This window comes from Saccostrea cucullata, unplaced genomic scaffold (assembly GCF_032062105.1).
Source record: "Saccostrea cucullata isolate Sc308-1 unplaced genomic scaffold, CSIRO_AGI_Scuc_v1 ctg970, whole genome shotgun sequence".
Taxonomy (NCBI): Eukaryota; Metazoa; Mollusca; class Bivalvia; order Ostreida; family Ostreidae; genus Saccostrea; species Saccostrea cuccullata.
The window spans coordinates 112969-185057 of record NW_026924006.1 but is presented as its reverse complement, the minus strand read 5'-3'; the positions used below and the strand labels follow the sequence as shown (position 1 = coordinate 185057).

The following is a 72089-nucleotide window of genomic DNA, read 5'->3' as shown; positions in this document are numbered from 1 at the left end:
TCAAATTTCATTCAGTGGTATAGGAGGAGCTGCGGATAAGAGATGGGCACCCTAAGCCGTAACAAACGGACGGACGGACGGACAGGTGTACGGACATCCCGATAACTATATACCCTCCCGCTTTTCAAGCGGGGGTATAATGTTGTAAAGTTTTGCAATAATATACAAATATAATATTTTCAATTAGTGTAAGAAAATTTCTTATTGGGTTTAAATGTGCTTAGACACAGATTTGATGTTCATATTTTCTCAAATTTTCTGTATAATATCATGAAATCTATTCTGCTGTAGCATTTCATAGGAAAATATTATACAAAATAACTTATATTTTGTGGAAGTTAGAATTTAACTTTGAATTTCTCAGAGAAGGATAACCCCTTTTCTATCAATGATTAAACCACATCGACAATACGTCGGTCATAATGCAACTACTTTTGAATAGGTACTCTCTGAAAGCTTCATTTTAAGAAATTATGCCATGGCAAAATACCAGAGACCTTGAGACACTCAACAATATTATGCACATATAGTACAGTATTTTGAAGAAAAAAATATCCATTTAAAACATATCCTCTTTTGCTTCCATGCAAGGATACATTTAAAAATCTGTCCCATTTTTATCCCACCCAACCCCCAATTGAAAAGTGAAAGGGTAAATACAGTAGTAATCGGGATGTCCGTCCGTTTGTTTGTCTGTTGGAGTACCCTCTATTATCCGCAACTCGTCTATACCTCTGAATGAAATTTAATGAGACTTTCACAGAATCTTTTTGTTACATAATGCTATTGTGCACCTTCTATTTTACTAATTCTGGATCTGACACATATTTTGGGTTTCACCAAGCAAAACGTGGACACTGCCATTCTTTCTATAATATTCAAGGTACCCATCATTTATCCGCAGATCCTCCTATACCACTAAATAAAATTTTAATTTTTAATTAATGGTCTCGCAGTGTAAATACAGTACCTCTAGATTCTATAATATTGAAGGGTATCTATCTCTTATCCGCAACTACTCCTATTTCACTGAATAAAATGTAATTATACTTTCACAGATTTTATTTTACATTTTACATAATACCATATTATACTCTTATTTCGGGTCTATCATGTTGTAAATTTTGAATTTACTGGGGGGAAAGGGGGGGGACTGCAAAATTTTGCATTTAATTCCCCCTAGTAAATTCAAACTTTACAACATAAAAGGTCTCCCAGAGAAAATAAATAGTAGACCATTTTTATCATATGAGTGGCGTGGTATCATTTAGTAATCTCAGTGCTCAAAGTACCTCTAGCTTTTTTTTAAATACATGTAACCAGTTTTACCAAATATTAATGCTTGAGTATTATTCAGATGAATTGGTTGGATATTCTGAGGGGAAAAAAATTAAAAATTCGAAACTGGACACTAATTTGAAGAAAAGACCAGTAAATCGCGTCGCAAGCCCTTTTCCTCCTCATACGTAAGTATTTTATTTGGGGAAATCAAACTCTCTTTATATTTTTACTATTACACAGAGAAGGATCCCTCCCGGAAAATTGAACCTGATGTGGGATTTCCAAAGAGAAAATCCTAATTAATCTAGAGAATATTTTCCAGGGAGGGGGGCTTACTCTAAAGCCAGTTGTGGGGAAAACATACTAGTAACTCTACAAGATCAATTTGATTTTATCCTTAAAAATCTTTCGCAACGGAAAACTGGAGTATTTATACCCTCGTCATTTTTTGAGTTCTCCATAGCAAAACATGGACACTGTCACTCTTTATAACATTAAAAGATACCCATCACTTTTCCGAAACATTGACTTGGTCGGTATAATTATATATGGGCGGTAGAAATATCATTTCGTGAATTCAGTACTCACATGTACAGTACCGCTAGTCTTAGTTTGACTATTGTTGTTTAAATCGAATCTGTATTGACATAAATCTTATTTGTGTGCTAGGTAATCATGGCGATATATTTTTCTAATTTTAAAATACAAAAAAATTCCTCATTATATGAAATCTTTTCTTTTTCTTTTTATACAGTAATTAAATGGGTGTTTTTATCATAAGGAAACCTTTCCTGCTTTCGAGATAAAGGATTACTGCACTTAAGGACATGTCATATATGCGTCAAAATAAACTTTCAAAATGTTTTTTTTTCTTTTAATAGCAATAATCATGATAATCATTAACATCATTCTAATCTACAACTTTACATAATTACACTGTACAACTAGAGCAGTAGAGGTATACACAAATGATACCACGCCTCCCATATGATTATAATGACAAAGTCAATGTTCTGCTCTGGGAGACCCGAAATTCTAGTAAGTGTCCGATCAAGAAGTAAAATAGGAGGTGCACAATGGCATTATGCAAGAAAGAATCTGTGAAAGTATGCGGATAAGAGATGGGTATCCCTCAATAATGGCAGTGAGTATGCATGTTTTGCATCATTAAATTACATTCAGTGGTATGATACTAATAGTTGATAGGCCTATACTGCATTAGTTTTAACCCGGTGTGGCAACGCACTTGGAAAAAATTATGCACTTTGAAATTTTTTTTCAAAGTGCGTTAAAATTGGGACAAAATCAACGCACTTTGGAAAAAAAATTTCAATGTGCGTTAAACTTGGGACACACTCAACGCACTTTGAAAAATTTTTTCAAAGTGCGTTAACGTTTTTGTCTTCATATTGTTAAAATAAGATTTTTTTAATGCCACGAAGAACACTGATAAAAGGCTCAAAAGGAGAAAATATGATAATTAAAGGTTGAGTGTTCATCATTTATTAACTTTTTTTGCAGTGGAAAAAAGGCACAAAAATAAAATCCAACAACATAAAAAACATAATTTTCTAATTTGATGAAATAAAAATACCTAAAAGTAAATTGTAATCATGTTAATCATCAAGAAAAACAAAGACATGTTTCATGCTTTATAATTATGTAAAATTAATAAAAACTGTCTGCCCAAAATGGGGCAATTTCATTAAAGCATTGAGTATGCTAGCAGCTACATGATAATTATTATCTCCTATAAATAGATTCAGTACAACTTTACCATTATGAGGAAGCAGTCAACAAACTGTCAATAAGACTGTACTTAAAAATCACTGTACAATGTATTACTCTTAAAAAGTAAATTAAAGATCTTCACTAAGCTTCATCTCTTCCCTATGAATTTATAAGTCCTATCGAGACTTATGGTACAAGCTACCATTTGGAATAGACTAGCTCATCATAATAACAGAAAGAAAGAGGACGCTTTTGATTGGCATTCAGCAAGAATCTGGGCGTAATTGAAAAATGAAAATTTTATCGACATGTCACATAAAATTTTAACATTTTTTTTAAATTATTGGGTTCCTGTAAAATGGAAAAGGAAAACATTTTCCTGAAAAAGAGGTTTTTTTGCTAAAAATAACTTGAAAATAGGCTAGATCAGACATTTGGTACAAAATGGTACATGTTTAAACATGTTTTTCTAAAAATTTTCTATCTCTGGGTTTCCTTCCCTGATTTTGAAACGTTATTTGTGTGCATTTTAATTCAAAGAAACGAACATACATTTGCAGAAAATGGAGAGAAGACCAAGAGACCATAAAAAATGAACTTTTTCAAAAAAACTCCGTGTAAATGTGTTGCTTCTCTGCTCTTTTAAAATCCATGATAAATGTAGACGTGATAGCTCAGTAAGATGGGCTACCTGTTCAGTGCACTAGAAGTGAATAATTTCTGGTTCGAGCCTCCCATAGGGCGTAAATTATTTTTTTCAATTCTTTTGTAGGTTTCATTTCATGAACTGATTTATTAAAATTTTGAAATAGATAATTTTGGTTAGTTGCACCTAGAGCAAAATCAATTTCAATCTTCTATTCTACTTAAACTTTGATGTACGCGTACACTTATCTTCCATGCCCTTTGTGTTATAGGTGTTTATTTTATTGTAAAGCATAACAATGTTATTGTACCTCCTAAGAAAAACGGTCATAAATATAACAATCTGACAAGGTATTTCAAAGCTAGATGAAAAAAAATCATATGGTTCTTTGTTTAATCTGACCAGCTATGGTCAGCCACCCAAATCATGGACATTTAATCCATAAATGTTTCATACAAATGATTCCTGCAGATCAAATGTGAAATATGCCCATCTTCTTTGTAGAAAAGGTGGGTAAAAGTAGTTATCAGTTACCATCAGATTTAAGAAGAATTAGCCATAGAAGTAAAATTATCTTTGCTCATAAATAATATTAAATTAAAGTCAAAATATAAAAGAAGTACTCTGAGTATGATAAGTCAATTCATTCAACCACATTAAAATGGCACAAAAATAAACAAGAGGGCCATGGGTCACATCGCTCGCCTGAGGACTGTCCACTGTGGCTATGAAAAAAAGAAAAAATCAGTTTATTATTGAAAAGTTTTAACCCAAAAGTGGTCCAAACCATTCCTTACAGGGGAGAGGGTGTGATTTGGACAAACTTGAATTTACACTAATATTTTGGCATCTGATGAAAGGTCTTGTCAGAAGGAATACATCTGTGAATTATGAAAGCCCTGGCCCCAACCAGTCAGAAGTTATGGACAATGTTAAAGTTTTTTGCAGACAAACAGACATAGAGAATTATGAAAGCCCTGGCCCCAACCAGTCAGAAGTTATGGACAATGTTAAAGTTTTTTGCAGACAAACAGACATAGAGACAGAGTATAAAAATATATGCCCCTGAATCTTCTATCACATGCATAATAAATTATTAATACATTGTATTTGTGTGGAGGAATTTAAAAAATAATCTTCTATCACATGCATAATAAATTATTAATACCTTGTATTTGTGTGGAGGAATTTAAAAATAACATACTTTTGTTCAATATGAATGAGATTCAAATTCGCAACTTTATAAAAGAAAAAACCCATACAAAATATAATTTGATATAGTTTTAACAAGCCTGAGATTAGCCCCATTATACATTCAACAACAATCTATCAACCAAAGCACCCAAAGCTCACTAACAAAAACAACATAATAAAAATAGACAACACATATATCACTGAGTTAACACAAAAGGGAATAGAATATTATATACCCTCTGTGTTAATCCAAGATCAAAGAAAAAAAGAGCACCACTCTGGCTAGTTATGAAGTCCTAATAAATCACAATAACTGATAAATAAGCAAAAAATTGTTGGCAAGTTTTGAAACTAATTTCAATCTTAACAACTTTCCTCTTTGTTTCTCCTCTTTTTCTGTACTCTGGCAAAGACGGCCTCTGTTATCAGGAGGGTGACAGAAAACAACGCAAAAGAGGCGGAGACAAAGATGGACGTCGACCAGGTACCGGACACATCCTTCATACCACCTGGAAAAGAGAAATACTGTACATGCATAGCACAGTGTACTTCTGGTTGTGATAGAATGTTAAATGTGATCTTGAAGTTCACACTTTTGTCATGCATGATGGTTGTAAACTTTGAAACATTTATGAATTCAGAGATGAAGATTCTGTATCTATGGTAAATGTAAATGCTGACATTTAAATATTTTCAAATTCAACCAAAATTATAAATTTGAAGCCACCCACAGATAGATAATGACTCTATGTGAGTAAAAAAAAATTTGAATTTCACTTAAAACAGCATACATATAATCAATCAATTATTCACAATACAGTCCAAAATAAGAGTTGCAAAATATATAAATTTTCCACCTAATTAATTCATACCTGATAGCACTGGGTTGATAAGCATTGATATAGACACAATTAAACAGGCAAATCCCCAACCACTGGATAACAGGTCTATACCAACACAGTCCACTATCATAAGAACAAAAGTCCCATTGAATCCACCCGTAAAAATCCCAAAAGCTGTGCACCATATCATGATGTCCCAGAAACTGTGAAAAAGTGGTACAAGAATGTATCCTATTCCATGAAGTAATATGTAGAAAATAAAAATGTATTTTCTCCATAAGATGCACTTATCGTTGATGATACCAGCTATCAGGCGACCTATGACATCTACAATGCCGAAGGCGGGAATAAAGGACATACTTTGGTGCTGAGTCAGGCCTTGCTCAATTCCATAGGATGGAAGTATGAGAAAAATAGAGTGATAGCTATAGGCTGTAAAGAAAAACGAAATCATAAGTAGGGTGAATGAAAAGTTTTTGAAGAGGCTGAAGTTTAAGTTTCTGAAAAATTCACAGCACTTTTTATCTGTGTCTTCTGCTATAGATATTTCCCGAGGAATATTTTGATGTGATAGTGATATAGTAGACAATGCCGTTAAGCTGGCAGATATGGAATTGCTCTCTGATGTCTTGTGTTGTCGTCTGTTCACATATGGAGACTGTGTTTTGCTCTCAGATTTGTCTATCAGGCATGTTGTTGCATCGAGATCCATTTTTCCCATTCCATTTCCAATGTGGTCTTTCTGTTCATTGAATTTTTCATTACTCTCTGAAACTGTGATCTCTATAAAATTTTTCCTTGTAACCACATTCATCCAGTCTTCCTTTGCACCTCCATCTGGATCTACTTTCTCCATCTCTTCCTCTTTTTTCTATGTCAAAATACAATATATTATTTTAAATAATACAGTAAGGAGCAAAAAAAAACATTGTTCAGTGAATTTTTGTTCATGGTTTGGGGAAAAAATTGTTTCAAAGAGATTTGATTTCAAGGTTTAATATGAATTTTTCAAAATTAAGACTTTACATTTTGTGATGGACTAAATTCAAAGGTCTCTTAAATTCATAAAAACAAAGACAATACCCCCCACCATCCCCATAAAGTTTTTTTGATATGACAGTAATACCAGTCTTGGATATTGATGTGTTGGCCTAAGAAGTAAGGCACAGGGACAGATATTTGCCATTGTTCCCCCTAAAATCAGCATGCAGCCCTTAAGACCAAAGTTGTCAATCAGCATCTGCATCAGGATAGGCATACATATGCCCCCCACTGCTGCTCCTGCCATGTTAATGCCATTGGCTACTCCTCTTCTTTTGTTGAAGTGACGAGTTGCAATTACGACACTTGGCGGAAATGAAAGACCAAACCCAAAACCTACAAGAAAAGGAAGCTTCACGATATTTTATAGAAAAATTTTATTTCAAATGTCTAATAATTTTTTTATTATAATTTGAATATATATTAGTGATAATTCTGATCTTTACCAGTAGTAATTAATGAGCATTTCATAAAATTATACATTTGTATAAATGACATTCATTATAACCTATTGAAAGCAATTTAATCATATATTTGATTAATCACCTGTAAGAACTCCATAAGTGAAGTACATGACTTCTATTGATGGAGCTAGGAAGCTAAGAATTAATCCAGAACTTGTCAGTAGGCCTCCAAAAAATATAACTTTCTGATGAGTAAAGCGCTCACACAGCCAGTTAGAGAAGGGACCTGAAATAATGTTAAGTATATTATTAACAAATTCTCTAGGACTCTTTGCTCGCCTTATGACCTATTCACTAAAAGAGGCATAACTCTAATGGTATGTTATATAATTTGAATGCAAAGGGGACATAACTCTAAACATAGTACATGTATTGACCATGGATAATACATATAATTTTTCAGTTTTTCAATAAATAGGCAGACATTACTTGAATGCTGTTATATACATGTACTAGTTATTATCAGATAGAGTACTTAATGCTTTAACATAAAGAAGCATGTATACCTTGAGCAAATGTAATGGTACATGTATATGATATATCAGATTAGGATGGTGAATAAGTTGTGCTATTACTTATTTCCCATTTGGATATATGTTTGGGTTTGATGTTAAGGTGTATTGCTGTGGAAAATATGATAAAGAAAGGGAAGGGAATAAGGTATGCAATGGATCCATCATTAATCTGACACTAGTCTACATATTGAATGATTGAATTGGACATATATTTTGAGAATTGTGAAGAAGCTGAGAGACCAAATAATCAGTGAGTTTAGAATTACCTAGTGCTCACTTTGGAGATCTGCACTCAGTCTCAATTCTCTTCACGGCCCGATTACTCTTAACTCTACTCAACCTTGATAAAAATATTCTTGTCATGCATAAAAAGGCATAAATTTTGTTCAATGTATGTCATAAATGATGTGTGAAGGTAGAAATTTCACTGTGACCCCTAACAAATGTTATTACCGTAATTTTCGGGTAATAGGTCGATGGGGTATATAGGTCGAAAGGCTCATTTTCAGCCTTAATTTTTGAAAAATTCTTAGATAGGACGAACTTACTATATAGGACGAGGCTTTGTTTCCCGTTTTCTAAAGATTCTTAAGCAGATACAACGTATCAGAACAGGTAAACCCCTTAAATTACCGGGGTTATTCCGTGACATGAACGTATCAAGAAAATAAACAAGTATTTTAATGAGTGCAGTATTTAAATAAAGTTTTTTTTAAGTAGTTAAAATTTCTTTGCATTGTGTTACTACTTATTTTTCTCCAATTTGCCTGTTCAATGCCTCCGTAGTTTCACACCATTGTTAAATAAGAGGCATAAATCATGTAGATACGGTATTATTTTACAGCTATAATTCGGGAAATACCTGAGACCAAAGAATAGTAATTCCGATTTCAGAACATCTTAGACACATTCCTATTCATTTTATTCAGACATTATTTACCGGTGGACGACAATTACTTCGATGTCCGCCATTTTTATTTTTCTTCTCCAGGGATTTGCTAAAACACGCAAATGACCATTGGATGTATATATCAAGCAACAGTAAAGAACTGAAATCAAATTAACACTCGATTAGTTTAATTTATAAATTTAATTGAGAGTACATTCACAATTTGACTGTCAACATGAATTTCACGGCTTTGTTTGTTCAATGATGTGTAACACTAATACCCTATAACGGCATGTGATAATCATGCCCCGCAGGCATTTAAACCAACACAGCTGTTCACGTTTGCGTACACAGTGTTAATCCCTTTATCTGTCAGACAATTAAAATTCTGTTAGAAGCCAAACTTTGAATACCGGTAATTCAATGTACTCTTGTGTATGAAGTTTTTAATAAACCTGATAATATTAGTTAAAATTAAATTACTGTCTTGAATTATATTTTTGTCACCCGTATTAATTACTAATTCTTTGCTTAAGACAATAAAAAATATTTAATATACTACATGTATTTCAATTCATCGCTACTAATAAATGGTAAAAACACTACAGTTACAATTTTCTGTATTTTAAATTTTGATACGGTTGCGGTTTTACTTTTAGTAAACGGTAGCCACTTCCTAACTTCACAAGATGGCTACCGCATGGCAATGGATAACATGTTGAGGAATTATTTACCAGATGAAGCACAGTTTTTTTCCTTTGTCATTAACGGATATTAAATTGAATTTATTTTGTAAGAAAGCTATGGAATAAATATTTTATTGTTTACCTGGGAATGAATTTTTCTGCGTAAAATAATGAAAAAAAGTTATGAAAGTGGCACAGATTTGCTTTGAAATTGACGTAAATTTTATAGATTTGGGGCCATTTTTCGTAAACTTGAGCCTTAGAAAGGTCGAATTCGTACATTGGGCGACCCCAGCGGTTCTGAGAAAAAAAGTATCGACCTATTACCCGAAAATTACGGTATATATTATGGGATGACAGCAGCAACCTGCTAACTGCTTACTTTTTAAGATGGCAGCTTAAGAAAGACTTCAATTTTATTGTTTCTCCCTCTAAAGTGTTAACTGTTTATAGGGTTTAGAATAATGTTTATGCCCTCTCTCAACCCAGTATGAAAATACTGGGTTGGTAGGTAGGTGATAAAAAAATTCTCAGAAAATTACAATGCTTAATTTTATAGCTAGCCAGATGGGAGGACAATTTTTTTTTTTTAAAAGATGGCCTAGTCTCTTTATAAGATTATTCTTTATAAATATTACTATAATATTCATTACGTTTTTCTAACTCTTACTGAGAGATAGGAAGAAGAAGCCTGTGATGGACTGAATGGTGGTCAACTGACTCTGAGGACTTTTGTACACTTTGGAAAACTCCACCAGTAAAACTCCAAAGGATTTAATTCCTCCAATGACAAATACGGCTATGGTGAAAGTACCTGGAAAAACATACATTTAATTTTAATTATCTTAATCTTTCTCATCTCAAAATTCACAGTGAATCCTCTAGATCAAAATGCATCATTGTTTATACATACTGTATGTGTACTTAAACTAGCGAGCTTCATATTTTAGCAACTTTGGAACATATGCCAAATTATGTACACATACAGTAGGCATTGTGACAGTCTTAAATAGTAAATATTTTTAAAAGATATCTTTTCAACATTCACTAGCTGTAAATAATTTTTAGCTTAACCCTTCATTTAGGGGTAAAAATCAACATATTTTTATTTAAAAACAAAAAAAAACAAAGAAACAAAAAAAAAAAAAAAAGAAAATAAGTAAAAATTTAATTTCTTTTTTATCTCAGAATATTCATCAATAGACATTATAAAAATTATTAGACACCCTAGTACTTCAAAGTATTGAGTAATGAGTACTTTAGTTTGTATCAAAGGAGTGTACATACCGAACAGTACGACCCAGGCCCAGCCTTTGTCCACCGGTACATCATACTGGGGTGTCTGGAGTTCTCCAGCTGCCTGGTGACCACTGTCTTCCTCTTCATTTCTGTGGTCACTATCTCTCTTCATGTTTTCTCTTTATGGCTCATTAGAAGGACTCTGAATATTGCAGCTGACTTTAACAATCAGTTATGATAACTAAAATTTAAATATGTGTGTTTATAAGAACAGTACAGGTAGAAAAAACTTCGTGAATTGGATCGTAATTGTAGAACATTTAAATGACATCTTTTATTAGTGTATTTATCATGCTTATGGCTCAAAGAAAGTAAGGTGTACATTAATTAGTATAACATACGTGAATCATTCGTAGCAAGTATTCTCTGTTTAATTTTTAGGATAAACATTTATAATTATGTACTATATTGCACCCCTAAAATTACACACCTTTGTTGATGGATGTTTCCCAGTAAGTACACATGTATTGAAAAAATGTATATATACAGTAGCGAACATGAAAATGTGATTTATTCTGTTTGCAACAAATTTTTCACTACTAAGCTTTGAAGATTTGAAAATTAAAATTACTAGTCTACACAAGAGGCAAAGAGGAAAGAAATGTCATGATACAAGCTGCATGGTTTAAGGCAATTCTTCAAGGTCTGACTTCCCCATTCCATCCTCAACATTCCAAACCCTTTCTCAACATATATTGAAATAAAAATTTAGAGGCATAATAGCAAGTCAAAAGAATCTTGGCTAAAACTGGCTGATGCGAAAACAGAGATCATAATTTGCCATTTACTGCATGACTCTGATTGTGACATCCAAGCATACCTGTCAACTCTCCCGAATTTATCGGGAGTCTACCGATTTTTAACCATCCCTACCGACTGTCTACCGATTTTTTTTTAAACTGCCGTTTCTACCGATTTTGAAAAAATCCGGATTTTTTACCTACCTTGGTTCGTAAAATACCGACTAGTCAACACAAAAATGGAGGTCATGCAGTGTTTATCGGTAGCTAATCTGTTTATTGCCACCGATAACAGGTAATCAACAAGGTGTCAACTGTGCTACCAGATGTAATTGCAGTTGTAATTGCTCCTTATTCTCATTAAAAGTGTATATTATCAAAGACAGAGATGCCAGATGTGAAAATTTTTACAGAACATGACGGTAAATAACGATATGGAAGTACCTGATACTTTGCTGCAAATAAGTTTACAAGTGCCTAAGACAAAACTATTTCTCCATAAACAATTCAGTTATCAGGAAAGATGTAGCTACAGTACTCTATTATCAATTTTACATGGAGAGGGTAACAATTTCATGGAAGCTAATATAAATGAAGAGTCTGAAGATTTCCCCACAGATTTTGAGATTCAATGTTTTAGTAAATCCTGCATCAACATCAGCATATAACAGCCCCTGAAACTACAGAGCAACAAGACAGTGTCTTTAGAAGACTTCTTTAGATTTACAAAGCTAAACAGGGTAATACATTTCTAAATTAAAATATAAAATTAGCACATTAGAACATTACTCAAATAAAGAATTACATTAAAAATTCTGATATATGTTATGAGATTAAAAGAAAAAAATACAGGGTCCATGTATTTCATTCATACTAGATTACACATTATTTTAAGAATATAAGCATGAGGTTTTGACAATTATTTCAATTTCAGATCTTTAAATCCAGGACACAACTCATGTTCCTTAAATTAGACTTAGTGAGAAAAATCCATTCATACATCTATTAAAAGCTGGAAACTCAGACTGTCTGCAGAATCTTATTAATTTTTCTAATTGCCAAGTTAAACTACAACATTTGCCATGAATATCAAATAAATGATGCTCTTATGAACAGGCAGAATAGCTAAATAGTGAAAATAAATTTTTATAATTTCAAACTTAAATCACATTGTACAAGTTTCTAAACAATGTATGAATAAACAGTAAATTTTATGAATTAATGATAATGTTAATATCAATAATAAAGTTTTATCTTGTAAGTTGTTTATTTTTTGTTCTATAAAACAGTGAAATGCGCGACTTTTTGTATTTGCAAAAGGTCGTCGCGCGTTTTCTCCCCCGAAAAATTTTGGCCATGTTGACAGGTATGTCCAAGGGTCTTGGTTTATAACTTTTATAAATAAATATTTATACCTACTAAAGCATTGACATTTCAAAATTTCTCTTATTTAGACCTTAATATAGTATTTTGTTGTACGGGAACCTTAAAAAATGCACAATTCAAATTGTGTATCTTCATGCAGAAGTCATGCTGCATGAGCAAGTAGGGCCTACATACATACTCCCATGCTTAATGATCAAGTTTAGTGCTTTAGTCCCAGCCTTTAACCTTGATTATGTAAACAACAATTCATCAATGATATAAGTGAGCAATGTCATCGGTAGAAAACATTTTAAAAAGGAGTAGAAAATCCATTACCTTCCGTCTACCTGCATGATGCAAGATGCTGATCAGCCTCCCTGGCGGTTGTCGCAAAACTTAAACCTTCAAAATATAAAAGGTAATAGTTAAAGTTATGCATTGTCAATCAAAACTAATCCACATATATGTTCTAAATCTTAATCTGAATGTAAATCACTTTACAAACATATTGCGACAACCCCTTGGCGTGCGAGGTAAAAGCAGAGATATTTGTTAATAAAGAAAATTGCCATTGTTGTAACTTGTTTGCGCAAAAAAGATTGAAATCATCGTAGTTTATTCATATTTAATTTATTTTGATAATTTTTGGCAATTGATCATTGGTCTTTTTGCATCGTTTTTTCTCATTTTGTGGGAAATGACAGTTTTAAAAAGTGGAGATGATGGGGTTTAGTTTTACCCTTGCCGTATTTTACCATCATGCTGAACTTCCGGTGTCAGTAGATTCATTGAGAAATGGAATTTTCAAAACTGTGTGTTTTCTTTGGTCTTGCTGCAATGTTACATGCGGCATACTCAGCTGCACAACGTAAGCTGTCAATAATTGTTAATTCAGAGTGATGAAAATTTTCATTTTGATTTAATAAAAGTAAATTTAATCTCTGTGGTATGCTAAAAAAAAACAAACACAGGAACCTATTTTATCGCCTGTATTTGTGATGTATGTACAGTCAAACCTCATTATTTTGAAACCAAAACTAGCATATGACAAGGATTCGAGATATGTAGGTTGAATTACCTGAAAAAAGTGGTTGGGTCTTCCGATTTCCCCATAACTTTGACATATTCATCATTGTTCATAGTGTTTTTGATATCTTTCTTTTAATCCTTCTACGACAGGTACTTGGGTCTTGGTTTATAAATATGTATGTACCTTATTGATATGGTAGAAAAAGTAATGGTATGCAGCTCTGTAAATGGCTTGTTCTTTGAAAATAATGGTGCACCTACCGATTTTTCTGCACCGAATGTCTTGGAACATCAATTAAAATTTAAATATAATCGAATTATCCCAGAATTATTTATAAATTTCCCAGAATGTCTCTAGAATTTTGGAGTGTCTGAATGGATAGAATTTACCGTTTTGAATTGGGTTTAAGAATTTGCACTTAGTTCCGGGCACGTTAACGAAAAGTTTGAAGAAGTGTTTAAAAATCACTTTTTAGGAATTATTTGCAAGATGTGAGTGTTTTTTACAATAAGTAATCGGTATTCCGAGACGTCCTGTGTAGAAATATCAGTAGCTGCAGCATTATTTTCAAAGAACAAGCCATTAAACAAGCGAGTTGAGCAGACGCCATTACGGAGCCTGCATACCATTACTTTTTCTACCATATCAATAAGGTACATGCATATTTATAAACCAAGACCCAAGTACCTGTGCCTTCTGCATGTATCATAAAGATGATGGTATGTTGAGACAGTCACCAGTAGGCTGAGTAATGATACCTTTTTGCTTTTAATTTAGATCTGATCTCTTCTTCAAAGCTCACATGAATTTTGGTATACCTCTATTTTTTTTCATTTTTAAATGTTACTTACATGATGTCAATACTGAATAGACAACTTTCACATTTAAATGTTACTTACATGATGTCAATAGACAACTTTCACATTTACAAAAAAAGTTATTCCCCTATGTGGGGTCAATCCAGTCCCAACCGGGGTAAGTCACTGTTTTCCTTGTATAATTTTATCAAATTTATGGGTCAGTATCTTAGAAATAAAATCTGTGTGAATATGTTCATTATGTTTTTCATGTAGCCCCATTCTCTGGCATTTACGGGTTCAGATCGGAATTGTCCGATAACGTTTGTAGATTAAAAATATTAACAGGTAACTTAGAAAGGACAATGTGGAAAAAATGAGCGTTAATACGCAGACAACGGGAGATAACTCTTAGGAATGTGAAATTCATCTATGTATGTTGCATTACTAAACTGAAGATGTCCTGATGTGCATGATGTGAGAAAGTTTTGTTTTTGTTAATGCCAGTCAGTATGGTTGCTGATATATGCTTCCATTTTGTGTAAAATTGTTTTGAAATCAACAAGAATATTTTTTATTATATAGTACATTATAGTTAGTAATGTAACAGGAAAGAAGGAAATGTATGGCTGGACCAGGAATCGAACCCGGGACCCCTGCATCTCCAGTCAGGTGCTACCAACTGAGCTATCCTGAGGCCTGTTCAGCTGGGCAAACGCGAGAGCTCGCCAAAATTCCTTATACCTCCGATAGTAATTCTGGCGAGTGCTCGTGAAAGTTCGCTCCGTTGAACAGGCCTCAGGCCAATATCCACGGCCCAAACCATTACATTCCTTCCTCCTTAAATGGTCTTCACCCTTGAATACACAACCCAAGTTCTTATAACCCCCTGGCAGAACTTTCACCTGCAATTCCAGGGGTGGTCAATGCCACTGCATAAGTACAATATGATAAAAAAATTAGGTCGTTAAATGTTGGTATCTTGAACATACATTAAACTGTAGCAACTTTGGCAGAGTCATATTAATTAGACAAACACATATTGTTTTGATTTTTACTTTGCTTTAAATGATCACATTTTTCATTTTAGACAGGACCTACCTTCGATTGACAGAGCAGGAATTCACCACTTTACCGATTGATGTAAGTGTTTTAATTAACATAATAGTACAGTGTACAGTAATACAGTCAAATTTTGTTATATCCTACTCAATGGGAACAAGTAAATGTGCTTGAGAATTTCAAATCACTTTGACATTTAACCATAAACAGTCAAACCTCATTATTTGAACTCAATTGGACCAAGAAAATACTGAAATATCCAAGGATTCAAGATATCAAGAGTAAAATAAAGAATACATATATGTATAAACAGTGCATGTATCCATGGTTTATGAGATATTACTACAATGTGTATTAGATATATCTAGATTTACATAACCGATTTGTTGTTTTAAAATCTGTTTTTGAAACTGTGTGCCTTAAATGTGTTTTGGAGTTTTCTTCTCAATATAAATTCTTTTTCCCCTGAGTGATTAGAAGTAAGTCAAAAGGAGTAGCTCTATCTTAAGAATGTTTTAAATCATGCTTCTTGAAACAAATATTTACTAAAAAAAAAATGAAAGAATTTTTTATGTCCAGCCACAAATATGGTCAAGGTTATCAGTGCTTGGCTTGTCTGCCTTCCTAGTTCATCCTTCAGTCCTTCAGCATGTCCTTGACTTTCAGTTCTTCTGTCTGTCCTTGACTTTCAGTCCCTCTATCTGTCCTTGACCTTACTCTTCCTCATTTACTCCAATCTCAAAGAAAGAAGAATTATCAAATAAATTTCATGTTGAATTACTAATGAACCCTTAGCAGACGGTTCATGTTGGACTGTCCTATTTGGTATTGACATATTTCTAGTTATAAATACTGTAGACGTACTTTTTTCCACGGGGTCATAATTCCACGGAATCTCAATTTCTGTTTAATCCACGGGTAGAAAATTATGCGGATTTTCTAGAATTTTACTACATGCCTTACATTTATATTAAGTACGCTTGGACAAATTTCCGCAGGAAATTTGTGACCGCTTATGTAGCGTAAATTAATACCAGGCAGAAAAAAAGTACTTCTATAGTATACTGCAAATAATATTTTGTTTCCAAAAACATGTAATACATGTAGGTAAATTATATGCACTCACACGTTTTACTGTTTACAGAAAATCTGGCAAATAGTATACACCTTTTTCATCTAGTAAATTGATCAAACAAAGTTGCTCACTTTATAACTTTTTAGATATATTTTATAGAAAGGTTATTACATTATTGTAATTTTTGTTTGTAAAGTAATGTATGTTTGTCTTTTTTTCATCAGATTATAGTTCAGTGTTTTGTGGGACTGCTATTGACTTGTTATGGGGTTGTCCATGTGGCTGGATCTTTCAGAGAAATCTGTGCCAGTGCAGAGCTTGAATCAAAGTAAGTTTATTCTATATTTTGTTTTATTTTACTTTTTTCATAGATTTGTATGATTTAAATCAAGAGTTACTTGGAATAAATAGAAAAAGTAGTTACAACTTTTTATTCACAATTTATCACACTTTTCATATATACATCAATCAATCTTAATGTAACTGAATCCACTTCATTCTTTTTTGTGCTTATACATGTAAGTCCTAAATTTAGCTTATGTTGAGCTACAAAGGGTCATCTGACATGGTCACTCATGATATGTTTTTCTCAATAGCAGGGACCAAAGCTTAAAAAAAAACAATAGCAGAAGGGCCACAATATGTAATCAAAAACAAGTATATCAAAAGTGAAGCTATTTTTTCTATTCAATCTTTGCAATCAAATGGTAGGGTGGGTTTGCAGAATGGATAAAATAATTAAATGGATATATGCAACAAAATCTCAGAAAGTAAACAGGGCCAATGTGACTCAGATGAGCATTGAAACCAATGGTTGACTTGTTTTTAAAAAATGTTAAGACATAATTTAAACTTTTGCAGGACTTGGGATATGTTAAGCAATAGACAAGCCTTTTACTCCTTCTGTCATAGAGGTATGGCCATCAATTACAGAGAAGAGGACAATGAAGACAGCTGATGAAGAAAGTGAGCTTGTGGGCAAACAATACCAAAGGATGTTCATGTGAAATAAACTAATGTAAAGGGCAGTCTAGTGGATCAGTGTCCAGATCTCGTGTCAGAATTTTGTGTATTGTGAATGATGTATGTGAATGTTTCTCTGTGTAAGAGTTTTTGTGTATTGTTGTTTGACATAATTGTGTGTGTGTACATGTTTTAATATTTGTGTAAAAGTTTTTAGCTTTTTTTGGCATTTTGTTGTTTGACATCGAAAATTTAATTGCGCTTTATTTGTTATAGCTTCTTTAATAAGCTTCTTAAAATCGCTAAAATTACATCTCGTTTAAAATTAAGGTGCATTTATTTCGCGCATCGTAGTTATTATTTACCAATGCAACTTTTTTCACTTAATTATTAAAATTAAACAAAATGTTTTATAAAAATAATTACAATTTGACATAATTGATTTTTTTAACCGATTATATTTGTTGAGTGTTTTTGACAAAGAATTAAAAATATTATTAGAAAAAATAATAAACATACGCTTTCATAAAATTTAAGAATATCTATATTTTTATTATGTTTTCATGTGAATCCATTGTGTACCATAATCAAAAAATAGAAAATTTGCTATTTTTTTGCATTTTGGGGCATATAGAATTTTGTGTTTCTTACATATATTGTATAATATAGTCCATTTATTATAGTTTGAACAAAATGTCTATTGTAGTATTTGTATAATTTGCTTTAATGTGCAAAAATTGGCATTTTCCTATATAACTTTAAATGTACCTGATTGATGCAAAGGTTTTCAAACTTTGCATGTTTTAATGTGTATATATGGTATAAAAATGAAGAGTTTCCATTGTGACACAATAAAACTATAGTCAATTACCAATTTTTAAGGATAAATCCTTTCTGTTAATTTTCTTTATTTTGTCTTGATATTAAATTAATTAATGCCTTTCATCATCGCCTGAAAGATTTACCTACTTTAGAAAAAAGATGCCATCAGGGGGCATCAGTGTTTCACAAATTCATCTTGTTTAATTTAAAAATGATTTGATTTATAACTGCTTATATATCATAATAACAGTTTAAATAGAATTATTGTTCAGATAGGGTTTTATGATAACTTGGTTTTCTTGGCCTAAGAGAATGGGAGTGTGAAAAAGTGAGGGTGTAAGGGGACAAATCAATGTGAAAGAATGCAAGGGCATTAAGAGAGAATGTAAGGTGACATTGTGAGAGAGTGAGAATGTGTGGAAACAAGTGAGAGTGCAAGGTGCAAAATACAAGGGAGCAGGAATTGAATGGAAACAGCAAGACAATTTGAAATAAGCATCACCCATATTTTGTCTTCTTTGTGTTTTTATTTTGGATTCTTTCCACATTTTGTCCATCTACTGTAAATGTATTTTATTTGGCATGTACAATATTTGGCGGAAATTGATTTTTTAACAAATCGGCATAGATTTGAATTATATAGCCCTTTCTGAATGTGCTTTATGTGAATATGTGTAAACAGGCATTCCTCAAAAGGCTTGATTAAAATACACTGCTTTTATGATAATTTACAGTATATGACCTTAAGTTATGTCCCATAGCAAATGAGGAGAAAGGTCCTATGAGAACTCCATGGAACAAAGACTAAATATAACCTAACCATTGTATGAAATGTATATATACAGGAAGAAATAAAACATATCCAGGAGTCAAGAAGACTTTGATGTTTGTGTTAATTTTGATACTTTTGGTCTCCTTCCTTAGGCATATCATTGGAGACAGAGATTAAGAAAATCATTCTTTTTGCAAGTGATCTTGAACTTTCTGGAATGACATTTTTGCAAGGTTATGATGCACCTTCGGTTATAAAAAATTGCAGAGCTAAGCATCAACATTTTCTGTTAAAAAGTTATAGCCTGGAAAAGAAAACTATACTTTACTTTGTCAGTGACATGACCTTGTAGAAATGACCCTTCTATAAGGTCATAACGGACATACTCTGGGACATAATAAGAATTCTGCCATTTTAAGTATAAACTTTCAATAATATAGCACCAATAAAAGTGCACTGATCAACGGTCAAGATAATTCATATATTCAACAGAAAACTATTGTATAAAGTGAATGAGGCAGCCACCTGATGATCGAGACTTTTCTAAGATTTAGTTTTATTTACCTGGTATGTGCTGTTTTTGCTGAAATCTGTGTTCCTTGGAATGTCCATTATTGTGAATTTAGCATCTTATTTAGATTTAGCATGACACTCGCAGCATCAATATTCAGCGATAATCAGTAGTGTCCCACCCCAAATGAACCCCTGACACTGGGTCCACACATTTCATAATGAAAAGGCACCCTTGCTCAATACATAAATATTTGATTAATACTAAGAGCAGATTTCAAAGCATTAATTTATTTTCAGTATATAATTAGAGCCCCCTCCTCCTCCTATATGGTACCCCTGACCCAGGGGCCTTGCAAATCACAATTCTGGAAGCACTCATCATAACTTATGTAATCAATAGAGCTCCACCCTAACACCAGAACCCCTGAGCCAGGGGCCATGAAATTCACAATTTTAGAATAGACAACCTTCCTCATTATGTATGTAGTTAGTTTAATACACAGGATCAGTGAAAAAGAATTTAAATGAAATGTATTTTCACCTTATAATCTATATAGCCCCGCCCTAACACTAGTACTAAAACTCTGATCCTAGGGCCATGAATTTCACAATTTTTAATTTTTTTTATGTCAACAGTTTGACTGCTTGCCCAGAAGTATAGAAGATTGTAAAAAATTTAATTAATTTTAGTGGGTTTGGCCCCACCCCTCAGGTCCCAGGGGGAGGGATCATGAAATTCACAACTTTTGCTCCTCTCCATCCGGAGGTGCTTTATGTCAAAATTGGTTGAGCGGTTGCAGAGAAGCTAAAAGTGTTCAAATATTAACACACGATGGACGAAAACAAATAGTTAGAGATCACCTAAGTGACTCAGGTGACCTAAAAATGGAACTTGTACATTTACTTACTTTGTCATTGGTCATTTGTCAAATTGTTTTGTTAAAAAACATTCTGATTGAGTTATTGCACACAATTATATTCTGAAGTTGATATTATAAAAAAAAGATGCTTGAGTGGTTTATGTAGTTTTGGAGACCGGAGGCCTTTTCAACTGAGCGAACGTTCGCGAGCGCTCGCCAAAATTGCTTTTACCTCCAATAGAAATGTTCGCGATCGCTCGATCTGTTGAACAGGTCTCGGGTCTTCCAGTAATCTATTGGAATTCCAATGGGTACCAATTGAACCCCATTATCAAAAGACCTATTTCTGCAATCATGTGAAGTAAATGTCCAAAATCTTATACGTGAAAAGAAGAAACGCTTGCTGCATGTGGTCTTCAGCTCGACATAAAATATTCGACGACGTGTTACTATTGTACGTTGGACTTTTGAAGGTGTATACAGATCTATGGATTCATGTAAGCTTTGCAAGCTTTTGACCAGTATGCTACTTTTAGCAACTTGTAGAGAATTCGCTATCAAACATCAATGTCGTGATGCAATGATATAAACTCCTTCGTTACATTACAATATATGCAGCTTATTTTTAGGATCTTCGAATTCAAGGAAACTTTGTCCATATACGTGCCGCCCCCCCCCCCCCCCCCGCTCTGTCCGTTTAGTACACTAGGAAAAATACACAGGCACCTGACGTTACTTATTTTTCTTCAAATAAAATAAATAATACCCTACCTAATGTGTATTATAAGGTAGGGGTTGTATTTTTTTTATTTAACTACGAAAGTCCATTAATTGTACGAAAGCCCATTGGGTTCATATTTGTAGGTGAAAAAAATCATTTTTCGCGCGAAACTTTCGCGAATAAACGCTAACTTACGCGTTATAACGCGTAACCGTCGCTTTTTACGCGAAATAATAAGCATGTAGTAATGCTACTCAGGAACCCTGTTCTTGACTGACAGATAAGAACATAAATGCAGACGAGAACTTTCATGAACTTATTTATAAACTAACATTTCCTCGGAAGATGTAATGGAGTAATGATGCGAGAATTAAACATTAGTCATCAGAATTTATTTTTATTTCAAAACCTAGCTTACCAAATGAATTTTACTTTCTTGCACATGTTTTTTAATCGTTAAATTCAAGAAATTTTTTACACTGACTATTTTTTTTTAAGGAAAGTCTCCACTTGACACTTTTATCAAGCTGTATTCTTTTATCAGTAACATTTACTACAATTGTACCACTGACTCAAAATTATAGCCTGTAGAAAACATGGCTTAAAAGTGAGTGAACAATGTGTCATTTCATGAGCTTAACGTGCCATGTGATGCTTTTATCCGGTTTTCACCAACGTGGTGGGACACAATTGACAAATTTATCTCATTCTGCTAATTTTCTGAGATCTTGATCTTTACAAAAAAAAAATTTCTTCTAATTATCAAGAGAGTGTATAAAAAAAGACGCATGAAAGAGGTGATTTTTTCCCGAAAATTCATAATCATGAACGTTATATATTGTAACTTTTGGAAAACTAGCATAAACTTTGAATTGTATGAACAGCGTTGAGAGAGACAACATGTGACGGTAAAAGGGATTCAGTAGCAAGTTTGTAGTTTGCGAAAGTCGAAAATTAAAATATTTTTTTGCTTTTCATTGTAGTGAATAAACTTGATCACAAAATCAAAAGAATGTTGAGACATATGCAAATATCTTGGTTAAACAGCAAAAGTTTCACGTTATAGCGCGAAAGCTACGCGTTTATTCGTGAAAGTTATGCGTTATAACGCGAAAGTTACGCATTTATTCGCGAGAGTTTAATTCGCGTTATAACGCGAAAGTTACGCGATTATTTGCGAAAGTTTCCCGTTATATCGCGAAAGTTTCTCGGTAATTTGCTTTGTTTTTGTTCTTTCTAACTCTCTCTCTCTCTCTCTCTCTCTCTCTCTCTCTCTCTCCCTCGTACTTGCAATAATACAAATATTTCTCGAGGGGGAGGGGACACATTCTCTTAATTTTAACTTTTAAATTGTAAGGATCATCTAATTGACAAAAAAGATTGTTTCAAACTACGAATTGGGAACATTTGATATATAAATCGAAACACGCCCAAATCGTTTGAGAAAATAAACTGTGTAAATGTCAGAAGTCCGTGTGTGATTATTTTATCCCCTCAAGTTTGTGTGCAATTTTATACCCTCTTCCACATCAAATTCTCTATCAGCCCGAGAGACCATGCAATATCAGCCAGAGGACCTAATATTGGTGTCTCGGTCTGATATAGGATGTGATATGGTGATATGGAAAATGGTATGTATTATTCGATCTCTATGTACCGGGGTATTTGTATAAGAATGCCCCGGGATCGAAAAATCCCAGGGGTGTATTGTTATTATGTTCCTGGATCTAAAGATTTCGGAGGTATATTGTTTTCGTCCTATCTGTCTGTTTATCTGTCTCTGTTGTCAACTTGTGCGCTGTCAACGGTAAGCATATAATACCACTTCAGTCTACGTCCCACTCCAGAATTGTGTCACCATCGGGGGAATAGTGTTCACAAACACTTCTTGGTTTTATATTAAAAAAGTGCCAGCTTGAATTGTTTTCAAAAGTCCCACTAATGACTTTATAATACTTTTAATTTGTAATTTTTTTTTATCAAATCCGACTTGTACTAATTAAGATATAGATCTAATCTAATCTAACACTTCAAATTTCAAATTTTGTTTAAAAAAAAAAATAGTAATTTGTTTTAGCAAATTATTAATGTATTATAATAATAAATTGTTAATTTGTTATATCAAATTATTCATTCGTGATAGCAAATTATTAATCTGTTATGTTATATGTTTATGCCCAATCATGAATGGGCCCTGATTTGGTAATATTTACATCCACTGAATATTTTCTCCTTTATTTCTTAAGAAAAACCCATTGCGTTAATCACTGCATGAACTACAGAAGGCATGTCGCCTGTACAGATCTCTTGATCAGTGCTGTTCCATCAATGAAACGTATAAAGACGTTCGCATCATTAATACAATAATTAATCTCTTTAATCCTACTTTAAATGATTATTTAAAATGTCTTTATTTGTTTGTTATTACGAAAGCCGGATAGGCTCACTTCTGAAAAGATAAAAAAAATATTTAACTCGTTATAACGAGTTAATTATCTCGTTAAAACGACTTACTTATCTCGTTATAACGAATAAGCATCTCGTTATAACGAGTTAATTATCTCGTTATAACGTGTTAATTATGTCGTTATAACGACTTAGTTTTATCTCGTTATTACGAATTACTTATCTCGTTATAAGGAGTTAGTATCTCGTTATAACGAGTTAGTTTTCTCGTTACAACGAATTACTTATCTCGTTATAACGAGTTAGTATCTCGTTATAACGACTTAGTTTTATCTCGTTATTGCGAATTACTTATCTCGTTATAACGAGTTAGTATCTCGTTATAACGAGTTAGTTTTCTCGTTACAACGAATTACTTATCTCGTTATAACGAGTTAGTTTTCTCGTTATAACGAGTTAGTTATCACGTTATAACGAGTTAATTATCTCGTTATAACGAGTTAGTTATCTCGTTATAACGAGTTAATTATCTCGTTACTAATGTTTTTTAATATGTTTTGGATGACTTATTAGCTTTCATAATCAATGTCTAAGTTCCTAAATTAATACATTATAATAGCAAGCTAACACAGGCGTTAATGCAACATATATTATATACACTTACAGTGTGATATATATTATTTTGAGAGTCAGAAATGTTTTGAAGAAGAGGGATATGGAGACATCAGCAATTAGGTCATGGACGTAAAATTCGGGGCTACTGTCTACTCATAACACAACATCACGAGGCAGTCAAAAGTTTCCGTATACATGTACACGTATTTATCCTCGGACTTTTAAGTTAAACAATACAAATCAAATGCATGCATCGTTTATAAATAAACGAACTACAATTACAGACATATCTTCTCGAAAAAAAAAAAAAAAAACTAGTTTGCTGTTTTTTCAATAAAATCATACACACTTTGAACAAACTTGATCGACTCGGTTTTATATGCCATATACTTCCTATCACTTAGATATATCAACTTTAGACCAGTTTTTAACTCGTTTATAACGAGAAAATTAACTTGTTATAACGAGAAAAATTACCTCGTTATAACGAGAAAATTATCTTGTTATAACGAGATAACTAACTCGTTATAACGATCGAGATAATTAACTCGTTATAACGAGATAACTAACTCGTTATAACGAGAAAACTAACTCGTTATAACGAGTTAAAGTTTTTTATCTTCTCTGAAATGAGCCTATCCGGCTTTCGTAATTACTGGAATTAACGGTCGCAGCTATTGCAGAAAAAATTTACATAACCCGCTTGCGCGGGTTATGTATTTTTTCTGCAACAGCTGCGACCGTTAATTCCAGTAATAACTAGAGGTACTGTGAGCAATGAGCTCACTAAATGATACCCCCCGCCTCCCATATGAATAAAATGGCAGTGTCCATGTTTTGCTCTGGAAAATCCAAAATATATGTCAGATCAAAAAGTAAAATAGGAGGTGCACAATGGCAATATGTAATAAAGATTCTGTGAAAATTTCATTAAATTTCATTCAGTGGTATGAGGGGAGTTGCGGATAAGAGATGGGTAACCCAAAGCGTAACAGACGGACGGACGGACAGACGTACAGACGGACGGAATTAACGATTACTATATACCCTCCCGCTTTTCAAGCGGGGGGTATAACAAACAAAGAAAGCACTTATTGTTTAAATAAAATATATTCTTACTCTATTCTATAACGAAATACTAATCTGTTTTCAATTAACAAATTGATAAATAATTTGTAATATCAAGTTGATAATAAATTGATTTGTTATAACAGATACTTATTTGATATGAAAAGTTATTTCTTTTATTAAAAAAATTAGTAAACATAAATTTTCTTATTAATTACAAATTATTAATTTGATTAATTTGTTATTTAAAACACAATGAGACCTAAAAGATAATGCTTCCGTACATATAGCCCTTTGTACTGTATTTCTTTTATAAATTTTTTACTTCATAGTTTAATCTGTTTAACATGTTTAATGAGAGTAAAACTTTAATTTAGCCAAGTGACATTGCCTGTGGAGATCCCAGGCATGAATGTAAGTCACTGCGCAATCGCAGTGAATGACCACGTGCGTCCCTTAGCCAATCGCATTATTTCGGTGTTCATCGCCGCCAAGCTCGTTTTGCTAGAATAGCCGATTTAATTGAAAGTATTGTTTCTACATTATTTATCATTTAGGACAGTTTATATGTATTAACCAAAATGTATTTTACTTTCCTGTTTATTCGACAATGACTTTGGACTGTGCACATACGAAGGATTGTCGAACTGTTTATTTGTTTACAACTTCGGAACAGAGTTCCGATATTTCAATGGACGCCATTTTGTCATTGGGATTTTAAAGAATTTGAGAACTTCGGGAAAAGTAGCCACGGACACAGCAATCCTCTAAGGGCACTGAGGTAGCCGTGGTATAATCTTCGAAGTCAGCTCGATATTTTGGACATTTCACGATGGCAAATTCCAACACGACCCTGGCTAGTTTGTGGGTCGACGATGGTAATGCTCCCTTGTTGTGTATCCCCACTTCCGTTTTAGCACCACCTGTCATTGTCATCTGGGTAGCGTGGTTTACTCTCATATAGATAATCAATCAGAAATTTATTACCTTGTTCGATATTTATCATATTTCATGCAACAGTTTACAAATGAATAATCGCAAAAGATTATTCTGACTCGGATGTGTATGCTTTTTTAGTTCAGTTTGCACATAGGGTCTAACCCAATCCAATGAAAGTGTGTGCACTCTTGATAGAATGATATGTCAAGTGTGGATTGCTTTAATGAGTAAGAATGAAATAGCATGAATTGTGTACATGCTTTTTGAACAGGGACTGACAACTAGATTTTTAAGGCACTTGTCCAAGGGCAAATACATAGTCAAAATTCACTTGCCCTACTGTACCTGAATTTTTGCTTGCCCTACAAAAACTAATCATGCATTTATAAATATTTCCAACAAAGAGGAAGACAAAACTGAGTAGATCATGCAATCCCCTATAGATACCCAGCTTTAAATCTATGGGATACATATTGATTTTATTTTTGATAAGTCATTTGCCCAAGTGTTTGAAAAAGTTTCACTTGCCCACCCCTAAAATTCACTACCCTTGAGCATTGGGCAATGGGATTTGTCATCCCCTGATGAAATTTGATAGGGTGTGTTAAGAAATTAAGACTGTTTTGTAATTAAATGGTCTTGTACCAAATCATTGCCTGGTTTAATGATTCATTGCTCAAACTTTTTCGGACATGATGCTCTTTATGAAGTTGCCAAATCATTCTAGTTAATTATAAAATCATTAGATCAGGGTTTGTAATATCATTCTAAGATTGGCACTTAATCCAGAATGTGTAAAGGTGTTTATTAATGAATTGCTTTTGTGTATTATATTTGTAGTTTTTGTATTGTAGTACAAGTTAGTCCAGTGAAGGTCATGCCTAGTACTCCAGGAAAAGCTGCAGGTAACGGGACAGAGATCCGGCAAGACATTGTGCGGTTTTACAAAGACAGTGGATTGGAACCAGTTGCTAAAGAGGTAATGTATACACAACAAAAATCTACCTATTTTTCTACTCAGAAAATATGGCCAGAGACTAATAAGTAATGCTTAGTCTAGTACTAAAAGATGAATTTAATAATGAATGATAACAAATTGATGCATATATAACAAATTTCAGCATTGCAGATTGAGGGGGTTAAGAAGTTGAGAAATATGTAGAACTCTTACATTTTATTGATTGTATGGATGGATTTTTTGAGTGGAAGGTGTCCTAAAAAGTCTTTTCAAAAAAGTTTGTGATAAATAATTTGGTGGTAATTTTCATTGAAACCTCATTTGGGTTTTTAATGACCCCTTTGAAGAAGGGAGGGCTTATTACTTTGCTGCTGTCTGTCAGTTAGACAATGTGTCTCTCAGTCCACCAACAGTTTCCGTTCATTTTCTTCGCTGAGGTTGCACATACTGAAGTGAAATTTGGTATACAGATTTATCATAACAATATCTAGGTCAAGTTATGTTTTGATTTTAACTGTGTTTGTTATTTTCACCCTTTTGCACTTGCAAAGATTTTTACCCCGTTTACATTCGCCCAGTCATAGTTCTGTTTAAGAAATTATGCTGTGTTCTTTGTATTTGCCCGGTTTTAAATTCGCCCACCTATGAAGAGGGCCAAAGGAGCGACTATGAAATGAAGTGGAGCGATAACTTTTTAGAAAACGTCAGTTCAGATGACGTTTGAAAAAAATTGAGCGTGATGCAAATTTAATAAAGGGATGCACAGCTGAAGGTCACAAACAATGAAAAAATGGCTGTGTACTCGGCATGTTGACAATAGCCAGTGTTTTCAAATTTGTTGTAGCAAAATTAACCGCATGTCATTTTGCCGGCTATGAAATTTCTATCATTAAGATTTTGCCGGGGCTGATACGTGAAATACATCGATTTTATCGAAACTATTTCCATGATCTAGAGTAGCTTCCCTTGAGTGCGCTCTTTTTTCAAGGAAGTTTAATTAGATCGATAGTGTCTTGTAATGCCGTCGTGGACAACGAATATTTGAGCAAAGTCACTAAGTCATGGAGAAACATGCTGCTGCTGTAACAAATGCGTTTGAGATCACATACATTAAGAGGCATAAAGCATGGTCCCTTCCGAAAAGATTTGTTTGTGTTTTGTAATTTTCTTGAAAATTGATTGTGCGGCAGCCTTAATATTAAGTGAGGGGTTCCCCGGTGAAAAAACGGCAAATAAATATAATTTTAAGACCTTACGAAAAATGTTGAATTCTTACAGAATTTCCTCAAACTGAAAATCTCAAGTGTTAAGCTAAGACGTAATAATTACGAATAAAAGTCTTAATATTTTGATCGTGACTCAGACGTACATGTAGAAATTCTAAAGAATTTCCTCAAACTGAAAATGTAAAATTTTATTCTCATTTATTCGTGTAAAGATATCTTGAAATACAGGAACAGTATCATTTTCACATTTGGGAAGGTTTTAATGTACTAGTATTTTGTATCAAATTCCATTTTCTTAATTATTTTGTTCTGACAATCTGTACATAATGAAAATGCCAAAGTAAATAAGTTTTAAAATTATTTTATGAAACGTCTAAGATTGCAGAATATTTCAATTTTTGGAGGGTACTGTACATCACCAAGTGTTAAAAAAATTACATTTTTAACTAAATAATTTTTTTTTGAATTTTGAATAAAAGGCCTGACTAATTTATGTGAAAGGGACAAATATGTAGAATTTTCAGAAAATATTCTACCACAGACAATTGTTTTTATTAGAATTTCATACTTTTAAGTTGTCTATATGTTTATATAGACACTTAGTTTTCAGAAGAAAAAAAACTCAGTCTGTCAAAAAACTGTCAAACAAATCTGTGAAAAGGTAAAAAATGTTTTCTAATTGGCTTTTTAAGGTAAAATTTGATAATTGATAATGACAGGAATGTGAAAAAATGGTACTTTTTTAATAGCCTGAGAGGTAAGAAAATGAGTCAAAAATGCTGATTTTCTTTTCGGCCGGGGGGCTTTGTCCCCCTGGGCCCCCTACCAGGGCTCTGCCCTGAACCCGCTGGGGGCCTAAGGTGGCCCCCAGACCCCTCGCCGAGACTGGTTTCCTGCTATTCCATCTATTTTTCCTTCTATTGAAAATCTTATTGAAAACGCTGATAGCCAATTAAATTTGTTGTAGCAAAGTCATAAAACATGTCATTTCCTTTTATTAAAGACTTTCTATACCAAGGAAGGAACATAGTAAGATTAAAGGCTGTTGACAATAATCCAGGGCATTTTAGTGATGTTATTCATATGACTTTCACAGCAACAAAATACGGTAAAAGTATCTGGTCTGACAAAAGTTTAAATGGTTCGACAGAACATTTGACTTTGTCGGACCAAATGTCTGACAGTGAATTAAAAAAATTTTCCACAAGTCTGCGAAAATTTCTCTGTATACAGTAAACAAATCTTCTGTTTGGTTACAAGTGTGTTTATAATTTCAAAATTCTGACAAAACAAGATGATGACTATAACACAGATAACTTCTAAAAATATCGAAGATTTAGTAGAATGAAAGATTCTTTAATATTTTCTATATAGTATGTTCATGCTAGTTTCAAATGTAAAGTTGATTATTCCAGTGATTGCAATTAAAAAAGCAGGAAAATGGTAAAAACAACTCCTAGCTGCTTGTCTAAATTGGCCAGATCTGTGTACTGTATTCAAAATCCAGACCATTTTAGTTCCTGTATTGAATGTTGGTTGTGCATGAGATATCGTAAAGGCTCAAAGAAATTGCGCTCAATTTTCAGACCAAGTTGACATTTCACATGTTTAGTTTCCATGAACATGCTCATTTAACGAAAAAAAAAATGTATGTTACTTTAAGAAAAACATTTCATTTGATAGCAAAGTTGCTTTTTATTATCTCATCTGCAACTTTTTACAGTTTAAGCTTCACCAGAACCCCTTGGCTTATTTCAGCAAAATATTCTTGGGTGAAGAAAATTCAGATTTAGGGGATATATTTATTAAGAAAAAAGTGAAAATTGGATAGAAACTCGGACATCATTTATGGGAGCACCCTCACTTATTGTAGAAAGCTTATTCAAATCATGACATCCCCCACCTATCCCAGGAAGATGGGGCTGAAATGGGTGATCAAAGTTTTACTTAGGAAAACATAGAAGTAAAAAAAAAATTCAAAAAAATTTTTTTTATCAAGAACAGCAAAGCCATGATCAGTGATATTGATATGGAAGTATCCTCCAAATAGTGTAGATTCATTTTTGATTAATTTCATGACCTCTCAGGGTAGGGTAGGGCCACTACTGGCAATCAAAGTTTTACACAGCAAAACTGGACAAATTTTGTTTAAAAAAATCAAGAACTGCAAAGTCATGTTATATATATAAAAACATGCATGGCATTTATTATCCCCTCGCGCAACTAGTTGCGGAGGGGAAATAGCATCGCGAATGTGCGTATGTGTGTGTGTTAGTATGTTAGTGTGTTAGTTACAGCTTGTGGGCAAGATTTACAGAGAACCTTTGCATTAACCACTCTCAGCCTTTACTTATTTGTGTGGCATTACAAAAGGAGGAAGCCTATTCATTTTCAAATCATTCGATGGAATATTTCTTAAAGTATAGCTTTTTACGACCTTCTAACCCTGAAATTTTATGTATGACTTGACAATGCTCACTTTCGCTTATTCGGGTTGCTTCAATAAATTGATGTTTTGTGTACGACTTGACAAATACCACTTCCGTTTAATCAACCTGGTAAATTCGGGTCGCTTCAATAGACTTGCTGAGTAAGTTATACTTTGTTACGTACATGTGTTTGTGCATTGTCATATAATCGTGCATTTTTGATACAGCCTGTATGAATTAACATGTCATCTTGGACGTTAAGTAATTGAAATAATTTGATGAACGTCGCAGTTTCATTACCAATTTTCAACAGGTATCTGGGGGTGCACGTTATTCCTGAAAGCACGAGTTCAGTTGACCTCTCGATGTACATTGTTATTTTTCAATTTTTCATTACAAAATAAAATACATATTGTCTGGAACTGTGAGATATACTTAGGTAGGTAAATTACTGAAACTTATACATGTAGCATACGTGATATGTTTATAAGGGACACTGCCCAATTACGTATGCATATTATGCCCCCCCCCCCCTTCCCCACTGAAATGCTATGCAATTTGATTTTTGTTAAAAATAGATACCCCACTCCACCCCCGATAATTTTGTTAGAAAAATAAATAGTGCTGAAAAAAATATTTTTTTCTCAACTTATATTAAACTTCACCAAATTAGGTATCCATGTTATGCCTCCCTCAACCAAGACGCTATGCACTTTGCATTTTGTAACAAAAATGGATCAACAACAACAACAACTCCCCCCCCCCCCCCCCCCCATTAATTTTGTCAAAAGTAAGGGAGTTGGTCCTAACGTTGAAGGTTCGAATCCCACCCTGGGATGTGGTGACTGGTCCTTCGAATGAGACCATGTAAACCAAGGGCCCATGTCCCAATAGATGCTTTCACAAAAAGATCCCTCACTGTTCAATGGCTGCCAGTGCCTATTATAGGGAAAAATTGTGCAGCTCTCCTCCTTCGAGCCTTCATATGAGCAAAGAATTCCTGAGAGGGACATTCAACAAAATACATTGTACTATCAATCTTTAACATGTTTAACGTCCCTCTAGAGAATTTATCTCTCTTGGGATTTTGCCATTACCATTGAAGTTCCTGTCATGAGGGGATGCTCCGCTTAGCAGTGCCCTTGTTCAAATTTGTTCAAATCAGAGCCCTCTGATGGTAGGATTGGGCCACCATAGGTGTCAGGTCAATTTTACATAGAATGTAAAGAAACATGAGAAAAAGGGATTAGCTGATGAAAAAAAAATGTCTTGGTTACTCCTGTTAGGGTATGTCAGGCCTTTCAAAATCTGCCGATACCCGGTACTTTTACCCGGTTGGATTCATTCATGGTACCGGCCAAAATATTCAGAGGAGAAAAAAAACCGCGAGAAAATACGATAGGCCCTAGGCCTATATGTTTTACAAAAGTTGTGGTTACGTAGCTTTGTATTATTCTTAGTCCGTAATGGTATCTAATAACGTTTTTGATTGGTTAGTCAAGAAGATCATTAAAGCGTTTGAATAAATGAAACAAAAGAGATTGCGTAACGCGTCTTATAGATCTTGTCGAAAACGAAAGTAGATTTCGATATCAAATTCCACCGTCACTGATTTTGACAAAAGCTAATGACTATGAATATATTTTAAATAAATACGGCCAAAAAAATAAAAAAATAGGAATCCAGGTGTCAGAAATGAAAGTGTCAATTTAGAGCAATGGTAATGAGTTTCACAAAAGATTTTAAGATACAAGGAACTAGACCGCGGAAAGTCTTCAACACAATTGACCGATAGAGAGACCGACATGAACAGTAGATAGTTCTTTGACCACCTCTGTACTACATTTTAATAGCCTCAACTCTTCAAATTTAAGTGTCAAAATCCGCAGCTGACCGTGACGATATAAATTACTTACGGTCTTAAATATCTGCAACTTTCTGATGAAACAAAAGGACATAAAACAGAAATTATTTCTTTTGCCACACATTTAATTCTTTGATTCAGCAGTTTTCTAGTGGTCAAGAGAATGACCTTGCGGACGTTTACTTTCTTCCCAATATTGTTACCATATCCAGTAAAGTGAGGGAGTCATATATAATTTTTTTTTGTCTCCAGTCTTGATGTCATCTTTGTCTAATTTACACTAGCTGCAATAATGTAGCCCTCTCCGATTTTTTTATCTGATATTTTCTGGAGAGGGCTACAATTCCATCGCATTTCCGTAATGGTGCAAATATATTTTTTTGATACGGGTGATTGGAGGCAAAATAAATTATTTTTACATTAAACTTACTTCTTATAAGACGGAATTTTTATTCACTGTCAACAACATAGCCTGTTAAACTCGAAAACCATGTAAAATAAATCTGTGTCTTTCCCAGCTGCAATATTCAGCAGCCATGACAGTTCACGCGTGACGTAGTGAGACTTTCGCTTGCAATTTGGAACAACCAAATAAAGCAAATGTCGATGTTTATAAACGATTGTGCTATAATATATTACAAAAACATCGATAAATAAAACCATTTCAAGTGTTATTTTTGCACAAACAGCAATACGTATGCTTAAAATAAGGGAATTCCTAGTAGATCCGCTCCTATAGAACCTAAATTCTCATTGGCTGTCCCAAAATACAATCCATCAAGGTCAGTAAACATGGCGGATAAATTCAAGTTAAGCTGTTGACACACACGAAAAATAACCGATATATGGGTCGTTGTGAATATTTTTGGATCGATTTATGTTTTGCATAATTACATATTTGGATTCCAGGTAAGAGATAATAATAAAATAGCCGTTTACTGATAATTTGAGCCGAAATCCGTGCGGGAGTGATCCACTGCCGCATCTGCGCCATTATAGAGATCCTAAGGAGTTGTAGCCCTCTCCCAAAAAAAAAAAAAAAAAAAAAAAAAAAAAAAAAAAAAAAAAATCGGAGAGGGCTACATTATTGCAGCTAAATTTACACATGTATATTATTTTATATGTACATGTACCAGTGCATGAAAAATATGCTGAATTTATTGGTACATGCTATGCATCATGTAGTGTTTCTTCTAATTTTTTTGGTAAAATCTGCACTTTACTGTAGAGCAGAAATGAATTTAATTTAATGCAAATACAATTTCATTTCTCTTTTATTAAATCTAAATTTTGAATTTACATTTCCTTTCGTGACTCAATAATTTTTTTATATTTAAAACATAACACACTTACAACTCAAACCTTGCAAATTTTTTTTGAACAAATTTATAAATATAAACAAATATAGCATAGAACTTAGAAGTTTTACCTAAATCTTATTGTTACTCTTCTCAAATAACTAATTTTTCTATGTAATTCCACTCATCCAGTGCTAAACTTCACATGTAATGTGTATTGACCAAAAATAAACTTTGAAACATGGCATAAAAATAACAGCATACTTCTATGTGTCTAGAAACCAGGAAATGCTGTCTGGTGGCTTCTTAATTTCAAATTTTTTCCGGGGGGGCATGCCCCCGGACCCCCCTAGCAGGCTCACGCCTTCGGCGTTCGCCAAGTGGTACCTCCTATTTTTTATAAAGTACCACCTGCTTCAAATCTTTTTGAAAGCCCTGGTATGTCCCATTACAATTCTTGTAAAAACGGATGAAATTCTGTCCCAACTGATTATTTTCCTCATAAAACAGGTGTTCTCTGGTATATAAATATGAAATATTTACACTCTCAAGTAATTTAATTATATTTTATAGGATTTTTTTTCCTGTTTATGAGTCTTTTTTCAATAGCAGTAGTTCCGTACAGAAGTTCAGTCAGGCTTGGTTTATTTACATACAGCTGTTTATAATCATTTGTGAATCACAACCTGTGAGGTTTTCTTTTAAAAATATTTCACTATTCAGGGAATGAAAAAACTATATTGTTTAACTGTACTGTACAGGATTTCTTTAAAGACCTTGGACACTGTCAATGTATAATTTGTACCTCAGTTGTATATATTTGAAATGATCCATGAAAATGAAAAGGACTATTTATAGTTTCTTTTTAAAGAATTCCCTGTGGATATGTGTGGTAGAGGGTTGACCTAGATAGGAGCTGTTATGGATCAAGGGGCTAAGAGAAACAGACTATAGGTGACACTGCTGAATGACCCTTGCATTTGTTCTTTGTCTCTCATATAGCTGTGTAGTAGCACATGCCTTGGCTTTAAATAAAGGGTATTTCCATTTGTTTGACATTGTACAGGAAAGCAATGCTGATACAAGAAGAGGTATATGTTTTTCCATTTCTTTGTAAAGAAGTGAAGTGGGTATTAATTAATGACATTAGGTCATAATGGTATGCTTGCATCTAAAATTTTTACCATTGTGAATTATTGAAATTTTAGAGAATTATATGTGAGTGTGATTAAAGTTGAGTTATATTGTTTGATCATGTGGATTGCCATTATTTTTTTGGCTTTGTTAAATGTTAATTTTGAAGGTTATGGTTGTCTTTACATTCCAATGTATGCAAAGAGCATTGCAGCTGAAATCTGCACTGCTGAGTTGGCATTATTCATAATCAGCTGTTAGAAAGGAAAACTAGCTAGGACAGTGAATGAACAGTATTGTGAATTAGGTTCCTGTGTTGTGTCAAGTTAACTTGACAGTGGGTGAGGGAATGGTTCATTACAAGCAGGATCTCAACAAGTAGCTTAATCTCTGTAGTTAAACAAACAGTCCAAGTTATGTATAGCAGTTAATGTACACTGGTCATCAATAGGGGGATGGAGGTGTGTTAACTTGTAGTGGGCAGATATGTTTGCTGCTAGTGAAAAGAGTTGCATAATGTATTTGACTTTACTTCAGTTTGTAAACAGTGTTACTTTAAAAAAAAAAGGAATGACAGAGTCAGCTACTTAGTATACTAATATGAGTTGTATATTGTTATTGTGTACTTGAAATATTTTCAGAAAATGACTGATGTTCAGTTGTTTTACTTTCTGAAAAGGGGAATTGCATTGCAAGAATCTGTTATAAGCATTTAAATAGGCTTCTTTTCGTAAAGAAGATCCAAAAAATACTTTTACACCAAAAAAAGTAATTCAGGTCATAAATTCCCTCATTATGCATTCTTAACTAAAAATCTTTAAATTCAACACCTAGATTATTAAATGTCAAAATGGATATGCCATATAGATCTGAGGTGATTTTGCATGATCTTAACTGATCTGTCTTTTTAAAAATTGCATAATGTTTAAAGACCAACAGAATGACTGAAGATTGTGTTAATGGTTCAATTGATTGAATATATCAGTCATTGACAACTTTGGTTAGGTGTGTTGGTGCTTGTATGATATCTTGAGTAATAGACTAAGTTACTTAGCATATGCCATATTGATTCATATACAAGTATATACATTGAGTTGATAAATGATGCCACAACTCGGTGAAATTTAATGATGTTGAAGCTGAATTCCCTGTGCAATTTGCATAAGTAGGAATTTTTAAATTAAAAATATAACTAATTTGCAAGAGGAAAATTAATGGAGAATTTGTATGGTAATTTTTAACTAAATAATAATGTCTAGGTTTGAATCAAATGCTCAATCTCAAGTTTATATGACCTCTGCATGCATATTTAAGTTTAAAAAAAAATGTTCAACACTGTAAAATATGTACAAGTGTTTGCTTCATTTTGTAGGTGGGACTACTTGATTCAAATGGTGACATTGCTGGTTTTCAAACACAGACTGTCCAAAGTGCTGGAAAAGGTAAGAAGTCTCAACACTATTACATATTTCAAACCCCGAAGTTGAAATTTCCATGAAATATTCTAACATAAGTAAACAAACAGGCACTAAAAACGTACAATGATGCCACTCATCTATCATGTCTATGCTAGCTATATGTTTATTGTAAGCTTTCCTTATGCAGCTGTGCAGTTAGTTGCAGTGCCAATATCTACAACATCACCTGCAAAAATGTCTCCATTCAAAGAACACACAATTCTTCCAAAGCAGGTATGATACTAGTACTGTAAATCACTTTTTATTCGCGAGAACTTTATTTTCATGTAATTACGCGAGACAGTGTGCTCGCGAAAATATAGAAGAATATATAGAGCAATAACCACCGTTCGCGAAAATTTTGTCTCACTAATCAAGAGTCAATGACTATCTCGCAAAAATAAGGTGTCGCGAAAATTTAGTGATATACAGTATATGATTTAATAAAATTTTAATGATGCTGCGATGGATTATCCTTGGAATTAATTTGAAGGGATGTCAAGGACTACAATATGCGCGACTTAGGCTGAGACAGAGAAACAATGTTGATTTTTATCCCATCTTAAAGTAATGAAGATGTTGAAATAAACTTTTTAAGGGGTTTAAAAAAAATTCCTCTTTTAAATTTACCATATATTAGAAAAAAATATGAATACTTTTTAACTTTAGAGGAAACAGATGTATGTCAAGTGAACTAGTTGATAATGAGAAAATGAAATCAATTCTATCCATTGCTCGAACCCTTTTCCTCTACTGACTATTTCTATTCCAGTTTACTGCCCAGCAGTTAATACAGCAAGTGACCAGCCCCAGACAGCCCATGATTCCCATAGATGTTACCTGGAGATCAGGGGCCCAAAAGAGGGCCTCCGAATTCACAATAGAGCCAGATGATGGCTTTGGGTTAGTACTGTTTGATAAGACCATGTATATCTCTAAGAAATTGGATGTTGTTAACTTCAGGTTTAACTGAAAGTCACCAGTTATTGCATTAAAATAACAATATAAATGAATGAAACGAGTCAGGTTATTCCTGGAAGTTTGAGATATTTCCTTTTATACTGTAGACACAAGAATGCATCTGTATTTTGTACTTTGAGTGCCAAGGTTGATCAATTGTTATTTCACAGAATTTTTATGATTTTTTGTATTTCAATAATTAGAAAATGAAAAGGGGATGGGGCTGTAATTTCCGCAGTGCAGTGTATCTGATTGCTACAGCAAAATTTTGGTTTTGCCAATAGTTTTTATAAAATTTTATATTGCATATGATAAAACATATTTTATTTCAATTTAGGAAACGAGGAAAGAAAGGAGAAAAAGGTGGGAAAGGATTACGTCACTTCTCAATGAAAGTATGTGAAAAGGTTCAAAGAAAAGGAGTGACATCATACAATGAAGTGGCAGATGAACTGGTTACAGAATTCAGTGATCCGCGAAATTTGGCCTCCCCCTCAGACCAGGTTTGTTTTTGGCGATAAAAGCATCCATTATGCTTTAATGACAGAGACAAAGGTTCATTGATTCTCAAATGGGATAAATTTCTTTTATCCTTAGTAAATTTGTCGAGTTAAATTGTCTTGTATGTACAATTTTGCCATGCTAGCAATGCTAAAACTGCATTTTCATGCCCTGTTCACACGACGAGTTTAATTCGCAGTAAATTAATGCGAAGTAAACTAATGCGAATCAAACTAATGCGAATTAAATTGCATTCACATGACAGCTAATGCAAAGTAAACTAATGCGAATTAAAATTCTACTTCTACGGCCAGGCGTCAGTAAGGCCATTATGACGTCATTTGCAAATCATGTCACCTTATGCAGGAGCAGATGCATTTGACATAATGTTACAGTGTCTGTACATACATTTTGGTGATTAACACAATTTTCCTTAGTTTTTCACGCAAAAATAGCACAAATACTTCAAGCTGACCACAGACATGTGGCATTTGACCTAATTTTGCCATTACGCATGCCTCAAAATTTAATTCGAATTAGCTTCGCTTAGCGTTCACACGGAGCTAATGCGAAGTAATTTAATGTGCAGTAAACTAATTCGATTTAAACTAATTCGCATTAAATTCTCCGTGTGAACGCTAAGCGAAGCTAATTCGCAGTAACTTTACGTTTAATTTGAATTAAACTCTCCGTGTTAACAGGGCATCAGTCTTCGCGAAAAAGAAAATCATCTTAGGACATCCAAACAGACAGTTAAAACAATTTCAAAGGACCAAACGAATTTTCACCGGTCCAACTTTTATCATGTAATGATCATAACAAGGTGTCTTTATATCATATGAATTAATAAACAAATATCACTTTAAAATATAACTGAAATGTTCGTTTTTCTTCCTGGTACTGTCCTATCAAAATATTTTAGAAACATTGTGGCAGAAGTAGGTTTTAAAACAATCACGATCAACAAAACGTTTTTAATAATGTGTTTTGGTATCAGTTAAAGCCTCTATATGATGAAACAGAAAATATAAAGTTTAAAACCAAACCAATACAAACCTTGGACAAATGGACTGATTTTACTAGTTAGTGCATCGGACCAATAAGATTTTCACCTGTTTTGTCTGACAGACCGGTGCTTTTGAGATAGACTGCATTTTAATTGTAATATACTTTTCTATGAAATCATTAAAGCAACATGCTTTATTCATGACCTTTCTAATCACAAAGTATGAATTTATTAAAGATAATGTGCAATATAATGTAGGAAATGATTTATGCTTGTGTAATTTAAAATTTGAATTTTAGGCCTATGATCAGAAGAATATCAGGAGACGTGTCTATGATGCCCTTAATGTGCTGATGGCCATGAACATAATATCTAAAGAAAAGAAAGAAATTAAATGGATAGGATTGCCTACTAACTCAGCACAAGAATGTCAAAATTTAGAGGTATGAATTTTTAGTTAGAGAAGAAACTGTGATAATTTCTTAAGTTGCCCTTCAGCTATGTTTTATCTCTTAAAAATATTCAATTTAGTAGTATTATTTACAAAAGGTACGAAGTGTCTGATTTGTCAATTTCTGTTAAAGTAAAGAGCATTTGGGTGACATCGCGAATATTTCTCGAGATCTCTTTTTCTAAGAGGTTTTAAATTTTGCGAAATTCGTCGCGAATAAAAGTTGGTTTACAGTAATATTATTTCAGATAGAAAAACAGAAGAGACTTGAAAGAATCAAACACAAAACGCAACAGCTCCAAGAACTCATTCTGCAGGTAATTGATTGTTCAAAGGATCCTTTTACACTTGCATTCAAATGATACTCATACTACAACAAGTCAACAACAGTCCTGTTTGATTTATCAGCTTGTTTTTATTTATTTAACAGCAAATAGCTTTCAAAAACCTAGTGCAGAGAAACCGAGAGCTAGGGAAAACACAGGGCCCTCCTCCTCAGAACTCGGCCATACAGCTGCCATTTATCATCGTCAACACCAGTAAAAAGACGGTCATAGACTGCTCCATATCAAACGACAAGTATGTCTGGAAACGCTTCTTTAAAATTTTCTTTGAAATTTAAAATGTAACCGGTTCCTACGCATTTGGTTTGATAACGAACATGGCACTTGAGACTTCAACTAAGTACATACTTGTAATTTGGTGTATTAGACTAAAGTGTAAATGATGCATGGCAACTAGAATTTCTAAAATCTTACAAAATGTGTAAGGTTTGAATTGATTTAAAAAACATGGAATAAATTAAAACAACATCAGAATAAATAGTACGAGGGGTGATCAAAAAGTTCGCGAACTATCGATATATCTTCAAAACCACAATTCAGATTAGAAAAAAAATTGGTACACAAATAGCCATACAACAGTTCTATAAATAGCACATGCTGAATAAAGTTTTGCTCCTTGTTTGTGACGTCACAATGTGAAAATGACGTTACTATGTAGGTCACTCGTGACAAAAAATGGTTGTCTCGGTCGTCTTCGTTCAACGAACGAGTGTAAAATTAATCGGTACATCTTAGAAATCCCTTTGAAGTAGCGTATAATAATTTGTACACAGTTTATTAAGACAAATGACTTCTTATAAATTTAATAAATGATTTGATTGATCGTTTTAGTAAAGAGAGGCAGATGGTTAAAAATGACTTGTTATGTTGCCTAGTGAAAGCAAATTTAAAAAGAGATGTGTTTTCAATTAAGCAATTTGCTATCAAAGACGTCTAATTTACACATTGAAAAATAGTTGAATATTTTAACAATAATATATTTATTAAATACCTAAGATATAGTTAACTTTAGATTTTAAACATGTTAATTATGATAAAAAGGAGGCACCCATTCTCTATCCAACTTGAATAAACGTCTCTCCAGAGAGAGAAGATTTGGGTTTTGATGGTCGCCATGCTTATTTTTGGAAAGAATATTCTTGTCCACCCATTCTGTTGCCGATATTTGACCATTTCTGACAAATGAGCTGTTCTTGTTATAAAAATTAACTTACATGGAAAGAAATATAAAACTCAGAAAAATCTTTCAGCTTTTGTGACAGAAAGCTATGGAGGGGTCACGTGACCGCCTATATCACGTGATTCACGCATGAGCAGAACGGTGGCAGATGTGCATTAAAACTGGAGAGGACTAATTTAAAATATAATCAACACTGAAACCAAATATTGTTTCTTTTATGGAATTTATTCAAATAGTTCTCGAACTTTTTGATCACCCCTCGTAATTTGAATGTCAAAGTTATAGTACACATGCACATAAAGTCGGAAGTGATACCTGAAGTGAGTGACCCAAAATCATATCCACAAATGGAAGATTTTAAAAATGCTTGGATCTGGAGCTCTCCAAATTTTCTCAATCAGAGAGCTTCAGTTCTACAGCTACTTGAAATACATATATAGTGTTATAAGTAGCTAAGCCCAAATTGTTTTACATGTATGTGATATTTGTCTTTTCAGATATGAATATTTATTTAACTTTGACAACACTTTTGAAATTCATGATGATATTGAGGTGTTGAAGAGGATGGGTATGGCTCTTAATTTGGAAAAGGGCCAGTGCACCACTCAAGATGTAAACAAAGCTGTTAAAATGGTCCCCAAAGCTTTAGAACCTTATGTGATAGGTAAATTACGGGTCACTGATCAAATTTTGTAAAAACTATATATCTTGCACTCATTATCATTGAACATTAAAATATATTTCAAAACGTGACAAAGCATTGTGTTTTGAAGCGATTTTTTCCATTATTTTAATTTATGGAATTATGTCTGCATAACAATCATGCAAGGTTTTTTTTTCTTGCATATCTCATTTACATTTCAATAATACTTCAAAACTGTTTATTTGATGTCATCTCTTGAACACTACTTTGTAGACTTAGCCAATGGTGGAATGGCAAACTCTGGTCCCAGTGGTATCCGACCTATGTCAGCAGAGGAAGGATCTTCCAGGTATGGTGTTTTTCTGGAACTGATTCATACTTGTAGGTTTTTAGCTATGGCAATAAGTAGTTTTCTCAAGAACATTGGCACAAAGTATCCTTGAGGATTCCCTTCCAAGGGGAGACCTTTGTTTTGTCACTTTTATGGCATTTTTAAAAAATCTTCACTCACAAAGATAGCCATAAATCCTGTAACTTGCCTTGCGCAAATGATAAATTAGTATATGAAAAATCAAAATCTTCTTCTCCAGCTCACTGGGCCAGCCAAGTGGAATCATCAAGGTAGTGTGGATTCAAGTTTGTCAAATTTTGTGGGGCCAAAATGGCTGACCCAAGTTTTACATAGGAATATATAGGAAAAATCTTTAAAAATCTTTTTCTCCAGAACCACTGGGCCAGGAAAGATGAAACTCATGTGGAATCATCCTCAGGTAGAGCAGATTTCAGTTTGTTCAAATCATGACCTCCCGTAAACTTTTACATAGGAATATATAGGAAAAAACTTTAAAAATCTTCTTCTCCAGAACCACTGGACCAGGAAAGATGAAACTCATGTGGAATCATCCTCAGGTAGAGCAGATTCAAGTTTGTTCAAATCATGACCCCCCGGGGCAACCAAAATGGCCGCCAAGTTTTACATAGGAATATACAGGAAAAATCTTTAAAAATCTTCTTCTCCAGAACCACTGGACCAGGAAAGATGAAACTCATGTGGAATCATCCTCAGGTAGTGTAGATTCAAGTTTGGTCAAATCATGATCCCTGTGGCAAGGGTGGGGCCAAAATGGCCGACCCTAGTTTTACATAGGAATATATAAGAAAAATCTTCTTCTCCAGAACCACTAGGACAGGAAAGATGAAACTCATGTGGAATCATCCTCAGGTAGTGTAGATTCAAGTTTGTTCAAATCATGACCCCTGTGGCTAGGGTTTTTTATATAATATATAGAGAAACCTTTTAAAATCTTCTTTTCAAGAACCACAGTGCCAGGAAATATAGAATCATCCTCAGGTAGTGAGAACATCCCTCAGGTAGTGTAAATTTAAGATGTGCAAGTTTGTTCATGGCAATAAGTAGAACTTGAGGATTCCAGGTTGGTCACTTTGGATGAAATCTGCACTCACAAAGATAGCCTATAATCCTGTAACATGCCTTGCGCAAATGTTTTAACATAGAAATATATAGGAAAATTCTTTAAAAATCTTCTTCCCAAGAATAACAAAGCCACAATTGATCATATTTATATGGAAGCATCCACAGGTACTGTAGATTCAAGTTTGTTCAAATCATGACCCCTGGGGGTAGGGCGGGGCCACAATGGCCGACCAAAGTTTAACATAGAAACATATAGGAAAATCCTTTAAAAATCTTCTCAAGAATATCAAAGCCATAATTGATCATATTTATATGGAAGCATCTTTGGGTAGTGTAGACTCAAGTTTGTTCAAATCATGACCCCTGGGGGTAGGGCGGGGCCACAATGGCCGACCAAAGTTTTACATAGAAATAAATAGGAAAATTCTTTAAAAATCTTCTCAAGAATAGCAAAGCAGGGCTGTCATAGCACCTTTTGGTACATGGACCGGGTCCCTCTAAATTGGGAAAAATCCTCGACATTTTTGTTAAATTGGGAAAATTATAAACAAGCAAAATATTTAATCATGAAAGCCATTTATCACTTTAAAAAGTATACTTGAAAAGCTAAAATTTACAGGACATGAGGTCTGATAAAATCTATATTTAACAGAACAAACATTTACTTACTATACAGGCATTTTTTTTTCTTTTATTTTCAAGTGATACTATACAGAGACTGGAAAAAAAATGTGGGGAGGGGGTATTTCTTACTGTTTTATTGCACCTCAATCAAAAATTCAGATTATAAAGAATTATTTAATTGAAATTATCAAGTTACTTTTTAAAATTTTCCTTTTAAAGATTAGCAAAATTTTCTTTTTTCTGGTCCTTTGACTCATGCAAATGAAATAGAGTGTCCAAGATTTTATTTTAACTTATAATTCACTTTTAAATATATTTATTTATTCAATGAACTAACTCAAAATGGTTATCCTTTTTTAATAATGAAAATAAGTTCCCCAACCCAATCTACGTATGACCTATCTTTAGATCTCTATTCCATGACAGAGGAAATTCGAATTAGAAATAAACGATCATGACAGGGTTATTGCAGATTAAAATTAAGCATGCATTACTGCTAAATGGATCAAATAAAGGATGTATGTGTGGAAAATTAGATTGTATATACAAGAAAACACGTGTTTGGGAATTTTCTACATCTGAAATTGGGAAAATCTAGCACTTTGTGCCATTGGGAATGGGTCCGATATTCGGTCCAAATTTGAGGGGAGTGACGGCACTGGCAAAGCCATGATTGGTCATGGGACTCAATTTAGTTTTCAATAATAAACCAATTCTAGCCACAGTGCTCACATATATGATTTTGATCATTGGTCATATTTCAAACATCAGTGATATTTAGGTCATAATTTCTTCCCCTAATTTTAAGTAAGAATAAAAAGTACCGGGTACAGGATATGATTATGCTAGCCTTAACAAGATTTCAAAGGTAAAGCTTGGTCAATATTAGGCCTTTATAGTTCCTTTTTTAGCTCTACTGGTCAGGGGGCTTATGCGATAGGGTCCGTCCACTGTCTGTCTGTCTGTCTGTAAACAATTTTTCAAAATGCTACTCCTCCTACAGTTTTGGTCCGATTTCAATGTAACTTGGCACACAAGTAGACTACACTAATATACATAATTCTGTGCATCGGTTTTGGATTTCGAAATGTTGCTGGTTAAAAAATAGAAATTTCTGTGAAATTCTAGCAAAATGCTACTCCTCCTACAGTTTTGGTTTGATTTCAATATAACTTGGCACACAAGTAGACTACACTAAGTTACATAATTCTGTGCATCGGTTTTGGATTTCGATAGATGGTGTTGCCATGGTTACTAAAAATAGAAATTTCTGTGAAATTCTTTCAAAATGCTACTCCTCCTACAGTTTTGGTCCAATTTCAATAAAACTTGGCACACAAGTAGGCTATACTAAGGTACATAATTCTGTGCATCGGTTTTTTGATTTCGATGAACGATGTTGCCTTGGTTACTAAAATTAGAAATTTCTGTGATATACTATAAAATGCTACTACTCTTACAGTTTTGGTTTGATTTCAATATAACTTGGCACACAAGTAGACTACACTAAGTTACATAATTCTATGCATTGGTTTTGGATTTCGATAAACAGTGTTGCCATGGTTACTAAAAATAGAAATTTCTGTTAAATTCTTTCAAAATGCTACTCCTCCTACAGTTTTTGTCTGATTTCAGTATAACTTGGCACACAAGTAGGCTATACTAAGATACATTATTCTGTGCATTGGTTTTTTTTTTTTGATAAGCAAGGACCATTTTTCTATTAATTGCTATTTTAAAGTTTCAAGTCCCAGCTGCTACTTTTCTCTTCCTTTGTTTTATGTATAAACCAGTAGAGCTACAGTCTCGACAGAGACTTCTGGTTTATTGAACAGAAAAGAGAATGGCTTAATGTTCCCCTTAATGTTCTATATAATATTTAGTTTAAATATAAAACAAGAATTTGTATAATTTCACCTTGATTTGTATTTTTAAAATGAATCCAACTCATTGTTTTTTAATGACTAAGAAAAAAAATTTTAAAGTATCAATTTTCAGCTCTTCTTTTTCAAGCAAATGAAAAGATGTCAAAATCTTTTACAAAGTGTTCCTACAGATTATTTGGTATAGAAGAGTTTCCTGTATTTACAGATACAAAGTACCTGCTCAACCTTCCGTCCAATCCTCGGGCAGCAACAGCAACGACAATATGGACATTGAGGTGGCCAATATTTATTCACAGGACTCTAACATGGGCTCTCATTCAGACATGCATTCGAGGGCCACAGAGACCCCCTCTGAGGACTTCTCAGACGATAGTGACACGGACAGGTCCAGTCCTGTAGACATGAGTTAATGAAATTGTGTCAAGTGTGGAAAAGGATGTGGCTCAAAAAAAGAAAATCTGATCAAAAGTGACAGATTCCATTTCAACAACACGTGTGGAAAAGCTGTTTTCTGTCAAATGTCGAAAAGCTGTTATTCTGTCAAATTTGATGGAACGGTCGTTAATTCTGAAGTTGTGTATGATATAGAGAGAAAGCTTGATCTGTGCCCATATTGGGCTACAGGCAAGAAATGGCAGCAACCCAACTACCTGCGAAAAGCAGTCTTCAATATTTCAGAGACAAAGAGTTGCATCATGGTTCTATGGCCTAATCATGGGTTCATTCTGTTGTTAAAAGTGGACTTCATAAATTGACAAACTTTGACATGTATAACCACTTGAATTTGTCTGATGTTCTTAACTTCTGATGATGAACTAGTAATTACATTATTTCTTCTGGTAATTACATAATTCATTTAAGTGTGTATGCAGTTTTTGTATGCATGAAAGTTGTGTGTAATGATTTTATGAAGATCATGATGTAGCCTTTTGATTCTCATGGAAATCCCAATTTTTGGATATTAAGCCTAGTGTGTTCTTTGTACAATGAATGTATACCATGGCACTTGTTTTGAAAGTAGCCAGGTTTGTGAATCTATAGTCTTCTTGAGGAGACTGGTTGAATGGCAGGAGTAGATACATGTAATATGTAGTAGACAAACTGTGATAAAAGGGAGTTTTTGAAATGTGTGTTTTAAAGACAGGACTGTTTGTTCATGCTTTGTGTTAGGTCATGAGAATGTTCAGACTTCAAAAATAGTTTTCAAAAAGTCATGATTTAAATATTAATTTACAAAAGAAATTTCCTATTTAGACTCATTTTCGAAATTTTCATCTGCTAAAAGTAGAGGAGAACAAAAAAAATCTCTCTCACCTTATCCCCCTGTTATCCTCCTTTACATATGTTCAGTAAGGATAATTTTTGCCGTTAATTCAAGAAAATCACTCTCATGTATGTTTTATTGCTACTGGTTCCTATTATTCATCTCTGTGGTAGTAAATTCATATTGTATTGAACTCAAAAAGAGCAAACTTTTTTTTCACAGTTTTTGCTTACAATTTAATTCATTGTCATTTATAACAGATTGCTAGATATGTACAGTGCCATTCTTCTGTCAGAAGAAAGTCATAGTTATTTAGCAAGGTCTACACAAAGCATTTAAAGTAGTATATCAGTATGTGTTCAGTGAACTAAAATTTCAGAAGAAAAATTTAGTATACACATTTAACAATTCAGCAGAAGTACATAAACTGCCAAATTGTACAAAAGTCTTATCGAGTTCACTCAGCATGTGGAAAAAAAAAATTATGTACTTTTTTACACAATGTGAATAAAGTGTTCCCAGGAAAGTGTTCGAGATGCATAGGATGTTTTGGCATCAGATACATTTTGTAAGTTATTTATGTTGTGTGCTCATTAGTCCCCATGTAACCTTATAGAAGTGTCTGCATGAATTATTCTTGTTACATAAACCTTGTGTATATAACATACAGGTATCGTGCGCTAAGATTTGTAAATACATGTAGATGAAAAAAATTATATATACATGTTAGTTACCACTACTTCTGTTAGAGGTAGGTCATTATGACTCAAACTGTCCATAGTGCTGTGTTTTTTGATTTTTAATTCTTTAATTATTCTAGTTTCCTGACTGAGCAGTGGTTTGATACTAACATTTCAATACTTTTCTCTCTGAATATTTATGTTGAATGAAGATAGATTTTTCTTTGAGCTAGATTTCTGTATCTGATTCTGTTGTCCCTGCATTTTTACATATATATTTCTAGCAAACAAAAGAAAAACCGGAAACTAACACCATTGGGTTGAAAATATAAAAGATCCCCATGGGTGGATACCAAATAGCACTGTAGATTCTCAAATATTTGTTGAAGAATTAAAAAGCATTACTCGCAGCAAATTAATTTATATGCCTTTTTTTGGTGCTGAATTCCATATCAATTATCTTCATTCAAAAACTCACAAATTATTGTTCGTGTGATTTGAAGTCAAAGACCCATTTCACTATGTTAAGTAATCATGAAAAATGAATCTATAGCATTTAATGGGGTCTTTTTCTAAAGTATTAACTTGAAGACATAAAACAGTTTACCAACACTTAGTTAGAATCCAGCAGTAGATTTATTTTGTTAACAAAGTAATTTCTTGGACAAAATGATACCTCTCTTCAAGAACTAGGATTTAATAATTCTTTAACATGTTTAATGCATATGTGTATATAGAGGAACAAACACTGATGTTTAAAATACTGATTAATGTTTTAGGTTAATTCAGCAGTGTGCAGTTTTTTTCTGTAGTGTTTGTTTTTATTCTATTATTGCATACCGGTAGATTACTTGTATTTTACAGAAGAGTAGAAAGAAATTATGGCACACATTCAGTAGCTAAGTCAAGCTGTATTTTTTTCTTGATAGAGTCTGTGATTGGGTATACATATTGTACTTTTTTTTTAATTTTTAGTTGCTGGTTGATTCAGAGTACATACAGTGTGTACATGTATTTGTTGCTATATTTTTATCTTCAGGAACAAATATTCAGTACTAGTAGATTTCATTGATCATGCACATGTATTCCAAAATTTTTACTGAATGCAGATACTTCATCTTTCAATATGTACATTCCCACACAGTTATGTAAAGGAGAAAATGCTAAAGTTATCCAATAAATATGGGTATATGCTCTTTAAATTACACTCAAGATTTTCTCACATTAAGTACTTTAAACATTTCATCCGTAAGTTAATAAGGCAGCTAAGGTGAAGAAAAATATCTATTTTCAATTGGTAGAAGTGAGATAGCTAAATGAAGGTAAAATGAAGAAGAATTTTAAGGAATTGAGAAATCATTGTTGAACCAATATCTATGCACTAATTTCATTGTGAAAACAGAATCTAATGTCGAGAAATTCACTGTAAAACTCAAATAAAACAATGGAAGCGAAAATTATGTTGCTTTGTTATTTGTAGTTTTAAGAAAGTTTCATTGACCTTTGAGTTAGGTTTCACTCATATAGTGATAGAGATGGGTGAACATTACGAGGAATAAGCCCATAGTGCAAAAAACATGAAGGTGAAAAATTAAATCTCAATTATATATCAAAATTTTCCTTAATATTTCATCTAACATTAAAGTATACTTTATGTAAAATTTCTACAACTTGCACAAATCTCATGAAGATTGAAGTTATTTGGCTATGAAATATTATACACACACGAAAGAGGACAAAACGAGTCATTTTTTCACACTATAACACTATTTTTCAATATGAGTGGGTCTTCTCTCCATTTTTTTGAAAGTTAATCCTTAAAGTTTGTATATAAATATACATATTTTGGTTTCCAAAACTATGGAGCAAAGACCCACTATACCTTAAAAATATAATTTTATGACATAAATTCCGTATCTTTTCGAGAAATATTTGAAGTCCCTCAAGTTAATGGTCATATCACAAACATGATTTAAATGCCAAAAACCTACAGGACTTGTGTAGCGTAGTGGTTAGCGTGCTAGTCTCAACAGAGAATGCAACTCAGGATTTTTATTGCCAAGGTTCGAACCCAATGGATACTACATTATTTTTTCTTTAAAAGAATAAATTTTAATGAAAATTTTTCCTCAAAACTTTTTGTTTATCATGATTTCATAAAAATCAATGATTAGAACTTTACTCTAAATACAAAATTCACAATTTGAATATGATTTTTATATATCTGAAGCTAGTGGGCTTTCTGCACGCTAAGTTCACCCATCTCCTTTTAATACCATTATCAATATTGTAGTCATACAATGAATGGGGAGGATGTCTGTCTTGATTGATTATACTGGTAATATCTAAATGTACAGACACACCATACCAAACACATGGATTGAACATTAGAGACAATACAATGCACTTGAGTGACTTGACCAGGATTGCACCTCGACCCAGTCTTGTTCAGAAAGGTTAACAATTTCAGTGGTTGCCAAAGAGCTCAGTGTGCAGGGAACTTGTCTAAGTCTACAGGAGGACTGAATTTTAGTAGAAACTAGAGGTACTGTGAGCAATGAGCTCACTAAACGATACCCCCCGCCTCCCATAATGGTTATTATGGCAAAGTCCATGTTTTGTTCAGACCCAAAATAAGTGCCAGATCAAAAAGTAACATAGGAGGTCTACAACAGCATTATGTTTCAGGTTTAAATATGTACAGTGCCATTCTTCTGTCAGAAGTCCTAGTTATTTTTTCTAAACTTGCAGAGATTTAGACCTTGTTATTCTTTCCATACTGGTCCATTGGTGGTACCCACATCTTGTCTGAAACACCTTCCCCACCAAGTTATCAAAAAATGTTGCCTAGTGCCATTATGCATCTCCTACTTCATCAAGTTAATGGTTTCATTAGACTCGACTATGGTGTTTGGATAGGGCCATTTGCTAAAGCTGAGCAGCGCTTTCAGAAACACGTGCTGTTCCGTTAACACACAACATGCAATCAGGCTTACATGAGTTTGCACAACACGCCGTTGCAATTGTGTGTTAGCGCGATGGAAAGTTGTGCAAACACCTGTTAGCGTGACAGCGTGTTGTGGGATCGTGTTAGCATGACAGCATTTTGTATGTCAGCGCAACTGCGTGTTAATGTTGTACGAACTCATGTTAGCTCGTTTTTCTGAGAGCGCTGTTGAGCTGTAGCAAATGGCCCTATCCAGACACCATACTTTACTTTTATACTTGTACAGGAGTGGACGGTCCACTGTTGCAGGTTTCTAATCTTGCTTGCCCAATGAGGTATTTCATTCCAGAATTTGGACAAGCGACCACCATTCAGTTTATTACTTGGGGATAAAGATCAACAGGCAAAATTATAGTCGACAACTATGCATCTGTGTGGGCTTTGTCCCATCCTCTTATTTATCAAAAACATTGATTCATGGATATTATTTGCACAAAAAATGTGCCTTAATCAATTAACAAAACAGTTTTAGTTAACACTCAAATTAAGGAAGCTCTAAAAAAGTGCTTTTTGAATTTGAAATATTTAGCATATTAGGTGTGCATATTGGCATTATTATTTATCAAATAGATATAAACCTGTCCTATAATAATATACCCATGGATATAATAATTTAAGTCCATAAATGGATTGTGTAAAAGCACTACGGGTGGTAAATCAGTTTAAAATGAATACAAAAGAATTTTCTTGGTCTAATATAATGCAAAGAATATAATCATCTATAACAAACTGTATTTTCTTACTTCTAAGGGCAGATCACTCTAACTGCAAAAAATCACTCTACTAGCCTAACAGACATCCTTACTGTGCAGCGTTTAGAGCTTCAAAAAAAAAATTTAGTGCAATTTTCAACAATGTTTAAAATTTCAGTGTAACGTTAGGCCTTACCTAGACAATAGATTCTCTTAAAAAACTACTAAAAAAGAAATTAGAAACCCTATTCGATCGAGAATTTTTAGAGTGCAAAAACACATAAACGCTGTATATGAAGGCATCTTTTCGAAAGATTTGGTGGCCCTTAAAAGGGCCGTTGCATGAAATCAAGACTCCATAGTCTAGTACTCTTGGCTTTGGCTGGATTTCCCCTTGGCGCTTCCAGATTTCTTTGGCAGCAGGACGGCCTGAATGTTTGGCAAAACTCCACCCTGGGCGATCGTCACACCAGACAGAAGTTTGTTCAATTCCTCGTCATTACGGATGGCCAGCTGCAAATGGCGGGGGATAATTCTGCTTTTCTTGTTGTCTCGGGCTGCGTTTCCTGCCAACTCCAAAACTTCTGCGGCCAAGTACTCTAAAACGGCAGCCAAGTAGACGGGAGCCCCAGCGCCAACTCGTTCTGCGTAATTCCCTTTCCTCAGAAGACGATGAATTCTGCCAACGGGAAACTGCAGTCCTGCCCTTGTTGATCGGGACTTTGCCTTAGCCTTTGATTTTCCACCTTTTCCTCGTCCAGACATGATGCTTTTCTCTTTATGGTATTGTCAGAAATCGACTGTACAGAGTGCGCGTAAAACCGGGTATTTACAGGTTTCGTGTTTGCCACGAATTTCACTGATTGGCCACTAGCTTCGAGAAAAACTTGACGATTGGATCAAATCGGAGGCTTGTCATTGGTTGAAATCACAGCACTTGATTGGTCGAAAATAGGCGCACTTTGTCTTTCGCAAATACTCGGTTGATTCCGATGTGTTCCGATTGCAACTTTGGCGAAACACGCGGATCTAAGAATTTGCATTTTAGAACAACTATTCTTTGATTAAAATTGCGCATGACAGTATTCTTATTTTGGATACAGTTAGGTTAATTTTATTTTGATTTTTTTTTTAATTATTCCAAAGTAATTTGAAACATTTTCCTTTTTTAAGAATCGATTTTATATAATTATGCTTTTAGTGTTAAATTATGATCGAAAACTGTTCTAAAAATTTCAATAATTTTAAATATGAATTGAAATAATAAAAACATAGTGTTCCAAACATTATAAAAACATGTATTTATATTCTGTTAATACATAAAAAAAAAATCACGCATTAGTTTCTAGGCATTAGCTGATTTAGCTCTTTTTGACTATCAATGTAAATTTATACTTGCAAATGAAATATTTAGAAAAGACACCATACCTTAAGAATATATATTTATCATATAGTTAAATATTTAGGCCTCCCTGCACAAAAATTCTGATATAAAAACAGTAAAATTTTCACCACTTTTAAACTCCTTGACAAACCAAAGAAAATCCTAATATATTATGTTTGAGATTTAAACGAACTTTAATAAAATAAATCTACATTTATCAAAGGGTACGGGGGGGGGGGGGGGGCACATGTAACATATATATTCCTTTTTTTTTGGAAAAAGAATGTAGTTTGCAAATCTACAATTATCAAACAATGTTATGAAAATGTATACGTATTTAATGCAATCGAACTTAAAATATGAGAAATTTAGATAATATATACAACTGATGCATCGACATTTAATATAAATTCATTGAATTACTTATTAAATGCATTATTTAAACTATCCGCATGAATGTATCTTTATTTAAAAAAATGTTTATATCTAACAAAAAAAAATCTTCAATAAAGCTCAATAATTTATTTATTTATTAATAATTTAACTTATTTTGTGGTTTCCCACTGCCCTTTGTATATATATAATCAGTTTTTGAGACAGATGTCAACAACACAAACTCGTTGGTGTAAACATCCGGCTCCCGGTATTAATTGTTTTATAAGCATGTATATATTAAAATTACGTAACTGGAGGATATGGTGCCAAGATTACCCTTTTTAATTGACACTACAGACTATACCACCCGTAGTGCTTTTACACAATCCATTTATGGACTTAAATTATTATATCCACGGGTATATTATTGTAGGACAGGTTTATATTTGATTGATTTGCCTGTATAACGACCCTCTGTATAATCTGTTTATCTTTCCGACCCTTTCATACACATTAAAATTATAATAATAGTTTAGTAAAAGAGATATAAATTTTTCCCTTCTCAATTTTATTTTTAAAAATCATATGAGAAATTGTAAACAAATTAAGAGCAACAATACAGAAAAAAAAATACTTATATTCAACACTGCACAGGGAATATAATAATGAAGTTATGACATCCAATCCCCCAATCTCATAAAAGTAAGATTTTTGTTATGTAGTAATGTTTTGCTCAAAAAAACTTTTTTACGTTTAAAGTATATGCTTTTACTAATAAAAGTCACATTTTTAAAATTCTTAAAATTGCACATATTTTTTGTGAAATAAATCTAAATTTACAAATATAGCTGCATTTTATTTATTGTTTGCAAAAAAAGTTATTGGCACTTTTATCTTTTTCAGACATCGAAAAGTTTTAAAGAGAGTGATGGCAATTTATTTGTTTTGACTTTATAGATTCAAAAGAGTGCAGTTTTGCTCAGAAACTATTTTCACACATTTCATGGGTATTATCATTCAACACAATATAAAATACAGATTTTAGCAGACCTGCACTCAATATTTTCCTGTTTATTAATCATCCACATAAATTTATTTTTTTTAATGTCTTTTCAGATGACATCACAGTACCATACACTGCACTATTTTTTTGATGGTGGTGGGGGGGGGGCTGGTTAAAGAGAAATAAAATTCCTGTGAATATCCTCGGAGGTCCATGAGTCATAACCCTTAATTGATAGTGTCCGTTTTTAAAATACGCGTAAATTTGAGATGCTGTTTCATTTTGTAATTAAGTCATACCGTAGTTGTAAATATTTCATTTTTTTTTCAAATGAACCGATTATTTAGAAAAAATCATGCCTTTGCCTAAGACCATAATGAATTTCAGGGTATCCAACAATATATAGTCCTTTATCTATATATTTTCAGTACAGTAGCAGTAGTTTATGTATTTTCTAAGAATATATAACCATGGTTTTATTTGACTTGCTAATGTTTGAAGAACTTGATCTATAATACATTTTTTTACCCAAAGCATCTTGGCAAACAAGAATAGCCTGAAAATTAAGTTATATGTGTCCAGAAAAAGAACAATAACACTAAATCTGATTCATCTTTTTATTATTATCAATAAGTTTAGACATATTGAGTCATTCCCCTTCCTCGATTTCTTTATAAATTATTATTATTATAATTAAGCACATGGATTTGAGAACATTTTCACGACAAAGAAAGAAGAAACTGGTATAAATGTTTTCCAAATTTACTATTCGCAATGCCTGCATTTTAAAAATAGAAGAGCTAGGTCTTCTAACGGTGATGCATAAAAGAATGATACATCATACATATACCCGGTAACTTCAGTCTGACTTAGTTTTTTTTTCTGTAGCTACAGTGTAGTGCAAAGAACATGTATCACAAATAATAATGAGAACATTATAAAATTTCTGAAAATAATCAAGCCTTCTATATGATTTAATTTAATATCATATTTATTCACAATTGTCCATTTCTATCTGTCAGCTGTTATTTTCCTATCCTCTGGACTTCCCAATCTTGCTGACACAGGGGACATCTTTTATTCTGTTTAACCCAAAGCGTCATACAGCACAGGTGGAATGAATGATTGCATTCTCCCCAGACCACTAGAAAAAAAGAAATCAGCAAATTTAATATTAAGTATATGGACAATGCATCATAAATTCATAATCTAGACACGTAAGGCCTGTCCATACATGCATTTTATGCATTCCAGTCATGTTAATAATATATCCATGGTATCTGATATATCAAAGTTCCACTGTACAATCTAGTACTGCTAAGATTGAAAAAAATATACAGTCATACATCTGGCCATTCAAGACAAATATTTAAGAATGAGAACTTCTATCTGTCATCAGGAATATCAAGGCTATCATGTATTTTGCATAATATGGGGACAAAAATACTTGAGACAAAAATAATGAATTTTTTGAGTCAGAGTCCAATAGGTACATTTTCACAATTGTAGTCATAATGCTCTTATCAAGATGTATATATGTACATGTAAACATGAATCAATTGAAATGATGGAATTTTTTTGTACTACATTTAGTTTTCTAAAAATGGATAAAATAAAATAAAATTTACGCAAGTGTCATATGATATTCTTACATTCTTCATAAAAACAGTAATGCATTGTTTGTAAATATAAACTAGACAGTGATTAACGCCATAAAGTTTATTAATACAAAACAACCGAAGGTATTACAAAGCAAAACAAAAACTATCACTTTGTACCAACAATGTACAGTAGGATATAGAAGAAGGCATGTTAAAAATATTGTGGTAACATCTCTGCTGGTTGGTGTTTAATCTCCATTAAATGATAAATACAATGGAATTTTGCATCTTGTATACCATGGACATATTGCAATGAAATGGAAGTTTGAGCCATTCTTTCTTTTTTTTTTTTCTTTGTATGCATTTTAACTTTAATATTTTGAACTCTCTAATATCTAGGAAGATTCTTCTTGGTCCCATGAAGTTCAAGTAAAGATTTGACAATAGTTAAATTCATATGAAACCATTTTAACTTTGAACAGGTGCTGAAATTTTTCTAAAAATACATACCAACACAGTCATCTTGTTTGTTCTCTGACTGACACCTCAAACAGGCATCTACAAAAATAAAGAATAATGGAAACAAACTTTCACAGATACTGAGATACACATTGTTATTATACACTATAAATTTATACATGTAATAAAAATAATTGCAAATCTTTTGATACACCATTACTCTGCTCATGTTTATAGGAGTCAAACAAGTACATGATGTAACAGAAAAAAATAGATGTATTGCTGGACTGGGAAATGCCACTGAAGCAAGGACCTCTGCATCTCTAGTCAGGTGATTCAACGGGTTCTAATCTTAACCAGTACGGAGCTATCCAGGACAATTCAGCTTTGGTCTATCCAAACCACACCATGGAGCGAATAATTATTTTTACAATAATGTACTAAATTATTAACTCATTTTTAGACACATCCACTTCATACATGTATTTTATTCATATTTCAATCATTAACATGATTAACCTAGATTATCAAGCAAGGTTGTCCCCAAGAATTGAAAAAGAAGGGATATATGGAAAGTAGAAAGGGGTATGGGGTTCTTCTCCTATGGAAGTTTAGAAGTAATACCCAAAAATAGCCGAGGAATTACATCATTATAGGTGAGGAAATTCCCTGGCCCCCATTTTCATTTCTTAAGGACAACCCTGCCAAGCATACCGGGTAGTTTGCCTCAAATTAAATTTTTCCTGAATCATTTTGGACATGATATTTTATCGAGCCTCTTTATTTTAAACCATCTTTCTAAAACCAGAGACTTAATTACTATGAAAAGCCCAGAAGTCTGTGCGGTCCAGATGACTAGCTATCTGAAAAAGTTTTCCAGAGCCCTGCTGTGGTTTTATCCTCCACCATTGAGGAATAAACAAGTGGTTTACAATAAAGAGGATCGATACTAAAAGAACATCCCAGAAGGATTTATTAAAAAAGAATTATAACTAGAGGTACTGTGAGCAATGAGCTCACTAAATGATACCCCCCGCCTCCCATAATATCGATGTGTTGCTTTATATTGTTTTACGGTAATGTGTAAAGAGGAATAACTCGTCCTATCAAATGTTATCCAGAAGCTTCTATTATGTGACGTCATAGGTAAACAAAAAATGGAAATGTCCATGTTTTGCTCTGAGAAACCTAAAATACGTGTCGAATAAAAAAGTAAAATGCACAATGGCAATATGTAATAAAGATTCTGTGAAAGTTTCATTAAATTTCACTCAGTAGTATAAGAGGAGTTGCGGATAAGAGAAAAAGCGTAACAGACGGACGGACAGACGGACGGACGGAAATCCCGATCACTATATACCCTCCCGCTTTTCAAGCGGGGGGTATAATAAGCGAAGTATTAGTGTGTCTAAGTGTTAAAGTAAGCTAATGATTGATGAATTATTAAAACACAAGTTTAATGTGGGGAGTGTCTGAAATTGAGTTAAGTACCTTGTGATAAAAATCAGAAAGGAGAAAGGGTTGTCCCTGACTCCCTGTAATATAATGTCTGTAACATTACACTGTGATGCCAGTGCCAAAATAAAAGCTAAATGCTTATAACCCTTACCCATCACTTGAACACGACAAATAGCACATGTATCACATTCTACATCCCAGCTCCACATTGCAACGAGATTCCATTTCTTGAGGGTAAACATTTTGTCAGCTTTTTTCGCACTTTCTCTATCAGGTTCTCTTTCAACTTCCATTTCATCCGCCATCTTGAAGTAAAGTGTATAATTTAAAGTGCATAAATTATAACAGGATTAGCAATTTTATAAATAAAACATTATATTCTGAATGAAGTGGACTTGAATATATTATAATAACACTACACCGTTCTTCAAATACTTATTGTATTTATTAAAAATGTTTGACAGTTTCTTTGTTTACCATGTTTACCTTTTTGAGAAACTGAAAGAAGAAAAATGTGAATACCGATCCCGACTTTAATCACATGATATGAAAAGCTTTCCGCTTATCGTCTCAAACCACGGTCCGGAGTCCGCATATAGCTATCTCATTCAAAAAAGAGGACCGTACATTTTGGCCGTGGTTTGCGACGTATGATGTTGTACATAGGATTAAACTTTTTTAAAGTACATTTATAATTTGTTGATTTGATTGATTTGAACATATTTATACCCCCCGCTTGAAAAGTGGGGGTATATAGTAATCGGTATTTCCGTCCGTCCGTCCGTCCGTCTGTCCGTCCGTCCGTCTGTTACGCTTTGGGGTACCCATCTCTTATCCGCAACTCCTCTCATACCACTGAATGAAATTTGATGAAACTTTCACAGATTCTTTATTACATGTTGCCATTGTGCATTTTGATCCGACACATATTTTGGGTTTCCCGGTGTACCAGTGAAAACTGGGACTTTTTCACCAGTTATAACCATATGGGAGGCGGGGGGTATCATTTAGTGAGCTCATCGCTCACAGTACCTCTAGTTTATTATACCCCCCCCGCTTGAAAAGTGGGAGGGTATATAGTAATCGGTATTTCCGTCCGTCCGTCCGTCCGTCTGTTACGCTTTGGGGTACCCATCTCTTATCCGCAACTCCTCTCAAACCACTGAAGGAAATTTGATGAAACTTTCACAGAATCTTTATTACATATTGCCATTGTGCACCTTCTATTTTACTTTTTGATCTGACATATATTTTGGATTTTCCAGAGGAAAACATGGATACTGCCATTATATTCATATGGGAGGCGAGGGTATTATTTAGTGAGCTCATTGCTCACAGTACCTCTAGTTGTAAATTAATAGACTATTACAGAAGGATTGGGCACAAGTTCTGACAACTTATAACGCCCTCTTCCTACATGTAAATTACACATTTTTATTGTCACAGTTAAACACTAGAGGTAATGTGAGTGATGAGCTCACTAAATGATACCCCCGTGCCTCCCATAAGAATATAATTATGGCAGTCTCCATGTTTTGCTATGGGAAACCCAAATATGTGTCGGAACAAAAAGTGAAATAGGAGGTGCACAATAGCAATATGTTATAAAGATTCTGTGAAAGATTCATCAATTTTCATTCAGTGGTACGAGAGGAGTTGCGGATAAGAGATGGGTAATGCAAAACGTAACAGACGGACGGACGAACAGCTAGACGGACGGACGGATGGACGTCCCGATTACTAAATACCCTCCCGCTTTTGAATCGGGGGTATAAATATGATATCATACCTGTCTAAGTTAAATACAAATATTTTATTGGCACAAACACAATAATAGTAATTGGTAAAGGTCCATACAGAATTTATAATATTAACTAGAGGTACTGTGAGCAATGAGCTCACTAAATGATACCCCCCGCCTCCCATATGAATATAATGGCAGTGTCCATGTTTTGCTCTGGAAAATCAAAAATATATGTCAGATCAAAAAGTAAAATAGGAGGTGCACAATGGCAATATGTAATTAAGAATCTGTGAAAGTTTCATTAAATTTCCTTCAGTGGTATGAGAGGAGTTGCGGATAAGAGATGGGTACCCCAAAGCGTAACAGACGGACGGAAATACCGATTACTATACTGACACGCAAAAGAAACGCAACACCCTACTTTAGGGGGAAATAATTATGAAAAGTAAAGAATTTTGTATCTTAAAATTATGAATATCTTCAATTTGGTAAACATTAGTAATTAAACGGTTGAACGATTTCAATACCATAACCGGAAGTCAAGTTTGTGTCTGCTTAACAGAAATCAAAAATTGCATGATTAACAAAACATTTGGCAATATTATGGAGTTTTAAGGGTTTTTTACTGTTCATCATAAGTAATGCAGCAATATTTCAAAAAATAAACTCTCCTTTCGTTTCCCGTACCGATGCTAAGGCTACTTGAAAATGTCTTATGTACGCATTTCCATTGCTCTGGCTGGAAAATTTCAATGTAAAGGTGATGGAGAGTTGGTGATGTGAAATTTCACTGCATTACACCTCAACAGGGTCTTACGTATCATATGCATTAAAGACAGTCTTTGTACCGGAAGTCGACGGGTGGCTACACTGCTCACATTTAGAGAAAATTCGACCTAATCATCTGAAAAACGGGTATTTAAAAATGCCAAAGAATAATTCCTTCGCTCAGATCTCGATATTAATGTCCCTATCGTATCGAAGAAATTAAGCTGCAATTGTTGTTAAGGGCAGTCTTGCTCGTTTTATTTGAATAGCTGGGAGGGGGGTGTTTTAACAGTCATATTTTACTTAGTAAAGTAAACAGATAAACATTTAACATTTTTATAAAATCTCTGATGTTCTGAAAAGTGAGTTTAGCCTTACTTTATTCGCTTTTGAAAATCATAAGATAAAAAAATCAAACATTTGTAGATTACTGCTTGTTGCGTTTCTTTTGCGTGTCAGTATATATACCCTCCCACTTTTCAAGCGGGGGGGGGGGTATATTATAAGCACGATAAAACATGTCATATATTTGGAGTCACATGTTATCCTTGTGAGAAAAAAATTTCATTGGGTACCAAGAACTTTGACCCTTTGACCATGGGGTTTAATTTAACCTACTTTAAAAAAAAAACAACAAACATTGGCTATAACTTTTGAGGGGTTAGGGCTAGGGCTTTCATACTTCACATATTTAATCCTTTTGACAAGATCATTCATCGGATACCAATAAATTGGACTCTTTGGCCTTGACATTGAAGTTTGACCTTTTTTTTTTAATGTTACCTGGCCCATACTAAACAGTTGAAGGGTTAGGGCTAGGGCTTTCAAACTTCACATATGTAATCCTTGTGACAAGACCTTTCTTTGGAAACCAACAACTTTGACCCTTTGACCTTGACTCTTGAGTTTGACTACCTTTCAAAACCTTATCCTTGGTCATAACTTTTACTTTGGTACCAGCATATTTAATTTGCATCTAAGACAAGTTTATTCTTATGCGCCCGAATTTTTTCGGGGCGCATATTGTTTTTGTCCTGTCTGTTTGTCTGTTTGTCTGTTTATCTGTTTGTCTGTTTGTCTGTTTGTCTGTCTGTCTGTTGTCAACTTTAACCTTCGCCAAAACTTTTAAACCGTAAGAGATAGAGACTTCATATTTGGTATGCATACTCCTCTAATAAAGTCCTTTCAAATGACATCAAGGTCAATGACCTTGTGACCTTGACTGTGACCTATATGCTAAAAATAGCTTTTTCCACTGTTTGTCATAACTTTTTAACCATAGGAGATAGGGACTTCATATTTGGTATGCATACTCCACTAATAAAGTCCTTTCAAAGGACGACAAGATCAATGATCTTGTGACCTTGACTGTGACCTATATGCTAAAAATAGCTTTTTACACTTTTTGCCATAACTTTTGAACAATAAGAGGTAGAGACTTCATATTTGGTATGCAAATTCCACTAATAAAGTCCTTTCAAATGACACCAAGGTCAATGACCTTGTGACCTTGTCTGTGACCTATATGCTAAAAATAGCTTTTTCCACTGTCTGTCATAACTTTTTAACCATAGGAGATAGGGGCTTCATATTTGATATGCATACTCCACTAATAAAGTCTTTTCAAACGACGACAAGGTCAATGATCTTGTGACCTTGACTGTGACTTATATGTTAAAAATAGCTTTTTACACTTTTTGCCATAACTTTTGAACCATAGGAGACAGGGACTTCATATTTGGGATGCATACTCCACCGATTAAGTGCTTTCAAATGACACCATGGTCAATGACCTTGTGAACTTGACTGTGACCAATATGCTAAAAATAGATTTTTTGAACTTTGTTGCCGCCGGGCGCATAGTGTTTCACAAACACATCTTGTTTGCTTTGTTGTCATACGGGGGCATCAGTTTTTCCACAATCATATTTTGTTTTCTTTGTATAAATCGACATCGGGTACGATAAACTTTGTTACCGTCTTCCTTGGAAGACGGTATTGTAAGGAAGACGGTATTGTATAGTTGAAGTTTTTTACAGTCTCCGGACTATGCACTTCCTCTCTTTTGTGATTGGTAGAAATTGCATGATGAGAAAATTTTCAATTATTTCATTGGTTGAAATGCTGTTCAAGGCAAGGGAGATAACTTTCTGATGATCTATTTTTCGTACGACTTAACAATTTTGCAAGATTTCCAATCTTAAAAAAATGACAAAAAGAATAACAAATTCAGCAGTAATTATTTATCAATAACATGATATTTTTTATAGCAATAAATAAAAAGGTCTCTTTAATTTCATTATAAATAAAATTTGATAGTTATTGCTTGCAGGCTTTACAATTTGTTATTATTCTTTTCCCCTTTCTTGTTTGAAAAGTGAATGGGAATCAGCCGAGGTTTGCCGAAAGCTCTCGGCCAGTCAAAGTTTACGGAGATGACCGAGCGACAACTATGGTAGGGCTAATGCCCGTAAAAAGCTAATTTAGAAATACAAAATCAAGAAATTCAAAAGAATTATACGGCCTGTAAAGTGTAGATCTGTTTACTGTTTAAAATTGTTGCTAAAGACGGTAAGCTTTTTTGAAAAGCTCTACTTGTTGTATAAGAGTAACAAATCTCCGGAAGTTTACATCATCTTCTGGAAGATGGAGAAGGGCACTAAATGGGTAGACATTACTTGATTGGCTGAATTCAGGTATGCATATATTTTCATTTTAAAGTAAAAATATTAATGTTTGAAATCAGTGATTAAATGTAGGAATATTACAAAAAATATAGAGATACCAGTGGAGATTGTAGGGGTGGGAATTGGTATTTTTGATAGAGTGTCATTTACTGCCGATCGCTAAAGGTTGTAAATAACTGCAATTTTGATCTATAAAGGCCACGTGACGCTATATTTTTTCCGGGCTTTTTATGCCCTCGTAATCGAATGCTCTTTCCAACCGTCCGTCCGTCTGTCTGTTTGTCCACAAAAACTTTAAACTTGCCCATAACTTTTGACTTGGTGGAGCTATGGCTTCATTTTTAGCTCTACTGGTCAGAGACCAGAAGAGCTTATGCGATAGTAATGCGTCCGGCGTCCGTCTGTCTGTCTGTCCGTCTGTCTGTAAACAATTTTTCAAGATGCTACTCCTCGTACAATTTTAGTCTGATTTCAATTTAACTTGGCACACAAGTAGACTACACTAAGATACATAAAATAGTGCATCGGTTTTTGATTTCGATGAACGGTGTTGCCATGGTTACTAAAAATAGAATTTTCTGAGAAATTCCTTTAAAACGCTACTCCTTCTACAGTTTTGTTCTGATTTCAATATAACTTGGCACACAAGTAGACTACACTAAGATACATAAAATAGTGCATTGGTTTTTGATTTCGATGAACGGTAATGCCATGGTTACTAAAAATAGAATTTTCTGTGGAATTCCTTTAAAACGCTACTCCTTCTACAGTTTTGGCCTGATTTCAGTATTACTTGGCACACAAGTAGACTACACTAAGATACATAAAATAATGCATTGGTTTTTGATTTCGATGAACGATGTTGCCATGGTTACTAAAAATAGAATTTTCTGAGAAATTCCTTTAAAACGCTACTCCTTCTACAGTTTTGGTCTGATTTCAATATAACTTGGCACACAAGTAGACTACACTAAGATACATATAATAGTGCATCGGTTTTTGATTTCGATGAACGGTAATGCCATGGTTACTAAAAATAGAATTTTCTGTGGAATTCCTTTAAAACGCTACTCCTTCTACAGTTTTGGTCTGATTTCAGTATTACTTGGCACACAAGTAGACTACACTAAGATACATGAAATAGTGCATCGGTTTTTGATTTCGATGAACGATGTTGCCATGGTTACTAAAAATAGAATTTTCTGTGAAATTCCTTTAAAACGCTACTCCTTCTACAGTTTTAGTCTCATTTCAATATCACATGGCACACTAGTAGACTACACTAAGATACATAAAATAGTGCATCGGTTTTTTATTTTGATGAACGATGTTGCCATGGTTACTAAAAATAGAATTTTCTGTGAAATTCCTTTAAAATGCTACTCCTTCTACAGTTTTAGTCTCATTTCAATATCACTTGGCACACAAGTAGACTACACTAAGATACATAAAATAGTGCATCGGTTTTTGATTTCGATGAGCGGTGTTGCAATGGTTACTAAAAATAGAATTTTCTGTGAAATTCCTTTAAAACGCTACTCCTTCTAAGGTTTTGGTCTGATTTCAATATTACTTGGCACACAAGTAGACTACACTAAGATACATAAAATAGTGCATCGGTTTTTGATTTCGATGAACGATGTTGCCATGGTTACTAAAAATAGAATTTTCTGAGAAATTCCTTTAAAACACTATTCCTTCTACAGTTTTAGTCTCATTTCAGTATCACTTGGCACACAAGTAGACTACACTAAGATACATGAAAAAGAGCATCGGTTTTTGATTTCGATGAACGATATTGCCATGGTTACTAAAAATAGAATTTTCTGTGAAATTCTTTTAAAACGCTACTCCTTCTACAGTTTTAGTCTCATTTCACTTGGCACACAAGTAGACTACACTAAGATACATGAAATAGTGCATCGGTTTTTGATTTCAGTGAGCAGTGTTGCAATGGTTACTAAAAATAGAATTTTCTGAGAAATTCCTTTAAAACGCTACTCCTTCTACAGTTTTGGTCTGATTTCATTATCACTTGGCACACAAGTAAACTACACTAATTTACGTATAATAGTGCATCAGTTTTTTATTTCAATGAATAGTGTTGCCACGGTTACTAAAAGTAGAATTTTCTGTGGAATTCCTTTAAAATGCTACTCCTTCTTCAGTTTTGGTCTGATTTCAATATAACTTATCACACAAGTAGACTACACTAAGATACATAATTCTGTGCATCGGTTTTTGATCAGTACAAACCAGTAGAGCTACAGTCTCAACAGAGACTTCTGGTTCATAGGTGCATCCCAGCTAACACAAAAACATTTTAAAAATGTTTTTAAAACATTTTCAAAATGTTGCGAAAACATATTTAAAAAATGTTTTAATCACGTGATTTTGTATGGTTTTTTAAACGTTTTTAAAACATTTTAGTGAAATATTTCAGCAAAATGTTGTCAGAACATTTTCTTAAAATGTTGCAAAAACATTTTCAAAAATGTTTTAATCACGTGAATTTGTATGGTTTTTTAAACGTTTTTAAAACATTTTAGTGAAATATTTCAGCAAATGTTTTCGGAACATTTTCTTAAAATGTTACAAAAACATTTTTCAACAATGTTTTAATCACGTGATTTTGTATGGTTTTTTAAATGTTTTTAAAACATTTCACAAAATATTTTCAACAAATGTTGTCATAACATTGTTTTTAAATGTAACAAAAACATTTTCAAAAAGTGTTTTATTCACGTTTAAATTGTTTGGTTTTTAAAACGTTTTCAAGACATTAAAGTCGAGATTACAAAAGTATTTTTCCTGAATTTTTACTTTTTCTCATTCAATAATGATATATTTATATTTAAAAAAAATAAACACAAATTATATTTAATTTTTGACCTTTAATACAAACCCATATTCAATATGTTAATCACATTTAAATTCCATTTTCGGTACAAGTTTTAATTTATTTTTCTTTCAAGTCACCGGGTTTTTAAAGGTTGAAAACGGCGTCTAATCCATTCACTGAATTTTTAAAAAAGAACGGAATCACAAAAATCCAATGTTCACTGTATAGGTCGAACAGAGTGGCGGATCTATAAGACTTAGTCAGAATCACATACACTGAAAAAGCTGATAAGGAATCTGCCCCTCGGAAAGAATACATGTAGCACAATCTGTAAAGATATGGAAGATTGTGTTTGTATCAGCGTTCTACATCTAATGTATCTAAAGATGATCAATGAAAATATTTTTAAAAATTATATCAAATTTAAGTTATTTCCTCATTTGCATTGAAAAAAGCAGAGAAATAATTACTATGACAATATTATTGAAGAGTAATAGTATTTACGTACAACTTTGCCTTCACCAAAGGCGGGTCTTTTGAATGTGGGAATTTGAAAATACGGATGATGCAACCAACACCATGCTGTAAAGAAATTTCATTTTTAAATCAACATATTGTTTGATGATTAACATTTCACAAAGACATCGAATACTTGAATCAAGGATATAATTGTGTTGCCTTAAGAATGAAATATTCAAATCAAAATACATGTATATAACCTTAAACGCTTTGTCATTGCTACATACATTTGTACAAAGTTATTGATCATGAACTGGTAGTATAAAAGTCGTTTTTAAATGATCTTTTAAAGCCTATGATAAAGGAATAATTCTTACCATTCAAAGTTAATAAATCCCGAGGTTATTATTGTGGTTTATATGGTGCGAAGTCTTCTCATTCAAATCGGTACGGAGTAAGCGCGCACATCTTGTTTACCAGAATTCAAAATTTGGCCTAGATAAGCAGCAAACCACTTTACTCTGTAACGCGCTGCCCAGCAGGAGAATTGCATAATAGGTTATCATGACACTGAAACTGACCAGTGTGCCAATCCCTATCTAATGCCTCAGAGTAAAATTCTGGGAGTGGATCACAGATTTGATGAAGAGCATTTTTTTTAAAATAAGACATTTAAGAGTTTTATTTAATGCTTATGATTATATATATTTAATTATATTTTAATCTTTTTGTTTGCCTATCCTTTCAATGATTGATTTTTTGATTTGTTTAATCAAAGGACTTTATAAAAATTATGTCTGTTTAATCAATAAGCCAAAACTAGAAATCATTATAAAATACCGGAAAAAATATTTCAATTAAAAAATTTCTACAGTTCCTCATTTTAACACTATTCTTTCTATATATTCTTTTTTTTCTTCATAAACTAAATTTAGGAAAATCGTAATCATACATTAATTGAATGTTTTAAGAACATTTTGAATATAACAGCAGTAATGAAAAAAAATGAAGTCTTTCAAAAAAGAAAACACATTAAATTGAATGTTCTAAGATCATTCTCAAAACATACATAAAGTTACTAAATGAATTAAATTGTGCCGCAATTACATAAATGTTTCAGAAACATTTTGAAAATGTTTCCAAAAAATGTTACAAAACTATAATTAAAATGTTTCAATTGTAGTGAAAATAATTATTTTAGGTAATGTTTATATAAACATTTTCACTGCCTAGGCCGAAAAATATCCGGAATTGAATGTTTTTAACTAACATCGATATTAAGAATGTTTTATAAATATTTCTAAAATGTTCCTTACAAGTGTTTCAGAAACGTATATGCAATGTTTCCGATTTACACAATAAGAATGTTTCATTTCATGTTTTAAGAACGTTTTTAAAACGTTTTATAAGATCTTTTATATTTGGAAACTATAAATACCCTTAAATGAATTAAGAATGTTTCAAAAACATTTTGACAATGTTCCTTCCAAATGTTTCAGAAACGTATTTATGCAATGTTTCAGATTTATGGAAAAGGAATGTTTCATTTCATGTTTTTAGAACGTTTTTAAAACGTAATATAAAAATCTTTGATATTTGAAAGCTAAACATACCTTTTGAAACATTTTTAAAACGTTTCAAAAATATTTTAGAAAAATGTTCCAAAAGGATTTAATCATAAGCTTCATGAAAACATTTTAAAAATGTTTTTAAAATGTTTTAATGAGAAGAGGAAATGTTTTAAAAACATTTTTAAAATGTTTAGTCTGAAATGTTTCGAAAAAACCTTTTTACCACACCAGTAAAATGTTTTGAAAATGTTTTGTGCTACCTGGGATTACTTGTGACAAGACTTTAAAATCTTTGGGTACCACCAAATTTGACCTCTTCACCTTGGAGTTTGACACACTTTTACACCCAAAATTCCAAGCTTTTACTTAGGCCATAACTTTTAAACAGTAGATTCTAGGAATTCCATACTTCACATTGTTTGTGACAAGACCTTTCATGGAATACCAACAACTTTGACCTTTTGACCCTGAAGATTTATGTACTTTAAAAAAAACTTTAACCTCGGCCATAACTTTTGAACCACAGGGACTTGAAATAGTCTTAGCAAAATCGAGTATATGTAGTAGTTACCCCATATCATACTGTTGGTTATGTGTAGATACCCGATTGGCGTGGTCATAATTACACGAGGGAGCGTAGCTCCCGAGTTGTCATTATGACCACGCCCATCGGGTATCTACACATAATCAACAGTGTGATATGGGGTAAATGACTTGTACCATAGTTTTCAAAAATCATCCATATGTAAGTCAGCTTAGGAATCGGTCGGACTGGTTCGCGTGATTGAAACATTAAGTGTAAATGTGGTTTCAAAGATGCATTTGGATTTTTTATGATTTTACGCTCCTTCGTGTCCATCTGACCACGTCCATCGAATATAGGGTAAGTGATTTGTATACAATACTTTTCAAATTTTGCTACAAATTTTGCCCTATACTCGGCACGCAGGGTCATTGAGCAGTGAGAGATCTTCTTCCTGTCAACACCTTCTGCGACACGAGACCTTTGTTTATACTTTATAGGTCTCAACGTCCCACAGTGGGATTCAACTCCTTCTGTACTTCGTGACTCTAGGGCAGGCGCTTTAACCACTGGGCCACGCAAGCGACATAAGAATTAAGCATATCTAGGCCCCGTTTAAAAAGTTTGATTTATGTAATTGAAAAAATAACGAGTTTGGTTTCAATGATACATGCTAATTTGATATGATTTTTTTGTCTCGTAAATTACAATTCTCAAAATTATACTAGTAATTTAAATTTATTATGAACTTGGTTGAACTTAAATTTTGTAAACCTGATACAAACTTTGCCATGCACATTGGTTACGTTGATTGAATTGTTTGATGGGGGTTATATGTACGTTTCAATTTAAGGAAAATTAGATCTTTGATCGGCTAGATCCGCAATCGAAAAGGTTATTTATGTACAGTAGTGTACACTTGTTTTTACATGAAGTATGTACCGTGTTTCCTTCGTTGGTTATCAAAAGAACGATATATTGGAATCTACTAAGCTAATGTCACCCTGGTCATTACACTATTTAAAAAGATGTTTAAAAAATCAAGTGATTTCTGAAGTTTTTTTCTTCACTTTTAACTAAAGATAAAGTATTAATGGACGTTTTTAACTGTTATTTATTACAAAATGCTGTATACAATTGAAAATTTTTACTCCTTTTTACTCTCCTAAATTTGGTATAACAAGCCCGTATGATTGTTTCATTTAAAAACCATGGATGATCGTTTTATAAATAGTTCTTTTGTCCCGACTCGATGGGCGGAGTTATAGAAAAGTGTGGGTTATGTACAGAAAACCCACACTTTTAACAAAAGAAATCACACCTAACTATGGTACAAAGTATAATATTATATACCCGATTTTGCGAAGACTGTCTTAAGTCCCTGTGTTTTGAACGGTAAGGGCTAGGGCTTTCATACTTCATATATGTATTCTTTGTGAGAAGACCTTTCATTGGATACCAAGAACTCAGACCCTTTGACCTTGACCTTGGAGCTTGACCTACTTTTTAAAAACAAACCTTGACCATAACTTTTGAAGGGTTAGGGCAAGGGCTTTCATAATTTACGTAATTGATCCATTTGACAAGATCTTTCAGTGGATATCAATTAATAACTTTGAACTTGATCCTGGAGTTTGGTCTACTTTTTAAAAATTTAACCTTAACCATAACTTTTAAAGGGTTAGGGCAAGGGCTTTTATACTTAATTTTTTACCGGGTGGTAAATTCCAGGTGATGGAGGGGCTTATTTTGTACAGGTGTGAATGCCTTGGGGGCTAGCAGTCTACCTGTGGTCATCTGTCTCCTAATCCCTATACACAGGAAGTGATTTAATACACAGTGTAATACCCAGATGTCAAACTTTACCTGTGATGGGAATTTTGAGACAATTTTAAATTAGTAATTAAAAGTTTCTCAGTTATGTGTAAATTTGTTTTTGAATGTTTTAAAACATCCCTACCCATTTAGGAAAAAATTATTATGATATCATACTATAAATTCAAATATTAAAACGAAGATTATTTAAGAGGTTAGTGTATGTACATATTAATTAAAAGAAAACCCCTGTAACAACCAAATTAGACTTAATTCATTTATTCCTAGGATCCCATCTTTTAAATGAAAAAAGAGCCGTGTTAACTACTTTTCATTGGGCTAAAATTATCTAAGTTTATCCTAATCTTATTAATAAGGCTTTGTCACCATAAAACATGCTAAAAAGTTTGCTTGTAAATTCTTATCTGAATAAAAAAGGAAAATATAAATGACCCATGATTAGAACCATTTATAGATTTTTTTAAATTTTATTTCTCCACACAGTGCTGCTCTGAACTTTATTAATAACATTTCCACTTTAGGTTTATCATTTAGCATATTAGAATTAATATCGAAAATTCATTTGGTAAAAAAAAGTTTTATGTACCAAAGATTTTTTTTTTAATCAAAAAATGCATATTATATTATAATTCTTTCAAATACTAAAGGTATATTTAATTCATATATTATCAATCAAAAAATTTTCATAGTAATACAGTTTCTCTATACCATGTTCGGTAAACATCAAAGGATCAAAAGTTAATTAGAAGGTCCCCACGAGTCCCAACAAGGTGTACAGGGTATACACAGGGACCAGTAAGTAAATGTCAATCAAGTTCCAGCATCCAATGATGGACCTTCAAGCACTTGATTGACAGGGCTACCCTGACAAGATATTTTTGAAGGCGGTGCTTAAAATCTCTGCCTTTAACATATTTTATCTTTGTGACAAGACTTTTCTTTGGAAACCAACAACTTAGACACTTTGACCTTGACCCTGGAGTTTGACCTACCTTTCAAAAACTTATCCTTGGCCATAACATTTGAACAGGCTGTGCTAGGGCTTTCATATTTCAAAATTTTGTTTCTTGTGAGAAGACCTTACTTTGGGTACCAACATATTTAATTTGCATTTAAGAAAAAATCATCTTCGAACACTACGTTGCCATACGGGGGCATCAGCTAGTTTTCACAAACACATCTTGTTTACCTCATGTTCTCGTTTGAGTATATAAGCTTATTTTTAAAAAAACCTACTCTAAATCTGCCTATGTAATGAGTTTTGAACGATTGCTGCTAAAGCTGACATATTTACCGCCACGCGTAAGTACCCAGTGAATTTTAAAAGGTCTATATACGATCAAATTCTTGACCATCTTCGCTAGCCAAGGGTTTTCGATCCGAAATCTACTCTATATAACATCGATTTGGAAACCCTTGGCTAGCGAAGACGATTCTTGATATGATTTTATGATTTATAAAAATTTTAATAAGATAAAATTTAGAGCCATCATATTGCGAAACAGACATGTTTTGAGGAAGTTAGAATGGCATCTATACGTGCAGTATTTATTAATTTTGTTATGACGCGCCTTATGTAATCAATTGATATTGACACTTAATACTCATGTGACTATTTTTCATCTCAAAAGTTCAGATTTGTTTATACGTATAATATCCATGGATTTTATCCAGTTTTTTTAGTCTTAAAAAAAAATTAAACGTTTATATAGTACAGTTGTTATAAAATGCAAGTCGATATTTTGATTATTAAATTAAAATACAGCGGACAAAACCAATTTTAAAAGGTGTCTAGAGTCAAACTGTCAAAATGGTTAACATTTAGAGCAGTAAATTTAACATATTTCTGGCCTCGCAACAAAGACGATAACAAGCTTTTATACACATGTCCAGTATCTTTTCCTGAAAATCTTAATGATTACAAGCAAAAATTACGAATTGATGCACACATCAACTCAAGTATATGACGTCTCGCTGAGATTGATTTGAAGCACGCAGAATTCA

The 72089-nt window shown here is 33.3% G+C and overlaps 5 protein-coding genes across 7 annotated transcripts; 2 read left to right on the top strand and 3 right to left on the bottom strand.

The window, feature by feature from the left end:
• Positions 1–4835: 4835 nt before the first annotated feature.
• On the bottom strand, positions 4836–13185 carry LOC134265454 (monocarboxylate transporter 12-like). The gene is made up of 7 exons (XM_062747658.1): positions 13030–13185; positions 10577–10769; positions 9960–10103; positions 7282–7425; positions 6821–7071; positions 5725–6565; positions 4836–5361 (listed from the first exon to the last, which is right to left on the bottom strand). The coding sequence occupies exons 2-7, from the start codon at positions 10698–10700 to the stop codon at positions 5216–5218; spliced, it is 1650 nt and encodes a 549-aa protein (XP_062603642.1). The 5' UTR covers positions 10701–10769; positions 13030–13185; the 3' UTR covers positions 4836–5215.
• A 108-nt stretch (positions 13186–13293) lies between these two features.
• LOC134265455 (ER membrane protein complex subunit 5-like) lies at positions 13294–17766 on the top strand. 2 transcript variants are annotated; one of them, XM_062747659.1, is made up of 4 exons: positions 13294–13561; positions 15615–15663; positions 16882–16985; positions 17519–17766. In XM_062747659.1, the coding sequence occupies exons 1-4, from the start codon at positions 13413–13415 to the stop codon at positions 17613–17615; spliced, it is 399 nt and encodes a 132-aa protein (XP_062603643.1). In that variant the 5' UTR covers positions 13294–13412; the 3' UTR covers positions 17616–17766. The 2 variants fall into 2 exon arrangements, with proteins under 2 accessions (XP_062603643.1, XP_062603644.1); XM_062747660.1 differs by having other exon boundaries at positions 13380–13561; positions 15611–15663; positions 17519–17765.
• Positions 17767–25859: 8093 nt separating this feature from the next.
• LOC134265453 (transcription factor Dp-1-like) lies at positions 25860–49136 on the top strand. Of its 2 annotated transcripts, XM_062747656.1 has the most exons (12): positions 25860–26275; positions 27191–27315; positions 36618–36687; positions 36851–36936; positions 37475–37605; positions 38000–38165; positions 39469–39612; positions 39869–39937; positions 40051–40199; positions 41642–41808; positions 42061–42136; positions 45938–49136. In XM_062747656.1, exons 1-12 carry the CDS (start codon positions 26230–26232, stop codon positions 46140–46142), a joined length of 1434 nt encoding a protein of 477 aa, XP_062603640.1. In that variant the 5' UTR covers positions 25860–26229; the 3' UTR covers positions 46143–49136. The 2 variants fall into 2 exon arrangements, with proteins under 2 accessions (XP_062603640.1, XP_062603641.1); XM_062747657.1 differs by lacking the exons at positions 25860–26275; positions 27191–27315 and adding an exon at positions 35006–35202.
• Positions 49137–51657: 2521 nt separating this feature from the next.
• Positions 51658–52163, bottom strand: LOC134265448 (histone H2A-like). The gene has a single exon (XM_062747652.1). The coding sequence runs from the start codon at positions 52138–52140 to the stop codon at positions 51739–51741; it is 402 nt and encodes a 133-aa protein (XP_062603636.1). The 5' UTR covers positions 52141–52163; the 3' UTR covers positions 51658–51738.
• Positions 52164–54740: 2577 nt separating this feature from the next.
• LOC134265446 (RING-box protein 2-like) lies at positions 54741–57986 on the bottom strand. Its single transcript, XM_062747651.1, has 3 exons — positions 57807–57986; positions 56249–56296; positions 54741–55281 (listed from the first exon to the last, which is right to left on the bottom strand). The coding sequence occupies exons 1-3, from the start codon at positions 57958–57960 to the stop codon at positions 55163–55165; spliced, it is 321 nt and encodes a 106-aa protein (XP_062603635.1). The 5' UTR covers positions 57961–57986; the 3' UTR covers positions 54741–55162.
• Between the last annotated feature and the right edge of the window lie 14103 nt (positions 57987–72089).

What these genes read in the sequence shown, in the direction of transcription:
- LOC134265448 (XM_062747652.1), bottom strand. Translation starts at nt 52,140, where the DNA reads ATGTCTGGACGAGGAAAAGGTGGAAAATCAAAGGCTAAGGCAAAGTCC.
- LOC134265446 (XM_062747651.1), bottom strand. Translation starts at nt 57,960, where the DNA reads ATGGCGGATGAAATGGAAGTTGAAAGAGAACCTGATAGAGAAAGTGCG. An exon ending in TTGTCGTGTTCAAGTGATGG is followed by an intron (nt 56,297 to 57,806) that starts GTAAGGGTTATA and finishes TTATTTTTGTAG; the next exon opens with ATGCCTGTTTGAGGTGTCAG. An exon ending in CAAACAAGATGACTGTGTTG is followed by an intron (nt 55,282 to 56,248) that starts GTATGTATTTTT and finishes CTTTTTTTCTAG; the next exon opens with TGGTCTGGGGAGAATGCAAT.
- LOC134265455 (XM_062747659.1), top strand. Translation starts at nt 13,413, where the DNA reads ATGATGGGGTTTAGTTTTACCCTTGCCGTATTTTACCATCATGCTGAA. An exon ending in TCACCACTTTACCGATTGAT is followed by an intron (nt 15,664 to 16,881) that starts GTAAGTGTTTTA and finishes TTTTTTCATCAG; the next exon opens with ATTATAGTTCAGTGTTTTGT. An exon ending in AGTGCAGAGCTTGAATCAAA is followed by an intron (nt 16,986 to 17,518) that starts GTAAGTTTATTC and finishes AAACTTTTGCAG; the next exon opens with GACTTGGGATATGTTAAGCA.
- LOC134265453 (XM_062747656.1), top strand. Translation starts at nt 26,230, where the DNA reads ATGGCAAATTCCAACACGACCCTGGCTAGTTTGTGGGTCGACGATG. An exon ending in TAGTTTGTGGGTCGACGATG is followed by an intron (nt 26,276 to 27,190) that starts GTAATGCTCCCT and finishes TTTGTATTGTAG; the next exon opens with TACAAGTTAGTCCAGTGAAG. An exon ending in TTTAGAACCTTATGTGATAG is followed by an intron (nt 41,809 to 42,060) that starts GTAAATTACGGG and finishes ACTACTTTGTAG; the next exon opens with ACTTAGCCAATGGTGGAATG.
- LOC134265454 (XM_062747658.1), bottom strand. Translation starts at nt 10,700, where the DNA reads ATGAAGAGAGATAGTGACCACAGAAATGAAGAGGAAGACAGTGGTCAC. An exon ending in CTTCTTCTTCCTATCTCTCA is followed by an intron (nt 7,426 to 9,959) that starts GTAAGAGTTAGA and finishes ACATTATTTCAG; the next exon opens with GTCCCTTCTCTAACTGGCTG. An exon ending in TATCAACCCAGTGCTATCAG is followed by an intron (nt 5,362 to 5,724) that starts GTATGAATTAAT and finishes TCTCTTTTCCAG; the next exon opens with GTGGTATGAAGGATGTGTCC.